The 52,281-nt window shown below is 31.0% G+C and overlaps 1 protein-coding gene across 15 annotated transcripts; it reads left to right on the forward strand.

Annotated features, from left to right (window-relative positions):
• Positions 1-4,840: 4,840 nt before the first annotated feature.
• LOC139501099 (uncharacterized) lies at positions 4,841-52,042 on the forward strand. Of its 15 annotated transcripts, none has more exons than XM_071290085.1 (14): positions 4,841-5,297; positions 18,305-18,367; positions 19,546-19,684; positions 22,195-22,288; positions 23,186-23,363; positions 26,345-26,402; positions 29,394-29,505; positions 29,983-30,018; positions 30,962-31,117; positions 31,959-32,410; positions 32,779-32,802; positions 41,507-41,700; positions 44,258-44,347; positions 47,248-52,042. In XM_071290085.1, exons 1-14 carry the CDS (start codon positions 5,231-5,233, stop codon positions 47,412-47,414), a joined length of 1,830 nt encoding a protein of 609 aa, XP_071146186.1. In that variant the 5' UTR covers positions 4,841-5,230; the 3' UTR covers positions 47,415-52,042. The 15 variants fall into 15 exon arrangements, with proteins under 15 accessions (XP_071146186.1, XP_071146182.1, XP_071146184.1 ...); XM_071290081.1 differs by having other exon boundaries at positions 26,345-26,438; positions 47,248-47,552; XM_071290083.1 differs by having other exon boundaries at positions 23,186-23,348; positions 26,345-26,438; positions 47,248-47,552.
• The last annotated feature ends 239 nt before the right edge of the window (positions 52,043-52,281 follow it).

A 52,281-nucleotide genomic window follows, 5' to 3' on the forward strand; every position in this document is an offset into this window, starting at 1 on the left:
TGCGGCAGACACATTATGACGTATCACTGAACATCTAATGAATTTGGAATACTAGTACCTCAAAATGACGTAAAACTGCACTGTAGAAAACCAACACTTCAACGGGGATTTATGTAATAAACAAAAACAGTATGACAGTCAGCATCATACAACAACTTAGATAAAATCTATCGACTTTAGAAGAATGGGCGTAGGACTAATAAGAAAAGCGACAATACACCATGCCGAACAAAACATATGACTGGTAGACAAAAAAAAATCACAAAAATACTGAGCTCCGAGGAAAATTCAAAACGGAAAGTCCCTATAAATCAAATGGCAAAATCAAAAGATAAAACACATCAAACGAATAGACAACAATTGTCATATTCCTGACTTGATACAGGTATTTTCTTATGTAGAAAATGGTGGATTGAACCTGGTTTTATAGCTAGCTTATCCTCTTACTTGTATTACAGTATTTATTCTTAATTAATTCTGTCAGTACATTTTCATTTTCGATATTTCTGTTTATCATTTACACCTTGGTAAATAATTGATACTCTTAAAAAAATACACTTCAAAACTATAAAATTGAGCGGAATGGAAATGGGGAATGTGCCAAAGAAACAACAACCCGACCATAGAAAAAAAACAACAGCAGAAGGTCACCAACAGGTCTTCAATGTAGCGAGAAATTCCCGCACCCAGAGGCGTCCTTCAACTGGCCCCTAAACAAATATATACTAGTTCAGTGATAATGAACGCCATACTAATTTCCAAATTGTACACAAGAAACTAAACTTAAAATAATACAAGACTAACAAAGGCCAGAGGCTCCTGACTTGGGACAGGCGCAAAAATGCGGCGGGGTTAAACATGTTTGTGAGATCTCAACCCTCCCCCTATACCTCTAGCCAATGTAGAAAAGTAAACGCATAACAATATATACTGGTTGATATTTTAAATTGGTTTGTTGACAAAAATTGCAAGTTTTGACATTTTCTGAAAGAATCACAGAAAGAAAGCCCCCTTTTTGTCTCAAACTTCTATTGTTACACTTTGATATGTTTAATTTACTTGTTACTTTACAAAAAAAAAGAAACATTAGATCTTATAATGATTAAAGAACAGAATGCTTAATTTGAAAACGATACATACCTTTTTTCATTTAAAAGATTTTTTTACTGGCTTATCTCCCTTTGTACCATAGAAAAACAGTTTTCATGGCATCAGATATTGTAATTGTACTATGCTAAGTGTTACTCTTACTATCCTTGTTAAATATTAAAATGGTTTTGGAAAAGTAACACTTAATTTTCCAAAATTATATACAAATTGATATTTAGAATACTTTGATTCCTTGAAATTTTTAATTAAGGAATTTATGTTATGAGCGTTTTAGAAAGTACTAAAAACAAGAGCCTACAAATTTCAGCTTATATGCATTCTTAATTCTTTCACTTAAGCTAACAAATGCAGGTATGTGTGTGTTTTATGGACTAAAGCCTAGATAGTTTTAATAATAAGTACTTTTAAGATTTTGGAAATTGGATTTTTACTGGCTTATCTCCCTGTGTACAAATGAAAATCAATATTCTTGGCCTCAGACATTGTAATTCAATTCAATTCAATATTTTTATGTAATCATACCATGTTTTTTTTTATTATAATAACTATCCTTCTTAAAAATCACCATAATTTTTTTCCCAAATTATCTACAAATTGATAATTAGAAGTCATAGATCATTTAGTGAGAAAAAATGTAAATTTAGGTATATATTAAATAATATATATATAACACAATTTCGACTTATACCTAACTTCGGATTAAAACCACCACATACCTACAAGCAAGGATGCCAAACAAAAGAACAGCATAAATTCGGCCCTTGCCTTCGTTGAAAAGATAGTCGTTTACTTTGATGAACTAGTGGTGTTGCCGGTTGCTGTCTCGTTGACTTTTACCCTTAGTTCACAACCACTTAAGACTAAAAACAAAGATGAAAATAAAAAACACAAGTTCAACTTAAACCTAACTTCGGATTAAAACCACCAATATCTACAAGCAAGAATGTCAAAAAAAAAGAATAGCTTAAATTCGGCCTTTGCCATCGTTGAAAAGTAGTCGCTATTTCGATGAACTTGTGTTGTTGTTAAGTTGCTGTCTCATTGACCTTTTCCCTTAGATTACATCCCCCAAAAAACCTAAAAACAAAGATGAAGATAAAAAAATAAATTTCGACTTAAATCTAACTTCTGATTAAAACCACCAAATACATACAAGCAAGGATGCCAAAGAAAGAATAGCATAAATTCGAACTTTGTAATCGTTGAAAAGATAGTCGTTTATTTTGATTAAAATGTGTTGTTGCCGGATTGCTGTCTCATTGACTTTTATTTACCCTAAGTACACAGTAGACATCAATTTAGAAATCACCAATCTAATAGTATTAAACATTCCGTTTGATAAAGTATCCTAAAAACAAGCTGTAATCCTTGTGTATGGTTTCTGTAGACACCACAGGGTTATGGCGACAACTAATATCATCACCTTTCTGTATGTTCATCACTGCTTGCATTGTTCCTGATCTCATACGTGTTATTGCATTGCTATTGTTAAACATTTGTAAATGCACCCAGGAACACCCGTATTTGCATATAAGTTGCTATAAAGATGTATAGTCCATCGTATGTAGCAGTAAAAACTCCAGTATGAAGATTATAACCGTTGCCAATATTGGTGATCACGTGATTGAAAACGATGGTATACGACGAACTAATTCTGGTATGTTTTGTCAGCAAGGCATGAAATGCGACGGTAGTATCTTGGATCTTAGAATTCCACTCCGAAAGAAACAGCAGAATTAAAAGTACTTCATTTCGGGAAATTACAAACAAACGTTACTTATTCATGTTGTACCATTTTACGGGAAGAGTTCTGAGTAGAGGCTTTTATTGTTTTGATATGAAGGGTGCTTGTCAACTTATAATATCAGACTATATATAGCTACTAGTATTAGAATTTAAGGTATTATGTGGGTTTTTTCGGATTTATTTATATGTTTGTGGTTCGTGAACTTTTCAACATTTATTATGTGTTAATGTGTATATGTATGTGACTGTCAACATATTTGTTCAGCCTAACAGAAGTTTCACTGTAAACTTCGTTATAAACAATGCCATGATATATGTTCCTATAGGAACAAATACCATTTATTCCGTTAGGAGCATATACTGTAATATTTATTTCACTGGAAATAATATTCCAGACTGGAATCTAAGACTATCAAGCTAACAACCATTTGAAGCATTCGATCTTGAATTTGACTGGTTTATCAAAAATGTAATTTTCGGAATCTATAAGTTTTCCTTTTTCAATGACCTAGGCGCCAAATGTTAATATATGTGAAAATAAGATAATAATATTCTTTTTGACTGTATCATAAACAAAACCAAATGATTGGCGTTTTTTTTCTGTGAATCATACAATGTAAAATAATTTCGCGATAATCTTTTAATATAAAAGTTCACGTAAAATAAAGTTCGAAAATGAATGTGAATTCTATGTCACATAACACTTTGGTCTTTACCCTTAATGTCGGTTGTGTCGTTTGTAAATCTAGCTTCAAGTACATCGATTCTGCTCATTAAAGGCGACTCCATATTGACAACGTTTTCCTGTGAAATGTTTGAAATTAAATTCGGCTGCGCCTCAGGGTGTATGAATTTTCAACGGTGTAAAATTCTGTACACCCCTGATTACACCAAGTAAACTAATAGTACACTCTGAGCACATGCGCAAAATATCGTCAACAATGGTACATTCAAAGGTCGCATTTATACGGATTAAAATGATGTTGAATTTAGTGCCCACCCAGAATAAAATAACCACCTTTAGGATATTTTTGAGCATTTTTTGACAAAATTTAAATACTCTTTCATCGTTCCGCTTTCATAAATATTAGAAACAATACCAAATCATGGTTAAAATGCCGCTAATGCTTCTTCAGATACTGTATGGTGTTTCTGGCCCTTTTAACTCGAAATTAAGGCAAAGCACGGTGTACCGTTGTGACGTAATTTGGTTTATAAATTTCGTTTTCCATGAAACTTTGCATACATTTAGAATTTCATATATATATTTTCATGTAGCATTAGAACTCCCTCCAAAAAACTCTGCCATGAAATATGTCAATTATTTTATATTTATAGACTTTATCCGTGAATTGATATTTTATATAGTGTCTTTCTATGTTGTGATGTTATATTATTATTTCAGGTAAGGGTGAGGTTAATACTCATTAAAAGTTTATACCCGCTGCATTTGTTTGCACCTGTCAAGAACATGATTTGCAGTGATAGTCGTTTGTTGATATGGTTCATAAGTGTTTCTAGTTTCTCTTTTTTTTCTTTTTTTTTTTTAAACATATATTAGACAGTTGGTTTCCCCGTTTTAATAGTTTACACAATTCATTTTTGGGGCCCTTTATAGTTTGCTGTTCGGCCAGTCTGATCCCAGGTTCCGTGTTGAAGACGGTACTCTGACCTTTAATGGTTTACTTTTCCCATAATTTAGGAACTAATTAAAATCAGAATGCGGCGAAAAATTTATATTTCCAAAAAGAAATAGAACAAAAATACAGAACTCCGAGGAAAATTCAAAACGGAAAGTCCCTAATCTAATGGCAAAATCAAAAGCTTAAACATATCAAACGATTTTGCAACTTCTGTCATATTCCTGGCTTGGTACAGGCTATATGTATTGAAAAAAAATGATGGATTAAATTTTATACGGCTAGCTAAACCTCTCACTTGTATGACAGTCGTATAAAATTTCATTATATTGACAAAGATGTGTGATATCGCTACTGAGGAGCCTTAGTGTAACTCAGAGTTTTCAGCTAAGCTCTAAGGTTTGAATGAGAGCACGCTCATTTAAAGCAATGCTACTTTGCTACTTAAATGCAGTGGCAGATTTGTCATGCATTATCAGGACTAAAACTTCTCAATATTATATTATTTATCATATTGGACAAAAATCGATTGTAAAAATATTCTGCCGAAAACCCCAAAACGTTCTTCCGCTTACATCGCGTTCCAACTTGGAATTATCATCTGTGGTTTTTAGTTATTTCAGCACACTCATTTCCGGTTTACTTCTAACTTCCGCCTATTAAAAAATCTTGAAAAATGTTATGATTAATTCGGTTAATAGTATAATCATGTAGGATTACGAATTAACAAGAAAATGGCAGAAGGTAGTTCAAGAGAAACGGGAAGAGAAACATTACCACAAAGAGGCAAAGTCAATAAAGGTAAATTCACAGAAAAATACAAATCAGTGTTACAGAAATAAAAATAATATTTTTGGGCATCCACTGCTAATCTTGTTATTGTCTTTTAACCTGTTAAAAATATGAGACACTATTGAAAATCATATCCATGGAATAGACAACGTTTTCTACACCACATACATTTAGGTCCTGATAAGAAATCTTGTTAGCAGAACCTAGGACTATCAGTTACCAACAGTTTCACAAAGCTCAGGACCATTGTCATTGTACAGTGCAGTTAAAGCGAACATGTTTCCAAACTCAATACACTGCAATTATTCATGGAGTTACACACCAGGAAACTCCCTATCCCTCCCTAAATTCTAGAGAGATTTTGGAGTATTCCCTTCGACTTCCACATAAATCTGCTACCTTTTGTTTATTGTATTTATATTGCGATATCTCTCCCAGCACAGTGTCACACTGTGTCACACAAGGTAAAAATTAATTGCCATAATCCCTCTGATCTATGCCAGCACACGACAGTCAACATGGTCAAGGTATTTGAAATTTTTTATGTAGTAAAAAATTGTATTACATGTACATGTACATGTAAAATGTATAATCAGGTTACATGTAGTTACATGTATCTAATTGCTTGAAACAAATAAGAGATTAAAAGAAAAATGTTGTCTTCATTCATTCAATTATATCATGTATATTGGATTAGATAGTTTTATTTAAAAAAAAAACTATAATTGATTTTGATATTTACCATTCATATTGTTTAAGCATGTTAAGTCTGTACTGCATTTTCTTACTATATGATTGGTTAGCATTTGGACAGGAATACTTCCATATCTAAATCAACCTTGGTACACAAATATCATTTTATGTTGTTTAAGCGTGACATTGTATTTGTCTTAAGATGGGTATTAATTGAATGAATGAATGAGTATGAACTCTGTGCAATGTAAACCTATGTAAAATACCATGGTCATCGGTAAGGCAGTGTCATGCTTTAACGGTGCTTCAATGACTCTTCGTTGCATAATATTTACTTAGGCACAATTCATATAAACTTGTGTGTTGTATTTTGGACAGTGATTGCAATTTGCAGAACTGATATACATTTGTACCTGTACAAATTCCCCTAAACAATTTTAATCAGTCTGATGCCATACTCAGAGCAAATTAATATTTAGAAAAATTACTACTAATAAAGACTTACAATGAATGTACATGTACATTTTGTATGTACATATTCTCAGTGGTGGATCCAGATATTTTTACAAGAGGGGTCCCACTGACTGCCTTAGACAATGTTAGAGGGGACATGTTGCAGTCATGCTTCAGTGACTCCTTATATCAATGTATACATGTATCATCAACCAGATTTTTTTCCATGAAAATCCATGTATGATTCTTTATTTCCTATCACTATCTTTGACTGGAATATATATATATATATATATATATATATATGTATACTAATATAATATCTGAATATAAAGGCATACAAAAAAGATACAAGGAGAGTTATAATGTTGCTGACGAAAAAATATTTTAAAAAAATATCTTAAGGGGGTTCGCGGGTCTAAATCATTTATATAGGATTTCTCTATATTTTTCTATAAACGAACTTTATCTTATAGTTAATAGAAAAATAAAATAAAAAAGTGGGGTCACCGTTCATTTGCGCTCACAATCTGCCTTCGAAAGAAGCATACATTTTTGTAAAGGTGCTTTTTTTCTGTTGAAGTAATAGGAGAAATAAAGGTAAATATCGAAATAAAAAAAGAAATTTATTACAGAAATCGCTCAAATTTTACAATAATTTAGTTTGAGTACAGCTTATATGGAAATTATATTAAAAAAGATAGGTCACCGATGAGTGAAAAAGATATTTCAATTTTAAAGCCAAAAAATGGCATTTTTCCACCAAAGGGAGATAATTTGGAACCTTTTCAATGATGTATACATTTTAAAAGTCATCTGGGGCCAACACGAATTGATTGTTTTGAAAGATTTTTGTACCATATGATAAAGTAACAATTACAAAAGGAAATAAATAAAATTTGTAATGAAAAACAAATATTTGATTTTTTTCTGAAATATTTATACCCTCGAGCCTCCTTACGTCCCAATCTGCAACATTAGCCACTAGTCCAATGCCCTAGACAAGTAAAATTTATAAAACTTTGTTAAGACACATAAGAAAAATGTTAGAATACATGTTGTTGTACCTGTATATTTCTTTAGACTAGTACATGTAGACTGTCTCACATGTGTTGGATCAATTCTTTGCCTCATTATATTTTTAGGGACTTTCCGTTTAGAATTATCCTCAGAGTTCAGTATTTTTGTTATTTAACTTTTTAATACACACTATGTCATGTATGTTAATTATGGGTCTCAATCAAATGAAATTAATATATTAAAAATTGAGTTTACTTATATGTCTTTTATATTTGTAACCATTTGAACACTAAATAATTCTACTATTAAAGAGTCAGGGCAGTATTTTATATTGGCCAATTTTACACAGTAAAACCTGTCCCTGTGGATGACACATATACATTTACCAGACTTTAAGTATTCTGATTTCCCAAGGATTTTCTTTTTATTTGACATTTGTAGCTTCCAGTTCTCATGGTGCAAGTATGTGTAAGTATGTTTGTTGCTGGATAAATACTCTATGTGCCATTTAAGAGCCGATTCAGAAGTTTAACTTTTATTCTTGTTAATTTGAATTCACATCTACAGTCTGAAGATTCTCACATGTTATTTCTGGTCCAAATATTAAGAACAATATTAGCTCCCTCGTTGACATGTTGCAATATACTATTACTGAATTGGTTCATTGCTTTGTTGGATTTATCTAGGCTATATATCTGCATCAGAAATGTGTGGCAAAGTTACAATTTTGATAATTGTTCTTTATCTAAAAATGTATAGAGGGTACAGTACAAGCAGAGTGGGAGTGATTGCGAACTCTTTTCACTGAATTATGAGTATAGAGCTGTGACACCGCGAATCACAGATTATACTCCCAATTTCCTCTAAAAATTCTCTCAAAACATTGTGTGGCTGTTAATTGGTTTATTTCCCATCCAATGTACTAAAAATTTACGACGTGTGTAGGCTAATTTTGGAGGAAATTGGGAGTATAATCTGTGATTCGCTGTGTTACACCGCTATACATGTACTCATAAACTCATGAAGGTAAACATGGTAAATCCAGAAAAGACTTAAGATATAACAAATTTATAGATGTTATTATTATTTTGAACCTTCTAGGGTTGTGTTAACTTTCTGTGATTAATTTAGTGTGAAAATTTTGTCTTTCTAAGTTTCTTATGTGTGATCATACTCCTTACAGATGCATAGAAGCAATTAATATCTGGTACTTGTATCTAATGTACATATTACAGTAAATTTGTTGATCAACTTCAATGTTCAAAACACCATGTATTTTTTTTTGAAAATTATATGATATAAAAAAGAAGATATGGTATGATTGCCAATGAGACAACTCTCCACAAGAGACCAAAATGACACAGAAATTAACAACTGTAGGTCACCGTACGACCTTCAACAATGAGCAAAGCCCATACCGCATAGTCAGCTATAAAAAGCAGAAAATGACAATGTAAAACAATTCAAACGAGAAAACTAACGGCCTTATATAAAATATAACATAGGCATAGAAAATGGTTACTGAAGCCTTCAGATTTTCCAAACTTAAGCCCCAAATGTTATCTTCAAATGGTTAGTTTTAGTAGGTAATATTTTGACAGTCCAACATAATAATTATTTAGTTATCCTGAGACAATATAGTGAATCCGGGTTAATTTCAATCTATTTTAAAGTGGTTTGTGGTTATGTATGTATAACTTGATGTCAGATGAAGTACATGTATGTCCTATGGCAGTTTTGATCATCTTAACTTGCCTAGTAATACATTTGTATGTGTATTAAATTTAAAGGTGCATGTACATGTACAGTTGTAAATTTTACATAGTACAGCTGGCTGAATTGCAAAGAAATTGATATAAGATGTATTTATTGTAAACATGGTAAACTGGATATATTCATAACATGTTCAGAATTCCCTAGCTGTTTTAAAGCATCACCTATCAATTTATTTATCTTTAATATGCATTGAAAAAAATGTTTTCCTCTTTAGAATACTTTCCAGAAAATATTAAAAACCTTAAACATGTGTCTTTACTTTAAAAATCAGATCTTATGACCAATACTCTGTTTTTGAACTCTTTTTATTTTAAATTTGATATTGCATATAGTTGACAGAAAATAAAATTTGAAATAGATAAAAGTAGATAACTAGTTTTATCTAATGTAAAAAGTTTTTTTGTTGTTGCTATCACAATACATATATATGTTACAGTTGTTTTAAAATTGCTATAACTCTTTCAAATATTTTTCTTAGCCAAAATCAAAACAATACAAAATAATTATTCCAAATGCATGTTATACATCTTCTACATGTTAAATTGTCTGTAAAATATTGTTTGTAAAGGATTTTGTGTAGTACCACATCAGCAAGTTTATTTTTGAATTATCCAATATAACCTGACTGCCCAAGATACAGCCAAGCTTTCTGATTGTTGTGTTGAACAAAAAAAACTTTTTCAAGCATTCATCCATTGATAGATTGATTGATTGTTGTTACTGCTTTTTGTACAGTAACATTTGTTGTCATTGACATTATAAATATACATTAAAAGTGACTGTTTAATATAAAATTTAACTTTGCATTTTGCAATATAGTTACCGTACTATGTAGGTTTTATATTCTATTGATGAAATAAGACTTTTTACAAGGATACTAATTACCATGAAGACTGTAGAAACAATATGCTATCAATTATTTGTTTCTTGAAGCTTTTATGAGGCATCCTCATGTCTAAACTGAATATTATGTAACTTTTGTATGTAGTAAATCAATAGATTATATCCTTAGACATGTATGCTTCATGCATCCTAGTTTACAGAGATAGTGTCAAATTTTTATCATCTACAGAATTTTATTGATGACGTTTTCATGATGTGATGCTTGCTGTGTATTTTTGTGGCTAGGTTTTGTTATTATTTCATAGATCCAGAAGATGTATTCTTGTCCTTATAATACATGTAACATGTGTAAAGTACACAAATTTTGTTTGCAGTATCTTAGCAAGAATAGTGCTATTAATCTCAGGTCTTTACTGTATATGTACATTCTATTTTAGATTTTTATGTGCCTGTTTGTTAAGTGGGTGGCCTGTTTTAGAAAACTATTTAGAATATATTAATCAATGTTAATAATTAAGATACATGACATGCATGAAGACACTCACGATTTACTTATCCGTGAGGTTGTGATAAGAAAAAGAAACCCAACGCTTTCAGTTTCATACATACACCAAGACAACATGAAAGTTATGCAAACAATGGCTTAACATATATAAGTATTGCCATTTGTTTACTAGATAAAAGTTAATCTGTAAATACATGACATGTATCTTCTATTTAACATTACAAGGTCATTTATGAATGCATTGTCCATTTAGCTTCACAAGGTCATTTATAGATGCATTGTCCATTGAGCTTTACAAGGTCATTCATGGATGCATTGTTATAAGTTATATTATATTATAGCAAGTCGATTTAGTTAAAAGGCCAAATATGCTTCGATTTAGTTAAAAGGCCAAATATGCTGACTGTTAATTTTTTGTCTAAAAGCTGCTTGTTTTGTTGAAATTTTTTCATTTTAAGCTATAATATTTAAAAATACTACAAGCTAAGGCTATTGTACAGATACAGTCCAGTAGCTAGTAAAATTTATCAATTTATATTTTGGGTCACATTACCATATATACATTGTATATAAATGTCAGACAGAATTTAATCTTGTTCAGTTTTGTTGATTTTCCTTTATTATGTATAGATGCAATGAAAAATGAATAAAGTTCTTAATATTCACCTTTAAAGTAACAATCAATAGGCAATTTCAACAAGGTTAAAATTTATGTGAGCTAGTCATGCATTCATTAACTTAGCCTTACAATATATGTAGATAAAAATTGTATTTACATATATATAGTGTTATATATAAATATCCTTCATCAAATGGTGTAATTATACCTATTAAATAGGTATCTTACTCATTCAATTGGAATGACAATTAAAAGTTGGTCTTTTGTCAGTATGTAAAGAATCATTCTTTAAAAGTCATATATAATATGAAGACATTGGAAAAGAGAATAATAATTTTACTTGGTTAAAAAATGGACAAAGTAAATTGTTTGAAAATAAGTTGCAGTGGTTATTTAATGATTTTGTTTTGCCATTTTCAGCAAAATTTATGGAGGATGGTACATATCTTGTGTAAGGGAGCTACCATTTGATTTTTATGGGGGGGGGGGGGGCTAGGATGACAAATTTTGTCCTGCATTTTTTTTTTAGTTGTAATCTCTGTCCTGCCTTTTTATTTTTTACTCTATTCGGTCCTGCTTTTTTTTTTTAGTTTATCCTGACTTTTTTCACATAAATTGTCATCCTGACTTTTTTTTTTTGCAAGTGTCTCATCCTGCCTGTTTTTTTTACTCAAAACTCCTGTCCTGCCTATTTTTTTTTCAAATTTCATCCTAGCCCCCCCCCCCCCCCCCCCCATAAAAATCAAATGGTAGCTCCCTAAACAAAAGTCATCTTGTGTAAACAATATTGTAAATATGTTGAAGTTGCATCTACTAGATAATGGAATTGATTGAGCATTTTTTCTCATTTTCACGACATGGAACTTAAGTCATTTTTCAGCAAAATGTTGTCCCAAATTTTGAAACCTAGCCATTTGAGACTTTGACCTATTTATTATTGATATATTTTCTAAGCTGTGATTTACATATATTTTATTCTGCTGTACTACATATATAGATTCATGAGGATAAGTTATCAGGAATGAGTTGGTTTTTTTTTGTGGTTCTGGTTAAAGAATTTATTTCCATTGTTTACAACTTACTTTCTGTCTTGTACGGTAGCATTTTGTTTTGATTTTAATTGGATACATTGTTTGGTTATATGCATTGCTAACATTTATATCTTATACTTCAATAAGCATTAAGCTCTAAAGACTGTTAATGTGACATAATTGTCTGTCTAAATTTGTCACCTTTGTCATGGTTATCTGTTTTTTAATTATACTACAAGATGCACATCTGTTGACCATTCCAAATGTAAAAATACAAAAAATGCCACACTTTTGAATGCAAAATTATAACAATGTGACTTTAATCTTGGTGCAAAGTAAAATTGTTGCAACCTTCAAGTTTTAGTTAATTGTATTTTTAATGGCAATAATTTACCCTCTGATAGTGTCAGTTTTTGTACCAGGTTTGAATTTATCAGTAAACAAGCTTAAGGGTGGCAATATTTAAGAGACATTTTTATAATAAATATATATATACATAAAAAAATTATTTGAAATGAATGATGACCACAGAAATTAGTGAGAATTTAATAGGTTTTGGCAATAATGAGGATATTATAATAACAAGGGAAAAGTAACCATGCAACATCATATCTTTGAAACCCTCCCTTGAAAACAATCATTACTACTAATTTATTATGTAGGATATCTGTTTTGTTTGATGTATGCTACAGGTATAAAGAGATTCAGTCATGGCGTATTGAAAAAAAACTTGAGTTGCATAATAACCATGACGATGTGTTTAATGTAGAGATACATTCACTTCTGACTTGTAATAATCATAAGAATTGTACTAGTATTGTTACAGTAATGGAATGTACCATAACCCCTTCAACATATAGTACTGTAAACTGTCATAATATTCCCATGCCAAAGTTGTTATATAGAGGAGAAAGCGGATTTTTCATTTTTCTTAAATCTATATCCTTGATTAAGTTGATCATTTTTGAAAAGAAAATTCAGAAATGTTGTGTCAATTGATTACACCCTGACTAAATATTAGGGATTTTTTTTACTTTGACGTTTAAAGAATTACTTAGTTACAAGTGCAGATGTGCTCAGTTTGTGTCCAAAACTTTGGAGTGTTAATTGTTTAAAGTGATTTGTCTGTCCAAACTTAGAAAGAGCCATGATAAGTGTTTCTAGATTAATCAAAGTTACTGATGGTGAAATCTTTCAATTGCAGTTTCGTGAAGGAATTGAGGAAAATCAATCTATAACAGATTCCTTAAGGAATTGGATTTGATGGATATAATTTATTTGGATTTAGTTTTCAAATTTCATCAGCTTCATTTTGACTGTTAAAAGGCTTTTAATTGCAACAAGTTGAAGGCGGTTAATATAGTACCAACATCTGAGTCTAATAACATTGGAATTTGGAATTTATCTGATCTGTTAATATTAATGAACAAGGTTAATATGTGAAAAAAATATTTGAAAAATATTTAATCGCAGTTAGTGCCATTACCATTTTGTTAAAAGAAAACATATTGCAGTTTCTTTTTAATTAAGATTCTGTTCAGGAGTGTAGCTGTTCCATTAACAAATGATTAATGCCATTTTTACTATGGAGAAAATAACACTATGAATGAAATCTAGAAACCTTTTTTACACTTACTGGAATAATATTACATTTTAAGAAAATACAATACTTAAATTGTAAAGTTGAGAGATTTTAGTTGTATTGAGAAGAGGATATTTAATGTGAGAAGTTATTTGAAACATGAATGGTGAACCTTTATTTTGGATATCATATTGCTGCATTTGAGAACTTTTCGGAACATAATTAATATGCTAATAATGATTTATTGTACTAGAGTGAGATGATTTTTTTTGTGAGAAATTCATGATTATTGATTGTTAAATAGATTAAGATTTGATGCGAAATAATAACGTACATTTTTAATGTCAAACTCAGCTGTTTCCATGTTTAAAAAAACAATCGTTGAAGGGTATTGTATACATGTATAACTGCATTCTGGCAATGGATATGGATTTAAAAAGACTATGCATGTCACATTTTTTGTTTCAAATACATGTAAAAGAAATGTGATCTGTTTTGTTGAATTCTGTGTGAAGTAAAATTTGGATAGCTTGGATAAACTTATAAATACTTGACAATACATTTTAAAGTACAATGTGTACATGTAGCTTGGCTGCAAAAATATGGAAATTTTTGAAACCGTAAAAAAATTCTGAATTCATGAGCTGATGAAAATGTAATTTTGTCTTCATATGTGTATAAGGATTAAAAAAAGTTGTGTTGCATAATAGTGTAATTTTGATTTTACATGTATTTAATAATGGCTAAAAGGAATATTAATGATACAAATTTGTGCTCTGAAAAGTTTGATTATCAAATCTATTCTTGTAAAAGGGTGCTTTTTACATTGCAACCAGAACAGAACTGTATGTGTCGCTAATGAATAGCTGTAAGACGATACTGGGCTCAACATTGAGTTAATTTATTAGATTAATGTATTTCATTGGCTCTGACAAGGTTGAAAAACCCCTATTAATTAAATAATGAATATAAAGTCAAAGACTTCTGTTGCATAATAACAATATACACTGCAATTTAAAAGTTAATGAAATGGAATTAATCGGCTGCAAAGATCATTTGGTGAATAGGATTACTTGAATTGTGGTTTACTTAATGAATATATGTGTGTGATAAATGATCAATACGAAACTTGCATCTTTTTACTATAAAGTGTGAACAATGAATAAGGAATTAGTCCTAGAAAGGAAGGAACATTTGTCTGACCCTGTGTACATGCATCGTAGGATGAGACTACATAATATATCATTAATGAGGCAGTACAGATTAGAAAGTAAATACTTAGTTATCTCCCTTGATTTGTAGGATTTGTTTTCAGTGTCCTTGTCATAATACAAACATCATTTTTTTAATGCCCCATTTATTATGCCCCATTTATGGGCATTATGTTTTCTGGTCTGAGCGTCCTTTCGTTCATCTGCCTGTCTGTCCGTTTGTCCTGCTTTAGGTTAAAGTTTTTGGTCAAGGTAGTTTTTGATGAAGCTGAAGTCCAATCAACTTGAAACTTAGTACACATGTTCTCTATAAAATGACCTTTCTAATTATAAGGCTTAATTAAAGTTTCGACCCCAATTTCACAAACCACTGATCATAGAAAATGAAATTGTTAATCAGGTTAAATTTTTGGTCAAGGTATAGTTATTGATGAAGTTGAAGTCCATTCAACTTGAAACTTAGTACACATGTTTCCCATGATATGATCTTTCTAATTTTTATGCTAAAGTTTGATCCCAATTTCAAGGTCAACTGAACATGGAAAATTATATTGTGAGTGGGGCACTATGTGTACTATGGACACATTCTTGTTACTCTATACTTTTACATTATTGCTACATATGATTTACGGATGATTGCATAATGCCACCAAATAGCAAAAGATAATTTTGTGGGAGTGCTACATCAAAAATTATTCTTTTTATTCAAAATTAAATATTAAAAAACAAGACAAGTAATTGATGTCAAAGGGCAGATCGAGGATTTATTGATTAGGGGGATTGTAGGGTCCCAACATCCAAAACATTATGTTTGACAGTGTAAAAAATCTTCTAAGAGACAAACAAAGGTTTCACCTCACTTCTAATAATAACATTTCAAATTTGCCTGTTTCTTTACAATACATTACAGTTACATTGTTACTTCCAAAAAAACATATAAATAAATTCTCTAAATATCTTGTAGCCTAAGTCTACTGTAGAGTTTCTGACCAGAGATGAGTAGACAGATCTTAACAAATGTATGAGAAACTTGTATACATTGACTCATATATGAAACCACCCACTTTAAAACAATTAAAATGAAAGTGACTATTTCCCTTAGCATACTTATAGTAAGTGGTGACTACATCTAATCACTTTAAAGTTGTGACCATACACTGAAATAGTTGCTGTTTTATTGAATTATTTTGGGAGTTTTCAGAATTTTCATACTTCTGTGCTCTTATTGGTTATAATGACATCATGGTGTGAAGGAAGACATTAAACCTTTTTCCCATGGCTAAAAATTAAAGTTATTTATCTGAATAGGTTTGACTTAATTTTCCATAACAAATGGCAATCACTGCATCTATATATCACAGCTTAGAAACTTTTATAATACAATTTTTCAAACAGAAACAATATAAATTACATATATCATGTATATACTGTGCATTCAGGAATGAAATTGCATATTAAATATAAGAAAGCTAAGATTTGTGCATTCATGTATCATCTAGTACATTTTTTTTTATTTTTACCAACCAACTAATATGTCAACAATGGCTTAGAATTGCATGTAAAATTATCAAATACACATACTTGAATTTCATCAAATCCTTATAATAAATTTAAAAAAAAAGCAAAACAGACAAACTGGAAAAAATTCAAAGCGGTCACCAAAATGTCCGATGACTTTTTACCAGAATTTCTGCCCCTTAGTGAAATTTTTTAACAAGTGTAAACATTATTTGCAAGTGAACTAATAATAAGCTCAGGAACCTGTGATCTTGATAACCCTTCACTAGAAGGTTCAAGAATGCTAAAAGCTTTATAAAAGTCACAGGGAGCTCAATATATTTACTGAGATTTTTATACTTGTAAATGATGAGTTTATTAAAAGTAACAGGTTTTCGTACAAGAATTATTGTTTAATTAAGTGTCATATGGAATTTGTTAGCTTCACATCAAACAATTTGTTCTCTAAGTGTATTCCTGTAGTAGTTAATGTGATATGAAAGCAAGATTAAGACTTTTTAGTTGTATAATTATTTTACTGCTCTTTTACAGTTCTCATTTGTGTAAACATGGTAAAGGATATCTCAAAATTACAGTAAATTGGCATTCTTCAACCTTTTGCATTAATATTAATGATATTCCTAAGTAAATGAAATAAAAATAATAGCTAACTAACATGTAATGACAAAAAAGTGTTCTATAAAAGTATATATATATAATTAAATTATGTTTTTGACATGAAAACAAAATTATGTTTACATGACCCAGGGTACATATAGTTCATTTTATTTTAAATGCATTATTCCAGAATTCAATGCTTTTTGTTAAAGTTAGATTTTGGGCTTATGCAAAATTTGGCTAAGTCAATCCAAGCCTGAGAAAGAGAAACCCTTGAAGTACTTATTTTTTTATGAGCTGGAAATTTAAATAAAAATGACTGCATCCTTGATATTTCATGGCACGTATATCATGTATATGACTATGGCTTAGCTGGGGATAAACTCAATATGGAATGTCTAAAGTAGATCAAGCTCTGACTCCTCTCAATCTAAAGAAATCTTAATATTTTTGAAAAAGTGTAAAAGACTTCCTGTCAACACCATATTAAAGGACAAAAAAATCTGTGATCAAAATTAAGACGACAACAACTTACAAAGTTCCTAACTTATGACTGTGTGTGGGTGCATTTAGTTATTTGACATTTGCTATAAGTTGAAAATTTCATGTCATTTCTTTATTTACCTGTAAAAAAATGTTATAATATATATTTAGAGATTATGTAACAATTATCAGGTTTAGTTCACTAACTGTTTATCAATTATGTACATGTATATGATACCTGTAAAATTTACAGGAATTATAAAGTTAAGATAGTATATGAGTTAATCCTTCCAAAGATATGTTATCTAAGCAAAAAATCCAGACTTTTGCCTATTTGTGTTTAACGAAAAATAGGTAATATTATAGTACTAGGTTTACAAAAAAATCCCAAATTGTTCTCCATAGGTTTACAATTCTATATTAAAGTATATACATCTCAACCTTGATAACAAACTGCCATTAAGTCTAAACTGAAACTATGAATTTCCAGTACGCTTGTATACAAATTTTATCAAAACATTAAAGGCAAGTACGTATTCAGGATACAACAAAATTTGTTCACCATATTGAAGGTATTAATATACTTGAAAAAAGCTTATCAACAGAAATATATTAAACAGATATAGTGAAACCAAGAACACAGATAGTCATAAATATTCAAATAAATAATTGTTTCTTCTTTCAGTGTGCCAGCAATGGTTAGTTCATGAAGATGGAGCTTTAGCCTATCAATTACAGAATAAAGAAAGTAAGTCATTATAGAAATAAAAAGGTGTGATATAATTGTAATTGGCAATGAAACGACTCTCCACCAGAGACCAAATGACAAGGAATTTAACGACTATCGGTCACCATACGGCCGTCAACAATGAGCAAAACCCATACCTCATAGTCTCTTTGTTTTCATTGTTCCTTTATAAAAAAAAATTCTTTATTCTTCATCCCATTGAGATGTCACTGTTATAAAGAAAATGACTGAGAATAAGCAAATATGATGTAGTTCTGCAGACAACTTTTAACTTTCAGGTTTTGCACTATGATTAGCTAAACTGGATCTGCGTAAATTCTCATATTCTTCCCTCCCTTAAATCTGAAAAAACAAGGCACCCTCTTAAAAACACCAAAAGGTTACATATTTGTTAACACTATGCAAAGTATAAATTTTTATTTTATTTTCCCAGTTGATTTCCACTATGGGTTGAACAGATATAACAGGAGAACTATATTTAAACCTTTTCATATTATTTTCTCCAGTTGATTTCCACTATGGATTGAACAGATATAGCAGGAGAACTATATTTAAACCTTTTCATATTATTTTCTTCAGTTGATTTCCACTATGGATTGAACCGATATAGCAGGAGAACTATATTTAAACCTTTCATATTATTTTCTCCAGTTGATTTCCACTATGGATTGAACAGATATACATGATATAACAGGAGAACTGTATTTAAACCTTTTCATATTATTTTCTCCAGTTGATTTCCACTATGGATTGAACAGATATAGCAGGAGAACTATATTTAAACCTTTTCATATTATTTTCTCCAGTTGATTTCCACTATGGATTGAACAGATATAGCAGGAGAACTATATTTAAACCTTTTCATATTATTTTCTCCAGTTGATTTCCACTATGGATTGAACAGATATACATGATATAACAGGAGAACTGTATTTAAACCTTTTCATATTATTTTCTCCAGTTGATTTCCACTATGGATTGAACAGATATAGCAGGAGAACTATATTTAAACCTTTTCATATTATTTTCTCCAGTTGATTTCCACTATGGATTGAACCGATATAGCAGGAGAACTATATTTAAACCTTTCATATTATTTTCTCCAGTTGATTTCCACTATGGATTGAACAGATATAGCAGGAAAACTATATTTAAACCTTTCATATTATTTTCTCCAGTTGATTTCCACTATGGATTGAACCGATATAACAGGAGAACTATAAGAGATGACATTCCAGTGGCTCGTGTCGTACAGGATGACGAGGAGGTCATTCAACAACAGGAGAGGTTTCAGGAACTAGAGGCCCTCAAAGCTCAGTAAGTAAAAAATAGATATAAGAAGATGTAGTATGAGCGCCAATGAGACAACTTTCCATCCAAGTCACAATTTATAAAAGTAAACCATTATAGGTCAAAGTAGGGTCTTCAACAGGGGACTTGTCTCACACTGAAAAGAAAGCTATAATGGGCCCAAAAAAGACTAGTGTAAAACCATTCAAACAGGGAAACCAACAGTCTAATCTATATAAAAAACGAGAAACACATATGAACCACATCAATAAACAACAACAAATACTGGACATCAGGTTCCTGACTTAGGACAGGTGCAAACAATTGCATTGGGTTTAGAAGTTTGATTGACCTTAATGTTCACACTTTCTGATAACAGTACTTGTTATAAAGATACTTGTTATAATAATCAGACAAAGTCACAGAGGGTTGCTTGGGAAAATTGACAGTTAGTAGGACTATTTGTTCCTTAACTGTAAATTTAAAGGTGATTTATATTTGTCTAGTCCATAGGTATCTCTTTCAGTCATAATTTACAGGTCTGTAGCCAGGAATTTCCAAGGGGGGGTTCGTTGGACTCATGAACTCGACTTCAACAGTCACAATTTGAACAAAGCGTGGACTTTAACAGTGCTTATTTGATTTCAAGGGGGGGTTCGTCCGAACCCCCCAAACCCCCCTGGCTACGGGTATGATTTATCAGAGAGATGGCTTATTTTGTGGGAAAAAGACATTCAGAACTTGTGAATATTTGCCCCTTTACTGTTAATTTTTTAGACTTTCAATTTTGTTTGATCTTTAGGTATCTCCATCAGTTGTTATTTATTAGAGAGGTGGCTGATTGTGAGAAAAAAGACATTCATGAGGACTATGTGTTCCCTTACTGTAAATTTTATGGTGATTTAATTTGATCTACTGTAGTCCATAGGTCACATCTCTTTCAGTTGTAATTTATCTAAGAGATGGCTTAATATTTTGTGTGAAGACAAAACCATTCAGAATCTGGAAGGTCTATTTGTCCCTCTACTGTTAATTTTAGGACTTTCAATTTTGTTTGATCTATTGATATCTCCTTCAGTTATTATTTATGAGAGAGGTGGCTGATTGTGAGAAAATATAGATTCAGGAGGACTATTTGTAACTGAATTCCTTTATTTAAATTTTTTGGACTATTTGATTTGAATTAGTCCATAGTCACATCAATTTCAGTTGTTATTTATGAAAGAGATGGCTGTTTTTGTGGGAAACGACAATTAGAAGGACAACTGGTATTTGTTCCTGTACTTTTTAATTTTTGGGCCTTTAGTTCAGTCTAATCCATAGGTATCTCTTAAAGTTGTAACTTATCAGAGAGATGGCTGAGAGATTTGTAATTCATATTATAAAACCTAGTATGATTTGATATGACTATCTTGTTGATTAGTTTTATCATAGTTGTGAATGCGGATACACCTGTAGCCTAGAGTCAGGTGTTTGGGTCTAGGCCAAACTATTTTTTTCTGATGGCATAAAATGACTGATCAAAAAATATTTGTAAACAAATGCGTAATTAGTGTAACCTCCCTTCCACTTATATAATATGTTACATATATACCTTAGGTTAACTTAGTGCATCAAAGTTTTAGAGTTTCTTTGAATTTTTTTAGTGTGAATTAAAATTTAAAAGTTGTATCTTATATGAAATAAGAATAAATGCATTGTAAAACACCTTTAGCCTACACTATTTTGAGATTTCTATAAATTAAATATTTGATGTAATACAAGGTGAGATCATTGAAAAGTAAAATAATGTAACATTGGTTTACAGAAAATCAGGCTTGCAATTTGTGAACTCTTTGTCAATTTTAGAATTTAAACATATATGTTATTAGCAAAATTATTTGGAATTCATAAGAATAAAAGGAGATGGGGTATGAGTCATTGAGACATCAATCCAACAACATAAATAACAAAAAAACCACAGCTTGAGGGAAACATACAGTCTAAAACTTGCAACATGTAAATTTCTAATTTCTTGCATCTTTTAGCCTTTTAGCAAATTAACTGTTGCAACTAAGTGTTTTCCATTATACTGACACTCCCAGTATCTGATGATTCAATAAACAATTACAGGTCACTGTAATGACTGTATGGCCTTTAAGAATTAGCAAAACCATATATGTATTAAGATAGGCCCTATTATAAAACAATTCCAATGAAAAAACCACTAATGGTCTAATTTACACTACAACAATGAGCAAAAAACAAATGTAGCAACCAACAACTGATTACAGGACCCTGACTTATGAAAATTACCGTTACACAAACCTAGATGGCAGGTTTAACATGTTTATGAGTACTCAAACTTACCAGCAAATCTAGACAGGAAGTACACTTTAAGCTCTATGATGTTTACCATTGTGTAACTCGGACAATATTCAAATTTTGAACTTTTGTGATACCATCGCAAACAAAACTTGTAACAACTGGACATTGAAAGTTAATTATTTTGCTATCCATTTTCTCTCCTTAAAAGATATTTATATTCTTTTTCACAGAGCTGAAGAAGATGAGGAGGTTGCTAGGAGAGTGACAGAAGAACTAATGAGTGAGGAAGAAGCTCACAAGAGACAGCGAGAAATAGAAGATGAGGTAACATGATTGGCACATGACAATCAGTAGCATGTGTGTCATATGATAGTTATATAATTCTGCATTTAGAATTATTTTCTTCTTCTGTAGATTCATTAATATTTGTTAGATATCAATTTTTTTAGGATTTTGTGTGAACAGAGAGACTACGAGTTGTAATATTCAACCAATTACAACTTTTCTTATGAATATCTGCAGACTTTTGTAAAACCACGAAATCAAATATCCGCAAAAATGCAAGTTTTACTCAATCCATGAAAACTGGTACCCACGAAAATAAATATATCCCTAGTATATTATTTACTACATGTAGAGCAATCAAAGGTCAGTGAGACATAATAATTCTCTATTGTGAGGAAAATTAGACTGATTCAAGTGGGGAAATTCTATAAGAGGGAATCTATATGATCAGCATAGCTTGATTAATTGAAAGTAAGTATTTGGAAGCAGGCGTGCTATGAGAGAACCACCAGGTCACTGACCATTGACAAGAAAACTGACAATCCCATCCATTAAGATTGGAGTCAAAAGCAACAGCCTTATTAGGGGTTCAAACTTATAGCATCAGAGTTGACAGGCCAAATAAGAAGATGACCACTTGGCCATTGAGGTACTGATCACTGTGTAGAAATTAACTCATGACAGTATTGTGGCCAATGATAAGGGAAGACAATGAGAATCATATATCTGAACACTTATTGGAATTGATAATCAGCAAATATACAAAACTGCAAAAAATTGATATATGAAAATCAGTACCATATGTTTCTATGAAAATAATTTTTTTCTATAATGATGATGTAAATGAAATTGATATAAACATTTGCTTGATCAAAAGTTACATACAATTGTGTTTTACATACAATTCTTAATGTCTTACATATCTGTTGCTTTCAGGAAGTAGCAAGAACAGTTCAGGAAAAAGAAAAGAAAAAATATGAGAAATATGTAGAGAAACAGAGATTGAAAGAACTTAAATCAGAGCGTAAAATATTAGAGAAACAGTTAGAACAACATACGCAGGATGCTCGGTTGACTCTCCGATCTAGTCAAGAAGCAGGTACATCAGATGAAGGTAATGAGTGAGTGTTAGACCTCTAGACACGGAGGCACGTAGAAAATTCTGGCTTTTCTTCTGATAGTGCTCTTGTATAGAGGAGCAGTTACTCTACACTCATCCTCCTGTCTTGATGTTAAGTATCACCATTTCTTACAGCGTGAATAATTCATGTGTTCATCAGTTTTCTTGATATTGGTTAAATCTAAAATGTAAAGTATTATAATAGCCTTTAAATCAAAAAAAGTTAAGCTTTAATCAAAACTGCTTTAGTTTTTCTTCATAGGAAATAATTCTGTAATGTACGCTATCACTATATTGTTAAAAAATTGTTGCTATTGAAAGCAAAACTTCTTGCATAGCATTTAGATAAGTCTATAGTAAAATATCTCTGAGTCAAGTTTTATTTTACTTAGGCAAGTTTAATTTCAACAACCAGGTAGTTTATTAAATGTTCTCTTTTTTTTTTAAACTACTGTTACTATTAGAAAGGTATTGACCACTATTAAGAAAATTGTTGAACACATGAATGGTCAATTTCATTGACCAGATTTAACATGGAGCTTTTTATATTGTCTTTGCTTTTAGCTATAGTACACACTGCAATCAAATATTAGGCCAACAAAACAAATATGTGTATTTCATGTCTTCTGTTCCAAACTTGAAATTCAATCAGATGTGACACATATATTTCAGTCTTTTTATAGGTTTGAATTTTTTTAGTAAGCTTTGTTTGCCTTTATAATATTAAAATTTTGTAACAAGAAAAAATAAAGAAACAATATTTATTTATTCTCTCCACAAATCTATATTTTGGAAAAATATGAAAAGATGATTTACAACTGTTTTGTTTCTACCCTAATGTAACATGACATACACATATTTATTTTTGGACCTATTATTATACCCCTGCTTTGAAAAAAAGGGGGGTATACTGTTTTACTTCTGTCTGTTCTTTCCGTCAGTCCGTCAGTCCATCCGTCCCATGAATATTTTTCGTCACATTTTTCTCAGGAACTACACTACCAGGATTTCTGAAATTTGGTTTCAGGCTTGATATAAGTCAGCTATACGGTGTGATGCGTTTTCAGATTCATCACTCCACAACTTCCTGTTAACCGAACACTTGTTTGATTTTACACATGATAGCCAAGTTGAAAATTTTTCGTCACATTTTTCTCAGGAACTACAATACAAGGATTTCTGAAATTTGGTTTTAGGGTTAATATAAGTCAGCTATACTGTGTGATGCGTTTTCAGATTCATCACTCGACAACTTCCTGTTTACCGAACACTTGCATATTTTTACACAATTAATATTATCCACTTGCGGTGGGGGTATCATCAGTGAGCAGTAGCTCGCAGTTTCACTTGTTTTCACTCAATAATATTTTAATCTAAGTGTTCACTAAATAGTATCTTATTAACATAGTTTATTACTACCGGTATTTAACACAAAGCACACTTTATATCAAATCTTTCAAATTTAACCACTACTGTAACTCTCATAAAAAGGATGTTGTAGATTAGCTAAGATGGCAAAAGAGGGGGAAAAATAACATTTTCATAGTTATAAACCATGGCACGTTTTTAGGGTAATGTATGCATGAAATGCTGACAAAAGGCTTATGTCTATGGCTCAAAGCTTTATCTTCCAAGCCTCATCTCTACCTTTTTAAATTCAGACATAGCACAGTGAGTTAAACATCTGTTAGATCATATACATGCATTGATAGTACATACTCATGTATTCAAGCTAACAAAATGATGTATATGTGCATAACCATACTTGTCAAGAAAACTATTTTCATAAAGATTACAAAAGCTGTACATGGCATAGGAAAGTGTTCTGAAATATAAGGTTCAAATTCATCTACAATCATAGATGAAAAGTCAATTTCATTTATCGTTTTAATATATCCCATTACAATAAAATATTTACCCTTCAGTGCAAACACCCACTTTGATGACATACTTTTTGATTTTAAATTGCTAGAGGTTGGCAACTATGGTGTGTAAATTATCTACTGTGGATTCATTATTATTCTTTGGATACCAATTTTTGGGGGTTTTGTGTGTACTTGTGAACCACAAATTCAAATGTTCAACAAATAATAAATTTTCTATAGACTTAGTTAGAAGTGATTGGTATAACCAGGAAATCAAATATTTAAAAAATGCAAGTTTTCTTCCATCCAGGAAAAGTGATACAAAAGAAAAATCAATGAATCGGCAGTAAAATATATCAAAAAAGAGTTTCCTGCTATTTTTGTTTGTTTTGAGATTCATTGGCAATAACAGGTTGACTTCATAATTAAAAATTCACTTGAATTCTGATGTATTGCCACTGTCTAAACACTTTTACAATTTCTGCCACTATTTTCAACATTTGTACAATTTCAGTATTATAAATGCTGCCAGTCATAAAATCTTTATATAATTAAATTTTTTTTTTATTAATGGTGGTCAGTTTTAAGGAAACTTAACTGCCCAAGGTTTAATTAAAATTCTAATATGCACCATCATGTATTGATTGGGTGAACTTTTTTTTGGCAAATGACTTGAACACAGCTGCACCTGTCTTAACATGTCTTGCAGAACTGAAGAGATTCATCTTAACACACAATATTTTACATAGCACACACATAATATACATTACAAAGAGTGGTTGATGGATTATATCATACCCTCAATCTAGGAGTAGGGACTGTGTTGCAGTCTCCATCTCTGTCCATCTGTCAGTTTGCCATCCCTTTTTCCAAAATATATTTTCTATTTGAGAAACTGCTGAACAAAATGACTTCATATTTGGCCAGCAAGTGAACAAGAGTTTTAGTAAATGTGCACTTTTCAGATCTGCCAGATTACTACTTCTTATTTTCGTACGCTTTGAACTACTAGTGGTGGTTGCTTAGGAGAGCATCATGTGCATTCCTATTTATAATGACTTGCTTAATGAACAAAATAATAATACTGGTGACTTTTGTGTCTATTTATAGATGTGGGTGATGTGCAGCATTCCATGAATGATATGGCGGTGTCCGGCAGAAACAGCAGGTCAGAACGTAATGGTTACACTAGGTATATGTACAGGTAGTCATCACTTTACTAATACGTAACTAACTTTAGGGGCTCTTTAGGGTTTTATACATTCAGTACACTCAGTTTTATGCTATGAGGAGATTTTTCATCAGATAGGATTTTTTTCTATGTCAAGTATGTGGAGGTGGTCATATTTTATTTTGAATTGTTCGAAAAAAATAACCTAAAATTGTCTTTTAAAGAAATCAGACAGTAAAATTGCTTTAAAAAAATATTTTTGAATGATCATCAGTTTCATCATCTTTTTAACCCAAACTTTGAAATTACATCAAAAATCAAAATACATTGGAAGGAAATTGTGTGAAAATATATATATGTAGCAGAAATATCTGTACAGTTTTTGAAAATTTAAATGGGTTATTACTTCGATTTATAAATAGAATAGCAATGAGCCTGATTGTTAACTTGTAAATTTTTTGTGTTATCAATTTCTTTTAGCTTTTGAGTAAGAGTTGTTTGTATAATCTTTAACCGCAGAACTTTAATAATTGGGGAATAGAAGACTATATCTTTGATGCTTTCTGTTAATATTTATCATACCCGTAGCCAGGGGGGTTCGGGGGTTCAAACGACCCCCCCCCCTTGAAATCAAATAAGCACTGTTAAAGTCAACGCTTTGTTCAAATTGTGACTGTTAAAGTCGAGTTCATGAGTCCAACGAACCCCCCCTTGGAAATTCCTGGCTACGGGCCTGTTTATTCACAACTTTTATGGAATGTTACAAATATTTTAGACTCTTGAAAAATTTGAAGTTGATGTATTTTTCCATCGAAAACTGTATCTTGACTTCTAAATTCTATTTTACTCATACTTCAACCTTGGAATCCATCAGATGTTCTCTACTACTAACCTTAACTAAATCTGCACATTGCACCTTGTTTTATCCCTAGCATTATCAGTAGATAGATACTGTAATTTCAGAAATTTTTATGTACATTTATGATTGTGACATTTGAACAATGGACAACAATGTGAAAATATTTATTGCAATTTCAGAAAATGTTGCACACAAATATCAAAATATCAAATGCAAATCTTTATTTTTTGGAAGCTATTCTCTCATGATCAACTGTCACAAAAATAGAAAATAAGCTAAAATATCTGAATTTACAGTAGCCTTTCCAAATAGATTATTATGTCATATATGATCCTTCAGATGCCTTGCATTTCCCTGTGTTTAAGAAATTCTTCGAGTGATAGAAATCAATACTAGCTGTTCCTTTCAATTTGCAAGCATTTTTAGAAATCTTTTTTGTTAAAAAAAATGAATACACATATTTGTGCTTTATACATGTATACGTATACCCTATTTTATATATTGACCTAAGCTTAAGATACTGAAGTCATCACTAATTAATTTACTTGCATAATAAATGGTTGACCTATTTGCATTTTACTCCATTAGTTCTATCCCTTATATGATTATGAAGCATATCAATATCAAATTCTGCTTGAGAAAAAGTTTTTTATTTGGTATATTTGCTTACAATTTACCAAAAATGTATCTTGTTTACTACATGTATCAGGAGACTTTTGTGTATTAAAATTCTTGACCTCTTTAGGCTCTTTAGAAATTATTTATACTGCATGCACTATACTGTGTACACATATTCTTTTTTGTCTTTTATGCATATTCACAACTTATTGAATGTTTTGCAGTTTTACTTGATAAAACAAATGAGGCTTTTTCATATTCATAGATATAAGTAGATGTTGTTTGAATGCCAATGAGACAACTATCCAAGTCACAATTTGTAAAAGAAAAACCCTTAAGGTGGTACCCAACACTTTTACTAAAATTAGTTTGGCTCGTTTAATTTTTCTAAAATTTTGACAAAGTATTTACTTTGACCCTTTAACAAAAATATAAAAATTACAAAAATTTTGAACAAACCATTTTATCAGAAAAATTACACTGGTTATATAGCAGTTTGACAAAGACCAAATTTGATCACTGAGAAGCTTAATATTCCATTTACAACACAACATAATCAAAACGTTTAGATGACTTTACAGAGTTATCTCCCTGTAGTGTTAGGTACCACCTTAAACATGCAGCCTTTGCTCACAACGAACAGCAAGCTATAAAGGGACACAAAAATTACTAGTTTAAAAGTATTCAAACTGGAAAACCAACGGTCTAATCTATATAAAAATAAAAAACAAGAGACACTTATGAAATACCACAGGGTTGCATATTTTTGTGTGAATTGTATAATTGAGCTAAGGTAGCAGCTATGTCCTTCGTTAGATATTGTCAATTGAAGGCAAAATTAGTTAACCAATGAAGAAATAAGAGATTTGATATAATTGCCAACGAGACAAATATCCTCTTCAAATGAAGTGGATGTAAGCAACTGTTCAGGCCTTCAATAATGAAAAAAAAACTGTATCGTTTAGTCAGATATAAAAGGCCCAAAAATGAAAAATATGAAACAATTCAATTAAGAAAGCTAATAGCCTAATGTATAACAAATTTGATAAAAACAAATTTATATGACAATCATGAACTAACAGCAACAATTAAACTACAGGCTCCTGCCTTTGTACAGGCACATAAAGAATGTGGCAGGGTTAAACTTGTTTGAAGATACCAACCCTCCCCAACATTAAATAGTTTTGTCATGGCACAAACTATAATCGCTTAAAAGAACTAACTAATGTTCAATTATCAAATCCATTCAGAAAATGAAAATCAAGATAATTGAGCAAGACCAAGTGCATAATCAAAGTGATAGTCTATGGCTTTTTATGCATCACCTGACATGTAAATCAAACTTAGTCAAAATGTCACAATTTGGAATAAGTCACGATCTTAAAATTTACAAATCAGATGAACAATAGATCTAACACAGAGAAAAATCTGTCCTTTGTGAGTTGAGACATTGACACAAAGTATTGGTCAACCAATTTGTGATTAATTTTGACAGTTATTCCATTTTACAGAGTTACACCATCAGGGAGAATAGAGGATGAGGGAGACTTCACTGATTTCTTTGCTGTACCTGACAACATTCCCGAAGAACAAAGGTCAAGGTTGCAGCAACTTCAAGATGAGGTAAATCCATACTTAAATTCTGAAATTTATGCAATTACAAAAATTGAGAGGAGGTAAATTTTTCATAAGAGAATGTATCAAAAGAAAACAAATACATCTATATAAAAATTAGAGGAAATATCTAAATAAAAATTAGAGGAAACATCTAAATAAAAAATTAGGAGAAACATCTAGATAAAAAATTAGAGGAAACATCAAAATAAGCATTGACAGAACACTAAAATGATGATGAAGGAGACAGTTTAATATACGAAAAATGGAAAAGTGATGAAGAAAGAAATATAAGATACACTAAAGAAATAAGTGAAAGACACACTTAATTGAATAATGAAGGCACACCGAATATAATCAGTTATATCTTAAAGTCAAATTTGTGGTACATGTACAGGTTTTCTTTACATCTTTTATTGGTTCACATTTATGAAAGAAAAAAATATGTTGTTTTAAGTGATCAGACGATATAGTTTTTTATTTCAGGAACTTGCAAGACTGCTTCAAGAACAAGAACATAAGGTAAGGACTGTATCTTCATTATTGATAGTTCTATCTTAGCCAATGGGAAATTTGTATATTATGACATACACATATAAAGGCCAAGTTGACAAATTAATAAAACTTTGCATGTGCTTATAAAATACCAAACTGCAAATGAATTTAAAGAAATAACAAATGTAAAATTTAAACTACCAATAGTCAAATCATCAAAATATTTGTGAAATAAATCTATAAATGTTGAGATTGTCCATAAAATAGGCATTATTATGCAGTGCCTAGGATAGGTGACATATGGTCTGTTAGTGTGGTCTTCTGTCAGGTTAAATTATTTTCTGTGGTATTGGATATGTAAATCAAATTTGGAGAGACTTTACCCTTTATCAATCAGTATTTTGAAAGTGAATGCCACATTAAAGATTGTCCAATAAGACTTTATTAGGCGACAGAAATTGTTTGTCATAGTTACCTATATGTAAACATTTTTTTTATATTAAATATAACTCTGTTTGGTGAACCAACGCCTGTGTGAATAATTTCGATAGAGTCCCTGAAGTGGATACCTTGGTATGCAGGGTTGTCAAATTATGCAAATGAATGCAGCATCAAAATAATACTCCAAATTAACAACAATACTTCATGTGGTCTGCAATTATATTTGCTATGGTCTACATGTTTAGCCTGCAAGGCAGGCTTCATCCGGACAATTTTTTTTAAATAAGGCAGTTAGTTTTCTCGTTTGAATTGTTTTAAATTGTCATTTCGGAGCCTTTTATAGCTGACTATGCCGTATGGGCTTTGCTCATTGTTGAAAGCAGTACAGTGACCTATAGTTGTTAATGTCTGTGTCATTTTGGTCTCTTGTGGACAGTTGTCTCATTGGCAATCATACCACATCTTTTTTATATGAGTATAATATTGAAAAGTGATAGTCACCTTTAAATATATATTTTTATTTAAATAGAGAACAAAAGCTGAAGTTGATCGTGTGAAACTACGGGAAATAGAGGAGCAGGACGAACGACTAGCAAAAATTATACAAGAACAAGAAAAACTCAGGGCAAAACGGGCAAAAGAAAAGAAAAAGCAACAAGATGATGTGAAAAGACAACAGCAACAGGTACTACAAGATCTCTTAAAATATGAGAAATGAATGATCAAAAAGAGATTAGTATATCTTGGGAAAATATGGGCTGTTATGGTAAAAAGATAAAATTTGTAAATTCCTAAAAACATGAGTTTGACTTGAAGGGGAATTGAATTGTTGAATAAAAAGATTAACTCAATTTCTTCATTTAATTATTAAGTTAAATATCAGTTTTGTCTTTTTGTGGCAAAAGTATAAAGTAGGTTGGTGACTTTAAAAACTTGGTGAAAAAGGCCCTTTTATTAAACAAATTACACAATACAGTCAAGTGGGACTCAAAACTGACTTAAACGTCGCCTTTTTTGAGTGAATACATGTGTTGTAAAGTCACCTTTTTGTTGTACTGCTGTTGTAATATTTTGAGCATCAATTCAAAGATAACCTATCTTATCAGGTCAGTTGCTAATGGTCCCAGCCATGACTTTTATATAAAAAAAGGAGATAGGGTATGAGTGCCAATAAGACAACTCTCCATCCTAATCAAAATTTGTAAAAAGTAAACAATTATAAGCTCAAAGTACATCATTCAACAATTCAAACAGGAAAAGAAATGGTCTGATCTATATTGAAAATGAGAAACAAGAAACACGAAACACTTATTAACCACACCAACAAACAACAAGCAATGAAAAACAGATTCCTGACTTAGGACAGGTGAAAACAAATGCAGCAAGTTTAAACATTTTAGCAGGTGCCAAACTTCATCCCTTACCTGAAATAGTAGTTTAACACATCAATACAGAAAGAAACATGTTTTACAGGTTTAGTGTATATCAGTAAAAATAAATTATTGTTATTATCTATAATTATTCAGGCCCAGATGACCAATCCAGCAACCAGACCACTTCCTGATTTACCGGGAAAACGAATCTCCTCAGGTGGAATTTCCTCAGATCCACCTGTCAATAGATCACATGACCATCATAGATTACGTAGAGACAGTTTTATACAGTCAATAGAAAATAGGTCTTCCCAACAACCTAGAAGTCCTGAATCAGAACAGAGCACAACATCATCTAGGAATTCCCAACGACAACCATCAAGGCAACAGTCAGCAGATCCATTAAACCGACCTCGACTTCCTACACCTAGTGAAACTCCACCACATTCAGTGCATAGTGTTGAACAATGGGTACTTAATTCTGCCCGAGAGACACAAAATTATCAAAGTGAAAGGCGAAGACTTCCATCAAATCGTTCCGATGAAATGATCCCATCACCATCACCACCTGGGAGTTATCATAGTGAAGATGAACTTCCATACAGGTAAATTAGATAACATTCTTGACAATTAGATATCTTTCAGGGTTCACTTAAATTTTTGTTTAAAAAGAAAAATCATTCTTGAATGTCATGTGATTTTCATTTCCAAATTCTATGTGTGTCTCTTTTTCATATTATTTGTCAATTATTTGACCTTGTTAAAAAAAATTGTCAATAAAATGTAATTTGTTCATGTCTGCATTTTTTCGCTCTTTTAAAAAAAAGGAGATTTTTTTATGTTTATTTTGGTAGAAATATTGTTGTACAAGCTTTTGGTTTTGTTGAAGCACAAGCTATTATTTTATATAGAATATTGAAAAAGTTGATTTCATTTACTCTAATATTTATTATTGAAAACGATTATTTTAAAGCGTAATAAGAAATGATCTAGTCAGGTAAATATTCCAGTATAAGCAGTATTTCTTAAGAGTATAGGACATAAATCAGCTAGTAAGAAGGGATACAGTTCATGCCTGAAATTCATCCAATTAGTAAATCAGATTCGGAATTGTTTAATTTTTATTATATTACAGGGGTATTTCTTATAGATATATTACTGCTTGAGAGAGTTGCTGTTTATTCTGAAATTTATTAGATGTTTAAAGTATAGCATAAATTGTGATTTCTTAGTTTTTACAAGTATTTAAACTTGCGTTTTGAATTGAAATTGCATGATTTGTATACAGCATTTCCAGAAACCCCAATTTTTGTAGATTTTTCAACAATTACAATAATAAATGCATCCCCCAAAAAATTCAGAATTTACAGTGTCTGTATCTCTATTGCAAAACATAATTTTAACAAGTCACGAATTATACATTAATACAAAAATACAGTCTCAAATAGTAGAAAATTAAAGGGATAACACATATTAATATTCAGGGCCAAATGAAACTAGAAACTGTATCTCTTTTCTGTGCATGAATGAAATATCAAGTATTTTTTGTTATTATGCTACTGCTAACACATGTCATATAGTTTTACCCTTTTATGTCCTTTCGTCAATACATGTATTAACTTTTATACTACTTTTGAAAAAAAATTGTGAAAGGTGAAAAAGTATGAAATGAGCACATTTTCGTTTTATTTATAAATTTACAGTTTGAAAATTATGCCCTCTTGATGTGTTTGGTTGTTTGGATTGTTGTCTCATAACGTATATCTCATCTATTTTTTTTATTCATCTTCTAAATTCATAACATAAACATGTATTTATGAAATAATTTGTAAATTTTAGGTCCAAATAAAACCCTTAAATGTATCTGACAGCCCTTACATATACACATCTATTTTGCTGTATGTCATGGAAATTGTGTCAATCATACTGACACTTGTAGTTATTAACAGGTTTTATCATATTTCTATATCTTATACTATATAAATATGTATACTTTGTCTGATCTTTCAAATCTATTTTAAGTACTAACATTTCAATTTACATACATGTAGAATCTCAAATGATGATCAACCAAGTCTTCAAATAATTAGCCTAGCAAGATTTTATTTAGTTATTGTTCGATAATTCTTTTGAAAATAAGTTAAATTGTTGTTGCTATATTAAGTAAGGGAAGTAATTGGTGACTATTTATCTGTTATCATAACACCACCAAAAGTGACTTGGGAATTTTGTTTTGTTTAACAAAATACAGCATTCCATAGCTGCCTTAAAAAGGGAAAAAAGCTTTGCATTTAGTTTCAGCTGTTCAAGGTTAGCAAGGGTTTCACATATCCTCATTTTTATACGACCGCAAATAAATTTTGAAGTTGTATATATTGGTATGACGTTGGCGTCGTCGTCGTTGTTGTCGTCGTCGTCCGAAGACACATTGGTTTTCCCACTATAACTTTAGTTTAAGTAAATAGAAATCTACGAAATTTAAACACAAGGTTTATGTTCACAAAAGGAAGGTTGGGATTGATTTTGAGAGATTTGGTCCCAACAGTTTAGGAATTAGAGTCCAAAAAGGCCTAAATAAGCATTTTTCTTGGTTTTCGCACTATAACTTTAGTTTAAGTGAATAGAAATCTATGAAATTTTGACACAAGGTTTATGAACACAAAAGGAAGGTTGGGATTGATTTTGGGAGTTTTGGTCCTAACAGTTTAGGAATTAGGGGCTAAAAAGGGGCCCAAATAAGCATTTTTCTTGTTTTTCACACCATAACTTTAGTATAAGAAAATAGAAATCTATGAAATTTAAACACAATGTTTTTAACCATAAAAGGAAGGTTAGGATTGATATTGGGTGTTTTGGTCCCAACAGTTTAGGAATAATGGGCCCAAAGGGTCCAAAATTAAACTTTGTTTGATTTCAACAAAAATTGAATAATTGGGGTTCTTTGATATGCCGAATCTAACTATGAATGTAGATTCTTAATTTTTAGTCCCGTTTTCAAATTGGTTTACATTAAGGTCCAAAGGGTCCAAAATTAAACTTAGTTTGATTTTAACAATAATTGAATTCTTGTGGTTCTTTGATATGCTGAATCTAAACATGTACTTAGATTTTTGATTATGGGCCCAGTTTTCAAGTTGGTCCAGAATTAAACTTTGTTTGATTTCAACAAAAATTGAATTCTTGGGGTTCTTTGATATGCTGAATCTAAACATGAACTTAGATTTTTGATTATGGGACCAGTTTTCAAGTTGGTCCAAATCGGGGTCCAAAATTAAACTTTGTTTGTTTTCAACAAAAATTGAATCCTTGGGGGTTCTTTGATATGCTGAATCTAAACATTTATCTAGATTTTTGATTATAAGCCCAGTTTTCAAGTTGGTCCAAATCGGGGTCCAAAATTAAACTTTGTTTGAATTCAACAAAAATTGAATATATGGGGTTCTTTGATATATGTTGAATCTAACCATGTATTTAGATTTTTGGGATACGATTGCTTTCAAGCAATCTGTAGACTTATACTAGTGGCTCAGGACAATGCCCTCACGTCAACCGTTTTATTTTAAACATTAAGGACCATCTCAGATTCTTATGATTGTCTTGGTTTAAAAGGTAAAAACAAACAAAGGGATTGAACTCAAACAACTTTCCTATAATGCTCTTTTCATAATCTTCATGTTTGATATTTCCCTTGACTTATATGCGTGTTTTTAACAGCATGGAAAATCAGAATTAAGCAGTATTTATATTTAGTGTTTTTATGAATTTAGAAACACGTCAGACATGTCAGAGGGAATTCCCCAGTTGTGGTAAAAATACGAAAGTTCTCTGAAATCCGATAAATCTATTTCTGTCATATAAGAACTGAAGTGGAGATTTACTTATGTGTCACCATTATTAATCTGATATTTGATATTGTACTTCCATAAAGAACCGTCTAGGTTTAATATACGTTCTTACTACAGGGTTTGTTTTGGTAATTATGCGCATGCATATAGTTTTCTTGACTCCAAGGGGTATTAGATTAAATGGTTGCTCTGGATTCCCCACTCAATTGATTTAATTTATAACTCATGGGATCCTTTCTATGTATGTTATTGAGGGTTATTGTTGCATAATTTTAAATCATATGCATCATTTATATTAAAATAAATGTAGTCCACATTGTAAAGATTTAACTGCAACACCCTTTCAGGCGAAATGGAGTCTTCCATATTATCATTTCGAGTTGTCTCCCTTACGGAAGTCAATTCCGTGAATTCTGAATCAAAACAACACGTTGAGATAAAATAAACTCTTTCTGTCGATAAACATCGTATTATATTTAAAAAGATCGCAATTTAAACTGAGGAATGTGTACGGAAAGGAGTCATGATCACTGACCCAATGGAAATTAAATATTTAAAGAGTTAGGAATGGGGTTCCTCATAGAATTAACGTAGGAAAATAGGTAATAAGATACGAAGTGAAATACTTCTCTCACTCTTAGTCTCAGTGACTGCTGTGGAAAGTAAACTTGGAATTGATAGTACAAAAATAAAACACAATAGGCTTAAGTACATTGTTCATACACTTTTAACCGGGATTGGCTATTTTGTAACTATTCAGATTATGTAAATTACATTTTACATGTGCAGTTGAATTAGTTTTGAAAATAATATCATCAAGCTAGATGTATACATGTGTCAATGAAAACAATGGCAATCGTATCCCTCAGAGCAATCTGCTCTTTGATATTTGGGCCTGGTTATCAAAGTGGTCCACATTGAGGTCTAAAGGGTCCAAAATTGAACTTTATTTGATTTCATCAAAAATTGAATTCTTAGGGTTCTTTGATATGCTGAATCTAACCATGTATTTAGATTTTTGATATTGGACCATAACAGGTAATGCCCAATTTAAAATTTTTAAGTTTTTAAGTGTAAGTTCTAAGACCACATTTATTCTGTGTCAGAATCCTATGTTGTGTCAACTATTTAATCACAATCCAAATTCAGAGCTGTATCAAGCTTGAATGTTGTGTCCATACTTTCCCCAACTTTTCAGGGTTCAAACTCTGCGGTCGTATAAAGCTGCGCCCTGCAGAGCATCTGGTTTATACATATATATATATATTTAGACGGAAATGATAAAATTATATGATAACACTGCATTTATTATTATTATTTTTCACTGTTTTATTGACCACATGTTTCTTTTCAACTAATAATCATTGGTGTCCTCGCAGAGAACTTTCTGAATATTGAAGAGTTCTGTTGGGAAGGGAGATAATTTTTTGTTACAATTTTTTGCTATAATATTCTAATGTATATTGGTTATACAATTAATTTCAAAATTTGTTTCTATCTCATCTGCTTTGTCAAAATGAATTTTGTTTGTTTTGGTCATACATAGATTAAATAAAATGTACTAATAAGTCTTTCAAATATTGTAATTGTTGATTGATTGGTCAAACATTTCATGGTATTCAGGATGCTATATTGTAATGTAGGCCTACAACAGACCAGCATAACAGAAATTATCAGAGTATCTTTTGTTTCCTACCTCATTTTTATGCAGTTAAGCTGCATTATGCGAGCACCCTAGATTTGTGTTCTACCCAATAAATCCTGAAATACTTGCCATTGTTATTATCTAGCTTGTTACTATGTTATATATAACTAATTGAACACTTTTTGAATACTTTTTATTCTGGATTACAAAAAAAATGACCAGAAAAACCTTAAATGATCGTCGATTTATCCAAAAGTTTTAAAGTTACACATAGGAAGTAGTGCTTATTAAAAATCCTTGTGTAGTTCATTATGACTTGTGCTTTTAGCTAAGATGTCAAAGAACAATTGTATGAAATATTTAATCGCTGAAAATCTCTGAAGACAAGCAGTTTAGATTTCCCAAATGACAAAACTCGTAGGAATATTGTTTGTCATCAATACGTAGTACAACTACGTCAGTAGTTTTATATAATTCAACTGTTCATGCTGTTGGCGGCAATTTCAAATTAGAAAAAGAAATTTTCGTAGCTTTTCAATTTGGAGGCAGGTGTACAAATTAGCGGTGGTCCGAGACCTTCCACTTTTGCAAGCGGAATTTCGACTAGGATAGTTGGTTTCTAGCTACGCCCGATGTAGTCGCCTTACATTTGAAAGAAAATAAGAAATTACTTTGCAAACCTTTTCACCATGTTCACCAAAGTCTCCAATTAAACGAGCTAAAAACTTATTTTTATTATTATTATTCATGACGGCGATGTTCATTTTGTTCAACCGCTAGCTTTATACAGAAAATCGCCGACAAATATTGTATAAATTCGAGTAAAATCGTATCTGATTGACAAAAACAACATTGTAAACACATAACAATGGCGGCCGTGAAGACAAAATTTTACTAAATCGGATCCGATTCCGGAAGCGGATAAGGGTAATTCCGGGTTTGACGATCATTTACAAAATAAATCCAAGCAGGTGAAAAAATACATCTATGCATGGTAAATGAATATAAACACTAGTATTGTAAACCAAAAGATATATGTAAAAGAAAGAAAAAGCAGAAAAAATATTTTATTCAGAAACTAAAAATTACTTTTTGATAAATTTTAATTTAAAAATCCAATACAACGTGACAGCTGGGAACAGTATATCTAACAATATACATGTTCATGGTCACAGTCTAAATTTTCTTTATAAATGATAAATGATGATAATGCATGTGAGATGCTTTTAAAGTGTAAACATATTACTGCAATTTCGAGGGGTTATTTGTTTTTTCTCAATTTTGAAGGGTCAATTAAAGTAGCTGAAAGTTTCATTCTTTATTTTCACAAATAATGCAACTATATTATATATACCTTAATGTAAGTAAATCATATGATATATAGGTGGCATTCTTTGGGCCACTCTACCCCCTCCTGTTTGATAACTTGGAAACGGTCGAGCTCCCCACCCCTAAACCATATGAGGGGCAGATCCAGGATTTTAGGTTAGGAGGGGCGCAAACTTAAATTTTTGCCGAGCAGAGCGAGGCTAAAAAAAAATTGAGGTAATATTATGGGAATTTTCTTTATTAAGCTGAGAACAACCCATGCTTTGCAAATTTAAGGAGGTGCAAGCCCGCAACCCTCCCCCGTCTGAATCCGCCCCTGCATATATTCAAGTATAGGACAATATAATAAATAAAAAATGAAATATAGGGGAGTCCCTGGAGTTACCCCACCCCTTCCTGTTTGAGAACTTGGAAACGGTCGAGATCCACACCCCTTAACCATATATATTCATGTTTGTGACAATATGAAAAATCAAATGAAATATAGGAAGAGTCGCTAGGGGTCACCCCACCCCTCCTGTTTTAGAATTTAAAAATGGTTGAGATCCCCATCCCTAAACCATATATATTCATGTATGGGACAATATAACAAATCAGATGAAAGATAGGGGAGTCCCTGAGGTCACTGTTCACCCTCCTGTTTGAGAACTTGGAAATGGTCAAGATCCTTACCCCTAAACCATATATACTCGTGTATGGGACAATATAACAAATCAAATGAAATATAAGGGAAGTCCCTGTGGTCATCCCAACCCTCCTGTTTGAGAACTTGGAAACGGTCGAGATCCCCACACCAAAACAATATGTATTCATGTATGGATCAATATAACTAATTAAATGAAATATAGGGGGAGTCCCTTGGGTCACCCTACCCTTCCTGTTTGAGAACTTGGAAACCAATGAGATCCCCCACCCTAAACCATATATATTCATGTATGGGACAATATAACAAATAAAATGAAATGTAGGGGAAGTCCCTAGGGTCACCTTACCCCCAGTGGCGGATCCAGAAATTTTCATAAGTGGGGCCCACTGACTGACCTAAGAGGGGCCCGCTCCAGTGATTCCCTATATAAGCAACCAAATTTTTTCTCAAAAAGGGGGGGCTGGGCCCCCTGCCCCCTAAATCCTCTGCCTACCCCTACCTGTTTGAGAACTTGAAAACCGTTGAGATCCCCACCCCTAAATTATATATATTCATATGTATGGGACAAAATAACAAATCATTTACATTTACTATGGGCAAGTCAGTCAGACCTCATCTTTGATCCCTGTTGTAGTGAACATTTGTCTGATTCGTGTCTCATAACTTTTGTACTATAGAACACAAACTCAGTTTTCTTTCCAGGGAAACCAGTCCATTCATACTATAACATATTCATACTACGTCAAATTGAACTTCTAGCAGTCAAATAAAACCAAGGTTAACTACCAAGTAGAACAACTGCAATCATTGGGAACTTGTGACAATATGAAAAATCAAATGAAATATAGGAAGAGTCGCTAGGGGTCACCCCACCCCTCCTGTTTTAGAATTTAAAAATGGTTGAGATCCCCATCCCTAAACCATATATATTCATGTATGGGACAATATAACAAATCAGATGAAAGATAGGGGAGTCCCTGAGGTCACTGTTCACCCTCCTGTTTGAGAACTTGGAAATGGTCAAGATCCTTACCCCTAAACCATATATACTCGTGTATGGGACAATATAACAAATCAAATGAAATATAAGGGAAGTCCCTGTGGTCATCCCAACCCTCCTGTTTGAGAACTTGGAAACGGTCGAGATCCCCACACCAAAACAATATGTATTCATGTATGGATCAATATAACTAATTAAATGAAATATAGGGGGAGTCCCTTGGGTCACCCTACCCTTCCTGTTTGAGAACTTGGAAACCAATGAGATCCCCCACCCTAAACCATATATATTCATGTATGGGACAATATAACAAATAAAATGAAATGTAGGGGAAGTCCCTAGGGTCACCTTACCCCCAGTGGCGGATCCAGAAATTTTCATAAGTGGGGCCCACTGACTGACCTAAGAGGGGCCCGCTCCAGTGATTCCCTATATAAGCAACCAAATTTTTTCTCAAAAAGGGGGGGCTGGGCCCCCTGCCCCCTAAATCCTCTGCCTACCCCTACCTGTTTGAGAACTTGAAAACCGTTGAGATCCCCACCCCTAAATTATATATATTCATATGTATGGGACAAAATAACAAATCATTTACATTTACTATGGGCAAGTCAGTCAGACCTCATCTTTGATCCCTGTTGTAGTGAACATTTGTCTGATTCGTGTCTCATAACTTTTGTACTATAGAACACAAACTCAGTTTTCTTTCCAGGGAAACCAGTCCATTCATACTATAACATATTCATACTACGTCAAATTGAACTTCTAGCAGTCAAATAAAACCAAGGTTAACTACCAAGTAGAACAACTGCAATCATTGGGAACTTGTACCACTGCAGACTCACCATAAAAAATATACATTGATATATGCATTGCTTTTGAAACCTTGATAACATATAAATTATTTGCCTTAATAAATAAATCATTAGATAAACATGAATGTACTATATATGAATGTTTAATGTTGAGGCAACATTGCCACAGTTTTCATAATTACGGTTGCCTTGGTTTTTGGTTAACTGCCTTCAGCGCTTACAGCGCTTTGATTATCAATTTTTACATGATTGTGTTATTAATATTAAAAATTATATTTACCTATATATTTTCCTTCTGAAGGTCACTGTTTACTCCAAACACCTTGGCTTCCTTGTACAAAAAAAGTTGACTGCATCAATATTAAAAATAGTGCTGAAAGTGGTGTAAAGGACCAACAATCAATCAATATACCTTTATTTACAGAGCACCACCACCTCCCTCAAATCCCAGAGTAAATAGCCAACAAAATGGTAACCATTATGCAGTTAGTAATCCTCTTGGTTTCAATATAGCTGCTGCAATAGATCCTACTTACAAACGACAACCCAGAAATGGATCACATGATGAAACGAACATGAAAATGCCGGCTTTGTCATCATCGATGCCTTTACCAGAAGGTAAGCTGTGCAGACTAGTCCAAGATTTTTTTGTTTGAATGTATTTGATATCTTTCATATTTTTCAAACATATATATGAAAGATAGTTTATTTTGTGGTCTAAAATGTTTGGAACACTGCAATTCATTAAATGTTATCAGTTATATTTCTATTACCCACAATTCAATGCATGTTGTCTGTATTAATTCCAAATAACATACAAAAACTTACAAATTATGATTTGTGTTTTGAAATGTGGTGTGATTAACTTTTAATTTATATGTTGTGATGGTAGAGGTTAATTGAAGTTTTCTTAAACAATTTATTTAATTTGCAAATTAAATCTGTGATACAAGCAACAAAAGCAGTGCATACATTCCAGGACACTCTTGAAAATTTCAAATATTAAAATTTTTTTTAAGAAAAGCTTTTATATTGTTTTGTGTGGTGTCATATTATATAAATCAAAAAATTAAGCATTCTCGAAAATTCTAATTACTTCAAACAATAAGAATAAGTATTCATGAAAAAATTAACCAAGATATAATGCCTCTTCAAGAGTATCCCAATGATGCATTAATGATATACAGGGATAGGGTACTAACAATAATGAGGGCTATTCCATTTAAACGAATGGGGAGGGTAGGAAGCGAAATTTTATTTGTGGAGGTCATTTTAATTTGTATGTTCATTTGATATATGCAAATTTACTCGAACAATGTTTGTTACGTGGCAATTTTTAAAGCCCCTTCATACCCCATATATTCATTTTAATGGAATAGCCAGGAATGCATCACAAGATTTACACATGGTACATCATACATCATACATTTGTCATCAATTTCACCCATATCATCATTGTCATCATTGTCTTTATTGTCACCAGATATAATCATTGTCACCAGATATAATCATTGTCACCAGATATAACCATTGTCACCAGATATAATCATTGTCATCATTGTCATAAATGTCATCAATTTAATTATTATCAATCTTGCAATCAACTCCTAGTTATGCCTGAGTTTGTTGTTTATATCACCTCATTCTGATCTGATCTATGTGTCATGATTATTTGTGTAGTAGTGTTGCTGTCCAATTGAAACTTATCCCACATCTCTTATTCTTCATAATTTTCTTCCACATTAAATGCTCTAAAACATCCACACAAATTGTTCAGTAAAATTAACACACTCACACAGGAACATACAATACATACATGTTTATTGTGGTTTTCATCTATCCATTATTTGCATGGTATAAAGCTGTGTCTTTGTAAGTATATTATGTTGCATTATTATTTGTTAATTGATGTTTCATGTTTATATGTTAGCTAAGTTTTGAAAAAAGCTTTTTTCATGGTCAGTTTTACAATAGTTTATAATGTATGTCTTGTTTACTAAATTCTATTTTTAACGTTCATATGAAGTAGATTGTTTTTAATAGGGCATTATTATGCCTTCCTGTTGGATTTTAAGAGGGGTGTGAAATTCTTGATCCGTCTGTCTGTCCGTTTGTCTGTCTGTCTATCTGTTAGTCAGTCAATTTTCTACTACTTTGTAAACTAATTATTTCAAAATATTAATAAACATTTATTTCTTACTAAAATTGAGCAAGAGAAACATCATGTTATTCATGTATATATACAAACATTTAAAATTTCTATTTCAATAAATATTATGGTTTTTCCGCTTCAAATGTGTTTTTGATTTGTTTGTATGTTATTTCTTACATGTTTAATGTTTAACAATGAGTAAACAATGCATGTTTTATTAGATTTTTAATACAAATTACGCTTTGTTGTAGTAGAGTAATTTTCTAATCAGGCAAATTAACATCAGAAATGCTGATGATGTAAAATACATGAAATTATTATAGAATAAATAAAGATTTTGTTTGAAAGCACTATTTCTTTTTTACCTCTGTTCAATTGTTTGGACAGATTTTGATCAATTAAATTTGACTGTAGTTTTACTAGTAAAATTAATAATGATATGTCCTAAATAATTGTTTATATTCTTGTTTTCATGGGTTTTTAGTGAACTGAATTTAAGTGTTCAATGTAGTCCAAATTTTTTGTATGCTTAAAAGCAGTATTTGTCCAAATAAAATACATGTTCCTAAAATATCCACTAAAATTGGTATACATGAAACAAATGAATTCAAAGTATTTGAACGCCTTCATAAGGACCATTTTTGATTCTGGAACAAATTTTAAAAAGTGGTGACTGTTGATTAGTTTATTTTCGAGCGTACCAATTTTTGTGGATTGATGAAAACCTGTATGCTAATGGATACAAACTCTACAAAAATCCTAAAGAAAATTCTCTGTTCATTGAACATTTATATTTATAGGTTTCCATATACCAACAAAATTAAATATAATTGAATTCACAGTAGTTTATCAAAAAATATGAAAATTACACAGTGGTATCAAACAAAATCATACTAACTTGAAAAAATCAAACAATCATTCATTCATTCATTCATTCATCATTTCACATTATTTCATTATTTTCATATAACACACATATTTTACAAAGCACATTCTCTTGAGTTCATTTCTGTGTTGCACTAGAATTCGACCTGGAATGGGACCCCAGTTTACGTGGAAGTCTTCGCAGACCAAAAGGAAGTTGGAACCCTTTAGCTGCCAACAACTATCATGGTAGTATTAGTATTACTAACTTTCTGAAACTTTTAATATTTATATAAACATATATACACAACATATATACATCTATTAATAAAAAAACTTTATGAAATACATTCTAGATTGACCTTTAAATACTTATATGAGGATTAGAATGAAAAATATGTCTTCAATTAACCTATCATATTTGATATGGAACCAGTTTTAAAGCCATACAAATACAATCTTCAGTTTTTTTCTCTGGTTCAATTTAGAAGGAAAATATTTTAAAAGATAAATAAAATAAATCTTATTTTATCATTCAATCATTCTTAAATTAAAGAAATGAAAAAATCACATTTACAAGCTTAAACCACATGCTGCCTGCCTTAAATCTAAAAACCTAAAAATGAAATTGGTGTGGCTTTCAGATGATAAAAAAGAAGAACTTTAGAATTGATAAGATTCAACAATTTATCCTTATTAATCTAGAATGTAAATCTAATCATATACACTATGTAAGCAATTATTTTGATTTAACTTCTCATTAACTATTAGTATAACAAGGAAAATATAGGAAATATTCATTGAAAATTGAATATTTGAAGATACATGTACTAATATTGATTTATTTAAGTATGTTGTGTCTGATTAAAACATTAAATTGCAAGAAATTATCTTTTTCGAAGATAAGTATTCCTGCATTATCAGTTCGGAGAATATGAATTAGTCCTAGAAAGTTTGTAAATCACATGTACCTATATATAATCATTAAAAGGAGATCCAAGGGGGGTCAGTTGAATTTGCCCAGAACCATCTTGAAGGAATTTTGATTTAAAACTTAAATACCTCATCTGAATGAGCTTCTACTGTTGTATTTATTGAAATTACTTTTTGTTAAGTTAAAACAATTCTTAAATTTAGATAAATTAAGAATTACTCGGTACCAGTATTCTTACATACTAAGTCTGGCCCTTTGTTAGGACACATATGTTATGATTTTGATAATTTTGTCCTTCAGATTTCTTTTTGTTGTTTTTGGTTATTTGTTGTGAAACAAGTGTGCATGATCTTGAAACAAGAATGCTGCTTAAACTTACTACAAGCTTGCTTGAATTATAATTTAAATTATCTTGATGTTGTTGCTGTATATTTGTGTTTTGTCAGCTGACATTCTTAGTTATAACACATATTTTTTTAAGTGCTTTGAGTTACAATATATGTTTATTTATATTTTAACCAATCAAAATGCTTATTTACTTAAATTAACATGGTTGTCTCTTTTCCTATTGTGTGTCTTATATTATTTAAAAAAAAAAAAATATGAAAAGAAAAACATTATAAAAGGTGTGGTTGTAATACATCAAAAAAAATAAATCAAAAGAAACTTAGAGCCCTATAAATTTTCAAAGAGAAATATGTACTGGTAAAGTCATGTTGGTGCCATCTAGTCCTGATGATAATTGTATCCTTGAAGAACAACAAATTTGATTTGATGTAAAATAATAGAATCCCACTCAGAACTAGGGGCTTGGTGGCGGAGTAGTCTAATACCATGTTCACACTATGCCTTTTTAAACCGGGTTCGACCCGAATTAGTTAATCCCGGTTAAATTAAGGTAGTGTGAACGCCTTTAACCTGGGTTTAAAATTACCCCTAATTTGTGGTGGAGTTAATGTGGAGCAAACACGGGTTAACTACCTCACTTCTAAATGTGAACGCATAGTGAAGTTAATCTGTGGTTGTTGCTATAGTGACATATATGACATTTGCTTAAATATGTCTTTCATGTGGCGTAACTATTACGTGACGTCATATATCGAATGACGTCATATTTTGACAGCCATCCAGTTAAAATATTTTTATAAGTGTCAAGAATTATATAAACCATATTCTCTAATTCTATGGAAATATATCCTTTTCCGAACCCATTGTATAAAAAAATTTAACCAACGTGTGGTTGTCAGTGATCTGAGAAGATGATTGGCTGAGTCAAAGGGTCATAACCTTTCTCAGCTCCCTGAAGTGATCAAAATGTTCATGGCAAGTTGAAGGCACTCGAAGGGGATTTTGGTTTAAAAAAAGAAGAAAATTTATATCTTTTAATCATTAGAGAAACAGATTATTACACAGTTATGCGTGGATTATCGGATCTATCCAATATTGATCGTTAAATTATAAATTTTAAAGTCCTCGCCGAGGCTCGGACTTTAAAATTGATAATTTAACTATCTCCATTGGATAAATCCGATAATCCACTTGTATCAATGTAATGATCTATATTTAAATGAGCGGCAGCAATCCCTGTGATTAGATAATGTATCTGTTAGAAACAAATGTAAATAAGAACTGTTGACGGATACAGTGTACAATTTTGGCGCTAACATTTCTATTTTGTTGAGAAGGGAAATCCCAAACCTGGATAATTTTTTATCAAGTGTGAACTGGGGTAATTAATTCGGGTTAATTAATCCAGGTTCGACCCGGTGCTAATTTTTTTATAGTGTGAACACGGCATAAGTAGCTCATTTACTGTCAACGCTGAGGTTGTGAATGTAAACCGTACACTAGGTAGGTGTGTTCAATCTTCATTGACTAGGTTAGATTTTATGAAGTTGTTAATTCTCTGTAGCCACTGAGGTTTCCTCCACCAATAAAACGATAAAGACTACTTCAACATAGCTTATATTACTGAAAGTTGCATTTAACACCAAAATCAATCAAACTAAACTCAACTAATGAAAGGAAGGACTTTTAAACAGCATCTGCATGGAACATTCCATAACATGTTACATCACTTTTCTTGGTGAATAAGTTTTTATGGCTACAAGTGAAGCAATTTCTATGATGTCTAACAAATAGATGTAAAATGGTATAGTCAAAAGATAGATTCAAGTTAATGTTATTTAACAGAAAGTTTTTTCTGTAATTGCAGACCGTATGGGAGGAGCAAATGACAGTTTTTCTGAAGAGGGACCAGTTATAAGTCAATTCCAACCAGTTCAAGGTCAGAGAAGGTCAGCATCAGACAAACAGAAGACAAGGAAATCTTCAATTGGAAATTCAAAGAAGGACAAACAAGGAAACTGCAAACAACAGTAGAAATTGTAATCAAATGATAATTTATTTATATTGGATTCATTGTTATTCATTGGACATCAATTTTCTATGATATCATGGGTTAGCATGAACCCCAAATGAAGGTGTTGAACAAAATACAAATTTTCCAATTCGTTGCATGTAGAATTAATTTGTCATTGAAATTTGTTACTGATGAATATAAATGAATCTTCAGTATTTTACATAAAGGTTGTAAAAATTATGGCTAAGCTGTGATCGTGCTTGCAATATATGCTCTCTCAAAATGAGAGCATGCTCAAAAAGTATTGTCATTATGTATACATAGCATATGCCACATTTTTTCAAAGGAAATTAACATTTTTATGTATTCTTTCAAATTTGACATTTTGATTGCCAATAAAAGAAGTAAACTTGCTTCACTCTGTCAAAAAATAAGAGCAGCATCTGTAGCTGTGATAACTTGAATATTTCTTAATTTTGTTCTGTACAATTGTGTTCAAATACTGTAAAATAACATAATTTTTCACTATGACTATTACTCCATGTAATGAATTTCAGGGTAATCTCATTTTCAGGAGTGATTCCATATTTTATTTTTTCAATTTTTGTATAATTACTATATTATTTTTAGAAGTAGTGTCTGTGATATTTAATACATGTATAGAATTTCTAAATAAAATTTTCTCTATTGTTTTGAGATATGAAATGTATTGATTAAACTAAATTACTTATACAGAAAAAGTTGATTTCAAAATGGTTGAACCATTTGACTATTCAATCAAAACAAATATTTATTTAATTTAATTACTGGTTAGATATTATATTTTTTCATATTGGTAAATAACTAAAACACACTATCATTATAGGGCTAAATATATGTTATTTGTTGATGGTTAAAGAAAGATTTAGTGATCCTTTATTGGGACATCAATTATATTATTATATTTTGTTGTCAAGTTAAGTTATTTATTAAAAATTTAGTATAATTTAGATATATATGTATCTTTAAAATTCCTTAATTCGTAAATGTTACATTTGACAGGCCCTTAGAACAATGTTATGATTTTAAAAAAGTTCAGTTTGGACAAAATAAAAAAGGAATTTTGAAATCACAAGTCATTCAATGTTCAAATACTCTGTATAAATTACCTGAGCAGTTACTATTGTACTGTAGTAGTTCTTCTGTAACTCAATGCACATTGGTGATGAATACCATTATGTTATGTCATGCAGCTACTTTAATATTTTTTGGGAATTTATGAGTAATTTTAAAATCCAAAGTTGATCAAATTGGGGTTAAGGAAGGATGAAACAATTAAAAAATTACAATTTGGTAGCTTTCTAAAGGCCAGAAGTTGATTCCACAAAAAACCTATGACTAAGATTGATTGTTAGTAGAATGAATTGTTCATGACTAACAAGCAATCTCAGTCGTAAGTTTTTCTCTCTGAAATTGACTCCTGGCCTTTTTAAATATAAAAAAACCCACACATTAAGGGGTCAATTATTTATTAGATATTAAATACATATTGAATATATCTTATTGACCACAATATTATAGTTGAATTCCAGTGTTTACTGTTAGGCAAATGGGTTGTAAAATATCAAGAAAAATAGTGTAGGGGTCTCTTGTTGGATTGATGATGTTGAAAGGTTGCTGTCTCATTGACTTATATATATCGTTATCCTCTGTAATATATATATGATGCTTTTACACTTTTTTTTTTTTATCTTTGATTGAAAGTTTCTGAGTTTTATAAGAATATTATTTTTTTCAGAATTTTTTACACATAAAATAATTAACAAAAAACCTCATGAATTACAACTGGTTTGTGCTGTATAGTTGTAAAATCCTGGGAATTGTATATTTTCTCTCCTAAAATGTGTGCTTATGAAGGTTGTTATTTTGTAAAGCTTAAAGTTATCAGTGCCACTTTTGCATTTAAATTGTTTTGTAATAATAAATGATTTGTTATGTTTATAAGATTATTGACACAAGATATATACATGAATATGATTTTATTTTTTGATAGTGAAAATAGACAATGTTATAAATGTATAATAAAATTTATACGAATAATTTGGATAAGATAATGTTTGAAGGACCTGCTGCATTTATTTTTTAGAAAAACCATAACAAAATAGAATATACTGGTACATATGTATGATAATTCATTTTAAAGGTGCATAAGACAACTGCAGCATACTTTGGTATCCATCCTTATTGCTCTACTTACATGTACTGCTAGAAGGTGTTGGCTCACTTATTTAATTAAGGTGTATAAACCAAATTTTCTCATATACCTTATCCAAATATGACACTTGTAGTGATAATAAGATTGCTGCTTCTGTTTCAGTATGTGATATGTTCACACAAATGTGCTAGTGTTCCTAGAGTTAAACCAATGAAACTCTAAACTTACATATATACAACTGTATTATCCTTGTTGTACATACAAAGTAGGCATATATGGTGCATTGTGTTAGGAGTTAGAATGTGACATGTTTAAATTTGTTTACTTTATATAACATCAATTGAGTTTTAACAGCAGTAGAGAAATAATATATATACATATATTAATGTCATAGGTTTGAAATATGTTATATATCGTAATAGGACTTTATGGTTGTGGTTCAAAATAAATAATTAATTCTTATATTTAGGAGGTCAACAACAAGCAAAACTAGAGTATATAATGTAACTTTTAGTTGGTTTGCTCATGACAATATCACAAGAAGTAACTTTTTATTGACAGAGGATGAGTTTTATTGTTGTTCTTCATCTGTATAAATGTATATAAGATAGGCTAAAGAGCTTCCAAGGTTAAAAGGAATTGAATGCTCAAAACAGCTTATTAGTTTATTACCACTACAGCATAAAAAAGTATTATACATGTATGTCAGTATGAAACTAAGATAATTATTGGAAGTATCCTTACAAGACTAGTATATTTTCTGTATGCTGCATCAGTTTGAAAGCCGACAAAAATTTTAAATACCAAAAATAAGGACAGAAATTTGACATTTGAATTGCAAGAATCAACTTATTAACTTGTCCCAAGCCAGTTTTTGAATTATTTTAAAAAGAAAAAATAGATTTTTATTAGATAACTCTAATAGTATTTCTACCTATAGAATAATATGTTTTTAAACAGTTTGACCCTATAGAATATTAAATTTCATTGCAATGAATTCCAGATATTAATTTTGACATTCCATACTCTCTTTTTTTTAAAGGAATATTTTTGTTGAAATCTTATTTTTCTTACATTAAAATGTATCATTTATCATGTTTGTGTAAAAAACAATATTGTTAGTAGTTTATACTACATAGGTTGCATTAGTTAAAACTACTTATTTTATCATCATCATACTATTATTTTGTTATTCATCTGTGTAGTTAATATAATTTTGTTATCTATATACTTTAAATCACAGACTTTGATTGTTAAAAAAAAAATTAACTTCCAAATATTGTTCAGTGGAAAATTTTCACTAACTTATAAAGGTCTTTCCCTTTAATTCTAGATAAAGATAAAAATCCTTATAAATGAAAGATATAAGAAAGACTACAGATGTGAACATGAAAATGTGAAATTAAATTCTCACAAACAGAATTGATACCTAGGGGGGGGGGGGGGGGGGGGCTCCAGTCATGCTTCAGTTATTCCCTATATAATCAACCAAATTTTTCCACAATCCGCCTATGAAAATGTTAACCTCTGTAAGTGTCCAGTAAAATTGATTTATATAAAAAAAGGGCTAGGGGGTTGGGTTCCAAATGTAAACTAAGAATGAGTTTGTCAGTCTATCAAAATGTTTGAAAAAAAAGATAAAGGCTTTACGTTTATGACTTAATAGATTTAACATCTTTTATGCAATGAAATTTTTGCCTGGTACCAACATTAGTTTTTTTTGTCATGCTTCCATTCTATGAATATAGATACATTAATGTGTACCATATATAATATGAAAATTGGCTGAGCTAACCATGTAGATAATGCCTGTCACATACTATGCAACTTCTACTGAAGTTAATTGATGTTTTGATTTAAAGCACGTAAAATGGGCAGCCTTTGGTGTATATTTTAAATGAAAACCTTTGCTTTCAATTTGTGATGACTGATTATGTACATGTGAAACCTGAATATAAATTAATTCTCTAAAGATTTCAATTGGATATGTTACATCAAAACCATAGCTTTTGTAAAAAATCTAAAGAGCATTCATTATTTTTGTTTAGAATGTTCCTAATGAAGGTAAATCCAGAAAAAAAACCCATTTTAGAAGCAGGACATTTTTAAGTGTTATTTGCATTTGCTTAGGGTGGAGTTTATATATACAAACATTAGGAAAATAGATGTTTTTGACCAATTATATTTTGGTATTTTCATTTATAGATTATGTAGACGATACAAAAATAACAGTAGATTTATGTGTTCCTATCAAGATATTAAAATCATTCTTGTTTGTTATATTTTTCCTTTGTTGACGACTTATTGTATATTTGCATATGAATATTATTCAAATTTTGTACATTTCCTTATATAATAATATAATTTTTCTTGTACATTACCTTGTATATTTGAATTTTACTATATATGTTTTGTTGACTATGCTGAATTAAGATATAAAAATTCTTTACCTGATTCATGTGTTCTTATTTGCTTAATGTGGTTTTTGTCTCACCCTGATGGAATCAAAAAGCAAGACATAGGTATGCTGTTTCCTGTGGTGGCATCTTCAAGGAAGTATTAGTTTGTGATTAGGTCTAGTTTATGGTGAACCACTGTTTGTAGGTCAATGATATTTGGTATGCAATTGTATTAGCATTGGCATATCATATTACCCCGGAGATTATTTGGCCCTGTCCCTCTTAGTTAAGGTC

This window comes from Mytilus edulis, chromosome 13 (assembly GCF_963676685.1).
Source record: "Mytilus edulis chromosome 13, xbMytEdul2.2, whole genome shotgun sequence".
NCBI lineage: Eukaryota > Metazoa > Mollusca > Bivalvia > Mytilida > Mytilidae > Mytilus > Mytilus edulis.

Excerpts from the sequence above, each read along its gene's own strand:
- LOC139501099 (XM_071290073.1), top strand. The coding sequence starts at position 14,969 with ATGAATAAGGAATTAGTCCTAGAAAGGAAGGAACATTTGTCTGACCCT. Across the intron at positions 26,439-29,393 it reads TACACTAGGTATATGTACAG|AGTTACACCATCAGGGAGAA; the intron begins GTAGTCATCACT and ends TCCATTTTACAG. Across the intron at positions 29,506-29,982 it reads TGCAGCAACTTCAAGATGAG|GAACTTGCAAGACTGCTTCA; the intron begins GTAAATCCATAC and ends TTTTTATTTCAG.